The following is a 72,089-nucleotide window of genomic DNA, read 5'->3' as shown; positions in this document are numbered from 1 at the left end:
ACCGCATTTACACATTGGAATTTTTTGGGGAAAAGTTCATTTTTTATCGTCTCTGGGTCTTCTCATCATTTTTTACAACTGTTTGTTAGTTTCTATGAATTTAAATGCACACAAATAACGTTTCAAAATCATGGAGAGATGACCCAGAGATAGCAAATTTTTAGAAAAACGTGTTTAAAAATGTAACATTTTGTACCAAATGACTCATCTATCCAATTTTAAAATTCTTTTTTAGCAAATCAAAATACAATATCGGGAAAATATTTCCATTTCCTATTTCACAGGAACTCGATACATGAAAAGAATGCTAAAATTTCATGTGACATATCAATGAAATTTTCACTTTTCAAGTGCGCCCAGATTCATGCCATATGCCAATCAAAAGCGCCCTCGTTCTTTGTATTATAAAGGATGGCCTGATGCAGGATGTGCAGGGAAGGATAGTGTCTAATTTAAATCGATTGAGAAACTCAATGCAAATGTCTTACTTGTAAAAATCTGTTTGTAGCAAGCATGTAAACTTGTTTGATTTCCCTCTCCAATAGCTGTGACAGAGATATTGTACATTCGACCCGGTAAAAGCTGTGTGAAGTTGTAAGTTTGCTCTGAAGATCCCATAAATGTTTTGTCGCCCAATGCAACGTTGTACCGAATAGCTCCTTTCGTATTTATATGACCAATGTCTATTACTATATTGCGATTTGATACCGAGGAAATTTGTACGCCTTGTGAACAGTTTGGATCTTCAGGCCCTGGAAAATAATCAGGCATAAACATATTTTCAGTCTTAACATTTATCATTTGTAAATCCCTTATATAATTGTAAATGTACTTATGAAATAGTTCACAATTTTTAATCTATCATCAGGTAAAATGAATTTAAGTAGCTACCACCAATGAAACAAACTCACTAACAATACATGTATGTAATATAATACATAGTACCATCAGTAGATGACTGCGTCCATTCCTTTTACACCTCTATCGGTTTAATCGTAAATGGATGAGTTTGATCATTCAATCATGTAAGGAATAATTGTCTATTTTTTTGATTTCATGATGTAATCAAGCAATTGGCTTACGTGATAATTTGCATAAAAGCCGAAAGCGTTTATGGATACAATTATCACGAAAGCCGTTTGCTTGATCATTGTCCTGAAACCAAAAAATCTGACAATTATTCCCTATATTTACATGCTCTTGATTCCGTAAATTCACGTGGTACAAGTCCCACCTACACTTGTGTCTCTCTGCCCCGCCTCCACGTGAATTTTTATACCACGGCTCTCGATGAACCAGTAGCTTTATGTAGAAATCAAGTATTTTAACTTTTTGAAGTTTGATATGGTGGCATATTTCTGCCCCCTACATGCAAAATAAATTATGTTAACATGCAACATAATAATGTAGACATGCGACTTATTTATGTCAACATGCAAAATAATTATGTTGACATGCAAGTTACCAGAATCTTATTTTAATATTGGTAAACTTACTTACTAACGCGTTATATGGCATCATAAAAGCAAGAAACAACAGGATTATGTTGACATGCGACTTATTTATGTTAACATGATAGATAATTATGTAGACATGTGACTTATTTATGTCAACATGCAGGATAATTATATAGACATGCAACTTATTTATGTCAACATGCAAGATAATTATGTTAACATGCGAGTTAATTATGTCAGCATGCGAGATATGTATGTTAACATGCAATTTATTATCTTGCATGTTGACATAAATACCTTGCATGTTAAAATATAACTCGCATGTCATAAATAAGTTGCATGTTAACATGAATAAGTTCCATGTTGACATAAATAAGTCGCATGATAAATAAGTTGCATATTAACATGAATAAGTTCCATGTTGACATAAATAAGTCGCATGATAACATATAGAAGTTGCATGCTAACATAATTATCTTGCATGTTGACATAAATAAGTCGCATGTCTACATATTTATGTTGCATATTAGCATAAATAAGTCGTATGTTAACATAATTATCTTGCCTGTTAACATAAATAAGTTGCGTGTCAACACAATTCCGTTGCAGCTTGCTAGGATGATGTCGTATATTGGCGTAAGTAATTTTACCAATATTAAAATTAGATTTTCGAAAAAGATTGGTAACTTGCATGTCAACAAAATTATTGTGCATGTTGATATAATTATCTTGCATGTTGACATACTTTCTTAATTAATCTTGTAAGGGGAAGCAACTTACAATATTTCGCTAGGAAAAACTGTAAAGGAATGTACGTGACCTTGAACATTCCAAATGCATTGCGTCAAACCATGACACACTCTCGTCATAAAACCCAATCTGTGTGTTACCGATTTGAAAAGTTCACAGTGACACGTCATGTTCTTTTAGTCCATACATACAGTCAAAACATCTTATCCTTAGTGACCTTGAACTTGAGTCAAGGCCATGTCACACTCTGCATGATACCAGCAATGTTTCACTAGTACAAATACGGTAGCGAAATTACAGTTTCTCTGTCAGTGACCTTGACTCGACCAAATGACCTTGCATCAAGGCCATAACACACACTGGTTAAAAGCAATCCCAGTCTGTGAGTTTCTGAATGGATAAGTTCAGCCATGTTTTTTCAGATCATACAGTGAGTCGGAATAATTTGTTAGGTTCAACATAATGATTAAAAAATTCATTGAGAATGTTTTATGCCCAGTGTGGGTAAGTAGTAAAACGTGGAGATCGGTCCTTTGGATGAGACCGTATAAGGTCTCGTGTCGGGGTATGTGCTAGCATGAAAGGATCTCTCATACTATAAATTTTTGATTTTGAATACTGACAACCGGTAAGTTCAAAATTTACAACATGACAGATCCATGGCACTTGATTCTACCTCTGATTTCAAAAGATTTGCACTGTTCCTGATTTGTATTGTTTGAATGGTCTTTTAAGCTTGAATGCTGCACAGGTGCTTGTGGACAGGACCCCCCCCCCCTCCCCCCAATATACACCCCGGGGTCCAAGAATATTTTTATTCGTCTTTTTCCATAAATTAATCTTCTAGTACACATTTACAATGTATTCCATATGAAAAATCCATAAAAATAACGTAGAATTAACGTTTTATTAAAAAATCATACCCGCTGTATTATGAAATAGAGAAGGTAAGTCACTTCCATTTGTTAACACTGGACCCCTCTTGGATATCGGGCCTAAAATATCATATACATGTACCTACCACATGTCACCAAAATATGTTATTATTTCTTGTTTCGGTAGATATTTTTGTCTTTAATCGTGCTATTTAAACGGAAGACCTTAAATAGTGTCTGTGGCTGTCACTATTTCGGTGTTTTTCAGAAACTTGATCGTAGAATTAGTCAAAGTCCACAACTGGACAATAAACTGATAAATCGGCTACAGTATATTATCTGTTCACAGAAACGACATATTGAAACTGGAAAAAAAAATAATCCAGAAGCAATTCATTTCATTGAAATTCTATCAGGAATATTTTGTTTTAATCGATGGACTCGATAAATCAATAAACTGACTGAAGGAAAAAAGTTGCACGTGCCGTAACATTCCGTACGTTTTTTTTTTTTTCTATTTTACATTCTACTTGCATAATACATGCAAATGTACATGTACATATATATTAAACAGAAACATAAATACCAAGCCCGTCGGCATTTAAAAAAAAGTAATAAAACATAATTTGATTTGATCTATTTTATTTCATTTAAACTCTATTAATTTGTTTTAAAAGTATGATTGATCTTTTTCCTTTTAATATACACTCAGGGTAAAAAAAAAAGAAGTATATATTGACTTGCGTAACTTTCATGGTTGTAGTTACATTTGAAAATGAAGAAATAATGAAACGTTGAAGGGACTGGTGTGTTGTATGGCTAGACAACGCCTTGCACATGCAGAGAAATTTACCACAGGTACTCTAGGACAGGTGTGAAACACCTAGGGCATGCCGTTTCCTGCTCTTGCTCTGCTAATCCCTATAGACAGGAAATGATCGCGACTAAAACTTAATACACAAAGAAACAGAATATATTCAAGTAAACTTGGCACTGATTTTTTTCTTGAGTATTATTGAGAATAATAAGTTTTAGAGATATACCCCCCCCCCCCGTTTTAATTGTTTTGTGAAGTTCATCACCATGCACATTCCATCTTCTGTAATTGGAGAAATGTTTAAATTAAAAACAAACCACTGTTTACAAAAGAAGTAAATATCGAGGGAAAAAAATTGTTATATTTTATTGATATCTTTTATAACGTTCACGCGCGCACTCACTGCAAACGCTCACCATCGAATATTACAGCTTTCCAGTCATTCGACAATTTCAGGGAAATGCTTGCACATTAATACAGTGAAGTGAAATTATTTAAATGAATTATATTGTTCTAAATTTGGTAAAAAAAAAAAAAAAAAAAAAAAAAAAAAAAAAAAAAAAACCATGAACAGTATATAGATATATTTTTTTCCTCATAGGAATGCTGAAAACTGTTAATCGGAGCTCGCACTGACTATTGTTTAGCACGTGTATGTAACATTGCAGTTCGCATATAATTTGAAAAGAGAAGTTATTAGAACTTATATTTCCGACATTAAAATTCTCAAATGACTCAGCTTATAAATAGTTTTCTTGATATTACATGTATTTAAAAAAAGATGTCGCTTTAGTATTGATATATAATTTAACAAAATTAATAATAATAAATAAAATTAAAAAAAAACGATTAAATATATTCTGCTTTAAAATTTTTTTTTGTTCATTCATTATTTTCACCTTTTGCGAAATAAAAGAAAATACTTTCATAAATATACATACACTGCGGGATTTTAATTTGTTTTTTTTAAAGAGGGAATTTCGCAAAATTCCTGTTCGGGGAGATAACTCCCGTTTGTTTACGATACTAGTTGATCGATGATTTAACCGCGGCGGGGACAGGTAGGTGATGAATTTCCCGCGGAGGGAACGCGGTTTACCTGTCTCACCTGGCCAAATCCCGCGTTGTGTTTATACCGCGACGGGGCGCGGGAAATACGGGATCCGCGTTGCCTGTACTGTACATGTATAGTCAATCAGATTAGAAATACAGCGACTATCAGAATTTCGGGCCGTAAAAAAGATCTGATTTTGATTAGATTTCAGGTGTAGGCGAATGTGTGTGTACTGAGGGGTTAGTTTTATTATATTGTTCGTTTGGACGAAGGCTTCATAAAAATATACACAGTGCTTGTACAGGTACACATCAATGAATGTTCAGATTAATTCAAAAATCGGCGGACATTAATTTATTTCAGTTATCTAAAGGCAATGTTATTTCCAGAGACATTTATATTTTCTGTTTTTTGTCTCGGATTTTTCTTTTTTATGATTTACCGGTTTACAAAGGCCTGTGTTTTAACAGCTGTTCATAAACGCTGTCAATTAATATATGATCAGAGAAAACGAGACATCTCCCGGTAATTCATTTCTTATGGAAAATATATGGATTGACATCTTAGTATTTACCTGTGTAATTACGATGTTACAAACCGTGACGATGACTGGCCAGGTTTTCTACCCGTTATGAAAACAACTCATGATCAACTCAGCGGACCTATAATTGACTTTAATATATGCTGTAAATCAATAAAATCATTTAATTTTAACCGATATTTTATTGCAAAGATAATGGGAAAAAAGACTTATATTTAGAATTTTTCTGAATTTCAAACGCTCGATATGCATATATTTGGGGCGCTCTTGCATATACACTTATAAAACGTTGCATGTTCTGTACTTGCATGCGTGTACATTGTATATATCCGTAAAACTTTAAGAGAGCTGATAAATGTGTTCTGATTTTCAGAAAAAATAATGGGAACCTATAAATAATTACATGTTTATCATTTTGTTCGCATACAATAAGTTTAGTAGAAAAAAAATAATTTGTTCAAGGTTAGGTGTCTAATAAATTTGTAATATTCAAATACAGTTACGCATGTATGTCTCATTCTACATATTTTGGAGGCGCGTGTGAATGTGGGCTTTTGTATTTGATGCATATATTTGGGGCGCTTTGTATATATACAGTTGTACATTTTAAGGGCGTCGACAAAAGAACGTATATTAGATTACATACATGTACATTTAAGTTTCAAAAGTTCCATTACTAGTAGGAATTAATTAAGGTTACATATTTTGAATTTTATTATGAATAAAACAGACAAGTAACTCGATATCGAGAAAGAAATTGTTTATAAAAATAACTATGCAACTTTCCTGTAATTCAGCGAATAAAATATTAAATAAAATGCACTAGCGATTTAATCAAAGATATTATGAAATAATCTGAAAGATTCAACATATTTATCCACTCATGACTTAGTTTACAAAATGAATTTGGAATGGCCATTCTATGATTTGTTTTGTGTATGACTAGGTCGCTGGATCACACACGCCGATTGATCCCCGGTGACCTCCTTTGCAACGCGCTATCGAGGGAGGTGTTACATAATTGTAAACACACAAGGTGAATGTAAAAGGCGCACACTTGATGGCTGTAAATAGTCTATTCTTCAAAGTCATGTTTTATTTTCTCAGTATATTGTTTGTTTTTATATGATAAGAAGAAAAGGTTATCTTTTTCCCCCTTTTTTTAGTAGACTGGTTTATTCGACTTTGAAAAAAATGAAATAAAACGAAAAGTTGTCAAAAATAACATGGAAATAAAGCACAAAACACTTCAAGAACCTTATCCTAAAGAATATTAGCATCTAATGTAGCCAGATTTATTATTTATAGTAAGTTTATTTTAGTTACACGCATGAAGAGCTCTCGTTTACTTGCTGAATGAAAACAGTTACCTGTATATGGGTCAAGCTTCTGGCGCATTTAAAACACAAGACTCGAACAAAATAACATTTTCATGAAATCAATAAGATGTTAAAGAACAACTTTTTTAACGACAGCCATTTCGAAATATTTACCGTTTTTGAGTTATAAAGCAAAAACTTTAAAGGGCTCCAGATCCCTAATTTGAGGGGCCAGCCCCTTTTTAGTGGTGTCAAATGAAAGACCTTGAAATTGTGCACAACTTTTATTCTACATGTCTTATCAAAATATTTTTAGTTTTAAAGATACAAAGGAAAATATGTCTAAATTTTCGCTCTTTTAGGCGTTCTAAATTTTGACCCCTAATTAGCGTCATTTTGAATACAGAAATCGAAAAACAAAAACCGATGTGCACAACTTCAATCCTTCTATTATCTAAATTCGATAGAATTTCTGCTCCAGCTTTTGTAGTCTCGGAGCCTTTGTCTGGAATTGAAGCCTAATAAATTTTCATTTAAAGGGCAATAACTCAGAAGCGGAAGTGACTTTTTGAACTGTTTGACAGCATTCTTATAGAGTTTTGTAACGTCTATAAACTCTGCAAATTTGAGCAAAATCCGTTGAGAAATGAGCGAGATATGAGGTCTCAAAGTTGGCGTCTAGGAAAAAGAAGAAAAAAAAAGAATAATAATCTTAACCATCAGAATCAATAGAAGGTCTTCCGTTGGAAACGGAAGACCTTAATAATACTCCTAGTATGAGATCAACTTATAAGATCGGAGGTTAAAGATTATGAATTCAACAGCTTGACTAATAACTTATTAAGATAAACTGATTTAGAATTCGTCATCCCATTGTTTGCTGCAACACCAAAGCATCCAATGTTTTATTTATGTAAGACTAGATGAAATCCCGCGCAAGCGCGGGGAATTGAATTTATACCACTAACGACAGAAAATATATAATTGTAGTTTCTACTGACAGCCTACAGGCTTATAGCAGGAAGATATACTTTGTTCAAAATCCCGCATGAAGTAGATGAATGTCTCCACCCACCCCCCGCCCCTACCCCACCCCTTTCTGTAAAAACTTGAAAAATAACAATTTCGTTAATTGGCGTTTATTGTGAAACCTGTTATACTGTGTTATGGACATTGTACTTCAGATGCTCTTATTTCATTTCCGTCAAGGATAAAAGCAGCGAATATGCACATTTTACTGATAAACTGCATGATTTTTTTTTCGGGGGGGGGGGATTCACAAATAGTTGGGTCTTGGTTTATAAATATGTATGTACCTTATTTATACGTAAAATATGTAGTATACTTTTTTTTTTTAACATATCAATAGGGTACATACATATTTATAAACCAAGACCCAAGTACGGGGTCTTTGTAAAAATTAGTTTTTAACGCCCTATGAATAGGCCGAGTATTTGATACAAAAGACTGTATTCAGAAAAAAACAACCCTGAAATGTATTGATTAAAGCACAACATTTTACACAGCTTTAATTGTATTTGAACAATACCTTATTCATTAATTTTCTCTTTTCATGTTAGCTAGTTTATTACGAAGTACAAATTGTACTTCTGGTTCGTTGCCACGATGCTCTCAGTAAGGAATACATGTATATAATCATAATTTTACCGATAAATTTATTAGAAAAACCTACTACATACATGAAATAGTCTTTCAATATATAAATATATTCAAAACTTATAGTGTTATTAATGATTTACCATTATTTCAATGACCATTCATACAAAAGTTGTTTTTTTAATGATCGCCTAGTTTTTCTTTTTAACATCGGGCTCGATGCTATATGATGTTCTAGAAGCTTCCGTCAATATTAAGATCGGTGAATGACGAAAATAATTTGCATATTTCCCTCTTTAATCGGTTATCACAACTTATTTCTTTTATATCATTTAAATCAAGTTTTGATTGAATAATTCAGTGATGACGTTTAATTAAATAAATAAATGATTGCTTGTTTTCAGTTTCATTAAAAATTGCCAGAATCTTAGATCCGCCAACCGGAAACGCCACCGTACTCACGTTTTTGCTATTTCATGGCTGTTTATAGAAAATAAAAGTAGACTTTTAATTTTATGAACGATACTGACTATGCGAGTGAAATTTAAATATAGTTTACGGATATCATCTTGTATCTAGTGTATCCATTGAGGTGTTAGTAAGAACTCTGATGCACCCGTTTCGGAGTTTATTTGTAAAATTTATTAATTTATAAGTATAGATATACTAGGGGAACTGAATTCCGTTCTCTATTCACTCACCAATGAACTCAGTTATTTAAAACTATTTCGATAATAACAATTTTAACTATTACGTCTGTAATTTTTTTTGAATTGTATCAAAATGCAGTAATTTAAGACGGTCTTTGAAAGGTAAAAATGAAAGGTTTATGCAAATGCATCTTAGTGATCATAAAAAAAATACATGAACTTCCAAAATCGTGGACACAGGTTATACAATGAGTGATTATGCAAGGATTACAAATATACATGTATGAACAACAAAGAGCACATGGATATGAAAATAATCAATAATTAAGCAACATCTTATAAAAGATACAACTTTCTCATAATTTCAACAAGTTGTAAGGGAGAAGTATAATAACTTAAACTTTTATGCACAAAATATTCATAAGACTCAGACTCACTATAGATTATTTCAAACATTTAAAGTGTGCAAACTTACTGGTATGCAATTTTAATGTGCATTTAGCAGATGGTTCTCCACGTTGTCCCCTTCCATATATGCCAATATAATAAGGACTGCCTGGTTTTAGATTATCATCTAATGTAATTGAAGCCTGTATGTTAGGTGTATTCTTTATATCGATATTACATGAACATGTTACATCCACTGACTCTGTTTCGGAATCAAATGAACACTTTGCCAAGTGAACAATAATTGTGTTGCTGGAAACCTCTACGGCATCTAAATGACAGACTGGAGCTGGACGTTCTAAAATTAGAAAATTATAATAATTATTTTGATAATTATTAATATTGATGTTATTGTAGAAATGACATAATTTATTTCCATCATCTTTAGATTGAAGAATCTAACACTTTCATGTCAGATTATGATACTGCAGAGCTCAACTTACTTAATAATGGTGGATAAAAATACGAAAGGAAGAACACAACACTTTATATTTTTTAATATTTCTTAAAAAGTAATGAATTATTGACATGAATTCAACTGAAAAATTATGCATTTGCAATGAGAGAGGGGAAAAGTGCTATGGACTAGACCGAGATTCGAACCTGTGCCCCCTGAATCGCTTGGTGCTCTACCAACTGAGCTCTCTGGTCACCGGTGATCGAAAGCGTCTGACCGCCACATATTACAGTATTTGATTGTTGAACAAAATCTTTATGTCAATTTATGCAAGGATTTTCATTGTATCAAATTCCAGTCAACGGTACTGTTGGTTGCCATTTGTATACCATGAGTGACAACCATTGAAATGAAATGAAATGTTAAGGTTTTTTGCTGCACTCGCGCTAGAGCCTGCTTGTGCGTAAGTATTTGTGTGCGTGTTAGTGCTTTCAGAGAGAGAGAGAGAGAGAGAGAGAGAGAGAGAGAGAGAGAGAGAGAGAGAGAGAGAGAGATTTGTACTACCAAAGAGAATTCCCAAGGAAAGTTATAAATCTATCATTTTTATTTATTGCAAAAAACCAGGGTTTTCTCATCAAGACTCAAAATCTTCTAAATGAAATATGGAGATAACGAACAGTATTCAAACTCAAAGTCCATCAAAACAATACAAACACGGACCTCCAAAAACATCAGAGGTGCAATCAGGTGCCATTGAGGAGCCGACCGGTCAAGAGGTAAAAGAGCTAAGCAGCATAAGTGAAATTTCTTTCACCTGAGGACAATACTAGTAATTGGAATTAAAACAATTACAGTGCCAAAAAGAATAATTTACGTGAAGGCTAAAAGCCAACAACACTAAACTTCACAATAGAACATAATTGTCAAGTAGATAATTATTTTAATATGATATTTATGATAAGAACCTATATATTCTATGTAGATGCAAAGTTTCACTAAAAATCTAGAGTCTTAGTATCTTTAAATGTAGTAACTGTGATCAAAAATGCTATATTATTTATAACCGTGTACTGTTCAACAGGTGACATCTCTCAAATGTCTTTTTTTTTTGTTTTTGTTTTGATATTTTGCCATTTTGCCATTTTTTGACATTTTTTTTTCACCAAATTTTTTCATCTTTCTAAAACCTATAAAAGCTATAAATATTAAAGATTGAAACAGAAAATAAAAAGAAAAACAAGTTTCGAAAATTTATTAGCTAAAAATTTCAAAATCATATATTTCAAACTTTTATTTTATAAAAATTTTCATTAATTTCTACTACAGAGTTTCGGTTTATCACAACGTTATGATTATGAAGAATGATGACGCTACAGCTCGATATCAATCGAAAGCAATCTTTAAAATTTCAATATTATTCATTATTATTTTTCATTATTATTCAGATTTTTTTAAAAAAATCTTAACTGTAATAGATTTGTTAAATGACTTTAAATATTTTCTTGAAAAGGATTAAATACGTTGTATTCTCAATTACACAACTAAACTGATTTTTCTTTAAATTTAAATCTTTAAATCAATGCCGGATAAATAAATGAATACATTTTTTAACAATACTATTTTCAAAACCCCAGACTTAATTAATTAAATTTGGCATTTATAATGATAAATAATCTAAATAGCATTTGCCTCCTGAATTGCTTGAAAATCAATAAATTTTCAATGATTTTGACCCCCCCCCCCAAATATTTTAACTAAAATGGGAAAAAATTTATGAATTACATGTGAGTATGTAAAAATACTGAAAAATGGCATATATAGTCATTGAATTTTAGTAGACACAGCTTGGATATTGAGCGGGTCAATGCATTATGTTGATCTTTAACCACTGCAACATGCACAAATCCTTGCCAGAATGAATGTGTAGAACAAGACTTAGTTGCCAACGTCCTCAAAGCATCTTATTTTCAATGGCAAACACAGTTATCTCTGCGAGCATGAGGCTTTATGCGCATCAAGTCCGCAATATTTATCATCAATTCGGACATCTATCGATGATAGGAGTGTCACATAACTGCCTGTATTTTTCTCCAACCTTTCAGTGGGTTGAACCTCCGTAGTGTCTACAATTTTCGTTGCAAAATGTCCTCGTACTTGGCCATGCGAAATGATTTGGTTCAACAGAACATCATCGTTACTGTAAGCTGATTGTTAAGTTGGGGTGCTGGAGTTGTCCAAAGCTTCAAATTCTACAAATGCCATCATTAGCTCTTCTCTTTATCTTAATGATGATTGGACACCTTTTAAGCATGGTGAAAGTGGTGGATGAAAGTGCCATTTGATTCAAGGGTTTGCTGTAAACTGCTGAGTTTTTAGCGACAGAGTCTTTAAGTTTAAAATCACTATGTCACAGTTGATATCTAATAAAATATTTTGATAATAATCTATATCTGAAAAGTGAAAATTGCTTATCTAATGTAATTTTGTTTATGTGATTATATCAACTGGAAATACAAGTCCTCGTGTATTGACAATCCACTAGATAATCATTAGGTTTTGATCAGTGATGAATATTCTCCATGTTTTTCTATACAAATTACAGCGTGCACAAACCATCTAACAATATTACTGATCACGTGACCGTTCTGTAACTATCGACTTAACACCATAAGACTCCTAAAACCTGAGACAATGCGTTACATAACATACAAGTAGTTTACGAATCCTACCTAAACACATTACATAATATACTAGGGATGGTAATTTGTAATTGGTTAACCGGTTACTCGGTCGGAACGACAGTAATCGGTTAAAAAATCTGTAATCGGTTAGTCGGAAAAAAAAATTAATATATGTATTAATTTGAACACAGTTTCCTGAATATTCAATTCCAAAAATACAAATAAAAATATCTGAAATGTTAGAATTTTCGCCTATCTATTTAAGCTGATTCGGAGATAATTAAGGCAATCTGGATTGACATCGTGGGGGTAATTAGTCTGTTTTCGAGATGTTAATTGCTGTTTAAACGTTACGTCGTTACCCAGCCTGTCCTGTGTTTCTTTCATGATTTTAAATGATCATTGAGAACTATGAACTGATTTTGATGTGTACCTTACCTCTTCTATCCTTTGCAGTTACCCATCAAATTATAGTATTAAACAAACATTGTAAATTAAGCTTTACTTCAGGCTTAGTTTTTAATTATGGTTTACAATGCAGAATGAACTTGCGTGACATCACTGCTGAAAATTTTTTAACGCATCATGATGCTTCAGGCATGTTTCATGGGTTTCTATTTTTTCCTATTAAAATTGAAATAAAATAAATATAGTGTTCTGATCAAATATAAACATAATATTACTACATGTAACGTTATACTAGTCTTGTTTATTTGAGTAGGGCTTACATGATGAAATATGTTGAGAATTTTTGATACGATTAACCTATTAATCGGTCGGAACGTCTTGCGGTCAACCGATTGGCAAATCTGTATTCGATTGCCATCCCTATAATATACAGATAGCTAAATTCTTAACACAAAAATGCAAAGATACATATGAATGCATAAAACATGAATCGTCCCGGGCACTCCACGGAAACGGCCCTAATCAAGGTCCACAATGATACTGTGTCAGCTCTGGACCAACAATATTCAGCAGTCCTTGTCCTTTTGGATTTATCCGCTGCTTTTGATGTCATTAATCATAAGATACTATTCAAACGCCTTACTGTATCTTGTGGATTCCGTGATAGTGGTCTTGAGTGGATTAAGTCTTACCTCAAGAACAGGAAACAGTATGTCACAATTGTATCCGTCCGATCAGATTCACGACAGCTGCCTTTTGGTGTCCCTCAAGGAACTGTACTCGGGCCGAAACTGTACTGCCTTTTCTCCAAACCAATGCCAATACGAACCATATGCCGTCGGCATGGAATGATATATCACTGCTATGCAGATGATACACAAATCTACATGATTAATAGACTACTGAAAAATAAGGACGATTATTTCTCTCGACTTGAAGCGTGCCTTAGCGACATTGGTTTGTGGTTTACATCGAACCTACTCAAACTCAACCAAGATAAGACCGAGTTAATAATCTTCACCACAAGGCAGCATCAGAAGCATCTACCAAAATTACAACCTAAAGTTAGTGATGATATCATTAAAAGCGTACCATGTGTGAAGAACCTAAATGTCATTTTCGATCAACACCTTACTATGGAGAAACAGGTATCCTTGGTCGTCAAGTCATGCCATTTCTAAATATGCAATATTGGACGTGTACGGCGCTTTCTTACAAAAGAAGCCTTTAAGAGCACGGTGAACGCCATAATCAATGCCAGATTGGACTTTGGGAACGGCCTACTATATGGAGTTTCAAAGAAAACTAGAACGGATGCAAAGAGTCCAGAACACTGCAGCTTATCTAGTTACAAGATCATCGAAACGGGAGTAGATTACTCCTTTTCTAGCAGATCTTCATTGGCTACCCGTTTAGTTTGGGCGACAATATAAAATTTTGACATATGTCTACCAATCGTTACACGGGTTAGCTCAGTCTTATATCGAGGATCTTATAATTGAATACAAACCCGCCAGATCACTGCGATCTGAGTCAACATCGCGATTAGTTATTCCAAAAATCAGACAAAAGACATATGGCGAACACCGGCTCAGTTGGGCAGCAGCGCTTTTGTGGAACGACCTTCCTAATGACATAGAACAGGCCTAGTCTCTTGACATTTTTAAAAGAAAATTTGCGCCCCGTTATTAGCAGGCCTTTTTTTGTATTCATATGAAGCAGAATTTGTCCAAAATCTTGTACGTAAAAAGAAGAAAACACTTGCTGTGGCGTTCAACTCGACATTTAGATATATCGACGACGTATTTTCAATTAACAATGGCTATTTTCATTCTTATGTCGATACGATATATCCTGGTGAACTTGAGATAAAAGATACCACAGAGTCTGACACATATGTTTCATATTTGGATATTTTACTTGAAAAAGACGTTGGTGGTAATCTAACAACCAAGCTTTATGATAAACGTGATGACTTTAACTTTTCAATCGTCAACTTCCCTTACTTATGCAGCAATATACCTTCATCACCTGCAGACGGGGTATATATCTCTCAGTTGATTCGATACGCAAGAGCATGCTCTACGTATGTACAATTTCTAAAACGATGTAAATTATTGACAAATAAGTTGATGAAACAAGAATATCAGCTGTCTCGTTTAAAGTCATCATTTCGTAAGTTCTATGGTCGATACAATGACCTTGTCAGCAAATACAATTTATCATTGAGTCAAATGCTGATTGACGTTTTTCATACTAATTGTTAGGCCATTATTTACACACTGAATTGTCGACTGATTTTTCCTTTTTTTCCCGATCATGACAAGGAGCACACGGCGGGTGTGACCGGTCGGCAGGGGATGCTCACTCCTCCATGGCACCTGATCCCACCTCTGATGTTTGGAGGTCCGTGTTTGCTCTGCTCCTATTTTGTATTGATTAATGGATTTTTGAGCTTGAATACTGTTCGTTATCTCCATATATTTCATTAAAGACACATTTTTACATTTGTGTTTTCTGTGCTTAAACGCATCTAATGTATCCTTTAGCTTATCAAGTTTGTCCCTTGGTAACCTAACTTCCAGGGAGTCAACCTCTAGACCTAAAATGTTATTGTTGTTGTGGGATACACTGTTTTCTCATCCTTGATTGGGATGCCGATATCATTACATAATTTAAGGAAGTTCTCTAAGGATTTCAAACAATTGTCAGAATGAGCTGGTCCCATAAAAAGAAAGTCATCCAAAACATGAACACAGTTAGACTGGTAATAGTATTCCATTATCCAATGCAATGAAGAACTAAATCTTTCAAATAGGTTGCATGAGTAACTTAGGCCCATTGGTAAGGTCTTGTCAAAATAAAACAACCCTCCCACTCTAAAACCCAGTAACTCATGGTCTGACGGATGAACTGGAATGATTTTAAAAGCATTTTCAATATCTGTCTTTGCGAACAAAACTCCCCTACCAAGTTGTTTTAATAAATTAGTCGCATCATCGATGGTTTGATATTGTACCGAACAAATATCCTGCGGGATCCCATCATTAATAGATTGACCCTCAGGATAAGATAAATGATGTATTACTCTAAATGCCCCTTCTTGTTTTTTGGGTACTAAACCTAATGGCGAACACTGAAAGTTTTTGAAAGGAGCATTTTTGAAAGGTCCGGCTGCTCGACCACAACCAACCTCTTTATTTATCTTATCTTGAAGAATTGATGAATTTTGATCAGCTGATTTTAAGTTTTTGCAAAACCTCTGCTCACGAACACCTTGAAAGGGAATTTTAAAACCCTCTTTAAAGCCATCAACTAAAAATTTTCTGTCACTATTATTGTATTCTGAGAGCCAATGTTGTAACCGTTGAGGATTCACAGGGGTAACTATATCAAAGTGTTTATTTTGTAAGTTTAAGGGCTGACTGCTTAATTTCTGATGTTCCGGTTTGGAAGGTTGATTTTTGCTTATTTTTGTTTGCTGCATTGGGGAGTTTTGGGATTGATGGACAAGTTTTTCTACTGTGATCTCCGCCACAGCGTTGGCATTTTTACAGAATAGCTTTTTTTAATACTTGGCGCACAAATTTAAGCAAACAAATCTCAAAAGAGTTCTTAAATTCACATTTTTTAATGACGTAATTGTATGTATGTAATTTAACAATTTTAATGTTATAATTTCTAATACACATATGTTTAATTAATTTATTTATTCATGGATCTTAAATTATGTTTATTTGTACAGCACTTTAGAGTAGTTTTAATAATATTTAGCGCTTTATAAATTAATTTTTTGTTATTATTATTATTATTATTATTATTATTATTATTAAGGTCTTCCGTCTTCACGGAAGACTTAATAGTGATTCTACTATTTCTTATTATTAGGATCTTCCGACCTTCCTTCGGAGGACCCTTCTGTTATTCTATTGTTTCTTATTATTATTTTATTTTTTTCCCCGCCGATTTTCAGCAGGCGATTTCTCAGAGACCTTTTGTCCGATTGCTATGAAACTTTCAGGGTAGATACAATGTATTATTGCCTAAAAACAGTTTTTTCAATTTTTTGATATATACCTCCGTTCATGAGTTATTGCCCTTTAATCGATATTTGGAGGGTCTCTTGTCCAGCAGAAATCTCAGTAACGACAAATGATATTTGCATGAAAATTGGAGAACTTGTAACTAATACATTGTAGATGTGCAGAACATTAAAATTGTAGACTAATTTTTTTAAGTTTGGAAGCTATGTGATGGCAAATTTTAAGAATTATTTTTCTTTGAAATTTTGCTGCTTTTTGCTTAATAACTTTTGAACTGATAAAAATTTGCTAAGACATATAGAATAAAAGTTGTGTGTAATTACGAGAGCTTTCAGATAACATCAAGAAAAAGGGGCTGGCCCCTATATTCAGGGGACAACAGGTCATAAAAGTATTTTTTGGATAGCTAAAAATATTATGAAAAAGTTTGAATGACATAATTTCTAACATATCAAATCTTGTCATCTGGTATAAAGAGAAACAAGCTCCGTGCTATATTTTATTATATTTTATAAAATAATTATCTGAGAATCGTACAGGAACAAGTTGTCTACAAACCAGCCACGCCTTTTGGGACATCGTAGCACATGCTTGTACGGTTTTAGATAGTTGTTGTGTTTTAAATAAATTATTTTGATTCGATTTCTCTGTTTTCTTTCATACGTCGTGTTTAAATGCGATTTATTTACACAAATAAAGGCAAATCAACATGTACTTATGCATCAGTATAGAAAAAGTCTTAATCGGGGCCTCCTGTTTGTAACCTGGATGTAAACAATCACGAGCAGCATTGTGGGAAGGAAGATACTAAAGACCTGCTATACGAAAAACGAGATTTGAGCTGATGCTTTGTTAATAAATATTACAAAAAAGTGTAGTTTAATATAGCATAATGCTTCATAATCAATATCTTTTTAAAATAAATCATGTATAACACTCAATCTTATTATTTTATTTTTTAAAAAATCATCAGGTCGAATATCAGGTCTTCAGTATATCAAGTCTTTAGTGTGACCCTAAAAGTAACCATGCAAGTCGGAATTACAGACAGATGAGAAATTATGTGAAGTTGACAGGTGTTTATTTTCTCAACGTACGAGCCTTATGTAGACATGCACATTTAATCCACATCTACGAAGCACATGAAATCCTTGGCTGAGTACAGGGAGCATTAGTCTTAAGGGGATGTATATAATCTTGCGCAAATTGTTTACGAGGAAATTCTGACGATCACATTGATGAACAGTCTGTGTCGGAGTTTTCAGTGATAAATGTAGCGAGTGATGAAAGAGTTCATGGTGACATTTTAATATGTGATTGGCGTGGACATTGGAAATGAATTAAGGTTATAATTTTTCTTACCTAAAATTTACTAGATGCTAAGAGCACTGATGTTTACATGTACATATGCCAGCAAATGTATAAATGTACGCACAAATACTGATGTATGTTATCTATTTTATGGTTCAGACTGATCTGTCTGTCAGCCCTGAAATGACATTATCAAATCCCCATTGCTTTACCTTATATTAAAGTACATATGAGCATGTATTTTCACCAAGAATTATTTTTGTTATTGAAACCAAAAAAAAAAAAAAAAAAAAAAAAAAAAGCAAAAATTCAACAATACACTATCTAGCATACTACATGTATAGACATGATAATTCTTCTTCTGTTTACAACAAAACTTCAGAGCGCTGAAGATTACTTGCTGGTGCGCAAGCGTGACCTAAGCAAACTCAATATAAAGAAAAAAAACTGCTTTTATTTACATTTGTGATTAAAAGAAATGTTAATTTTACATGATAGTGTTGAGAACCGCTGGGGTTAGCTGTTCTCTAAAAATTTCTACTTTAGTGGCTTGAACAACAGACTGGGGAAGCAAATTCCATTGTATTATAGTTTGTGGAAAAAAGGACCATTTGTATGTTTCTTTTGATGCTTGTAAGTGTCTGTATGTTTGTGTGTGATTTTGTCTGGTTCTTGCATCTGTAGGTATGAGTATGTCTGTAGGTATAGCAACAAGTTGATGAACTACCTTGTAAAACATTATTAATCTGGTTTTGAGGCGTCGCTCAGCTAGTGTTGGCCACTGTGGTGTACCAATCATGTCTGTAACGCTACTGGTATTGTGGTAATTGTTATGTACATAGCGAGCCGCCCTTTTCTGAACCATTTCAAGTTTTTGTCTATACAGTGTCGTATGTGGATCCCAAACACTACAACAATACTCGAGTTTAGGGCGCACTATTGTTTGATAGGCTCTGGATTTTACTTCTGTGTTTGAAATTTTCAGATTACGTTTAAGGAACCCTAATGATTTATTTGCATTTGCAATGATATTATCATAATGTGTGTTCCACTTGTCTTTAGATTTGACTGTAATGTTACACCTAAATACTTGGCTGAGCTTACTGACTCAAGTACATGATTGAATATTATTGTTATATTCTTCAAGAAGTATGAATAGTACGGAAGCCGGTTGGTGCCAGGTAGAAAAAATATTTTATCTGGCGGCCGCCAGATAACTTTCTGGCGGCCACCAAATAATTATCTGGCGGCCGCCACATAAATAACTGGCGGCCGCCAGAAACTTATCTGGCGGCCGCCAAATAATTTTTTTGGCGGCCGCCAGATAAAAAGATCTGGCGGCCGCCAGAAAGTTATTTGGCGGCCGCCAGAAATTATCTGGCGGCCGCCAGATAACTTTCTGGCGGCTGCCAGATAAGTTATCTGGCGGCCGCCACATAATTTCTGGCGGCCGCCAGATAATTATTTGGCGGCCGCCAGATAATTTCTGGCGGCCGCCAAATAACTTTCTGGCGGCCGCCAGATAACTTATCTGGCGGCCGCCAGATCTTTTTATCTGGCGGCCGCCAGATATTATTTGGCGGCCGCCAGATAATTCAATAAAAATGTTTAATGTTTTAAAATAAACTTTATAAGGCCTTGAAACATTGTTTCCAGTAACCCGACAGACCCATTCAAATAGCAGCAACAAGGATTTTTCTTTCTGCCAAATCTGTGTTTGATACAATCAGCTGATGTAATTTTTACCAAAACTGTTAAATTAAGTTTTATTTGAGATATAAAATATGTAAACCTAGTCAACAATCGCCATTAATAAAAGAGTATAGATCATTATTGTAATATCTAGCATTCCCCCTCCCCCCCAACAACAACTTTCTGATGTTCGTTGCTAGACAGCCATGCTGGGTGTAAACAAGGATGTTTGACCTCATTTATTTAGGCCGTTATGGTAAGTGAAAATGAATGTTTTAAACTAGAAACTTTATTTTGTGTCAATATGTGAGTTGAGATTGTACATTAGCAAAAAAAAAAAAAAAAAAAAAAAAAAAAAAAAAAAAAAAAACGACCTACCAACCCTTGATTTATTGGGAATATTACTTGAAACAAACAAATTTTTTAAAGCCTAATTAGCATTTTAACATTCCAAAAATGTCTGGTTTACATTTTATAATACAAAAGCACAACTTCTGTTATCTTAAGCAATTGCACATTTTGGTTTCATATGATATTTTGTTCGGGCGATCTGAAATTCATTCGGGCAACCTGATATGAGTACCAAGGTTGCCCAAATGGCGAGACCAAATTTTGACGAGTGTCGAACCCTGAAAAATCGTTCAAGTTACTAATTTTGCATACACACACTCGCTCGAAATTCCTCCAAGTCCAAAGGCAAAGATCGGACCAACTGATCTGAAACAACGGAAGCTTAAATTTTTTTTACTTCAAGCAAAATTTCGTAAACTCTTTCATCGCCAGAGCTAAAAGTAGATCATTCTGTCAGTGTGACTCAAACTGCTTAAAATTCAATGTTAGATATTTCAAAAGTTACTTGAATGATATTAATTTGACAAATTTCTCTTAATAAAATTTCTCTAATTTCAGTTATTTGCATATTTTTCTCAGACTTCTTTGAATACGAAATAGTACCTATCATTTTAATTTCTGAAACTGCTCCAGGTCTGAGAATTGATTTGCGGTATTTAAGCTGTTAAGTAGAGTATTTACATCAAGTTTGCATCCTTTAAGCCAAAGTTTTTTTTTCTTTTGGTTTTCGATTCCACCGACCCTAATTTTCACCAATCATGAAAATAAAAATTATGTCTTTGTTCCGACATATTTTTCCGGATATTTCTCAGCTGAACTGGTGGGTTTGAAATTTTAGAATGCATCTTAGTCAAATAAGCACTTATAAATATATGAGACCTTTAAAACATTTAGGTGACCGTAAATAAACACGTGCAAACCAAAAATGGCGGTTCTGTCATGAAACAAGGTAATTCTTCACTGAAAGCAATGACACACACTTAAAGAACTTTTTCTGCATGGAAAAATGAATAAAATTCGGATGCATGATCCCTTTCTCCAATTGCAATGTCTCAATTGGCTAAATTCAAGAACAAATCCGAGAACAAATTCACAATGAGCGAGTTTATTGGTCTGTAGAGACGACTGAAAAGGGTTAGGAGGTGGAAAGGTATACTGGTTGGCTATAGAATATGTCTTGAATTAGGGAATGAAAGGTTGTTGATTGAACAATGCTGGAAAGTGGCGAAATACATCCCCAAAGTGTGCAGAAAATCTTGCACCGTAAAATGCACAATACATTTTGTATTTGCATTACGGAATCTGTAACGTTATGGTCAAAGACTAAATTATAAAACCATAATGCTACAGTTCTTCAGCTAATGCCCAACCTATACATGGATACACCTAGATAATAGGCTAATTTTGATGTTGAATAATACATCTTAGTTGAAGTACTGCTGACTGGTATTTCAATGCATAAATTCAAATATGTATAAAACATTTGTTAATTTATAGAAGTAAATTCTTTGCAAATTTGATACTCAATTGAGATCAAAGCCCTTTGAATTACTAAGTAAATAATGAGCATTGCCTACTGTGCAAGGTACATCACAAAATTTAAGGAAAGACTTAATTGAGAAATTATTAGGATTTTATGCCGCAGGTTGAACAAATTTGATAGCTGTATGATCAAATTATTATAACCTTTATTTCAACGTCAATTACTTTTAACATTGCTTAACACTTAAATTGTATTTTTCTTCAATCTAAATTTAATTTAAATTTGGACCCTTATTTTTAGTTTGTGGTTACACCGAGGTTTATAACACATCACATATCACTGAGGAGCATATAAAGAAGTTGAACATCATGAACCAAGCACTGATTGACAGACAAAAACAGAACTAAATGAAAATGACATTCAGTTTAAAGTTAGAAATGAATTAAAATTAAATAAAAAGAGTTATGTGATCTAGACAATAAAGCTTAAAAGCACTATTGATGTGTATTATTTTTATTAAAATTATTATTGCTGGTATTTTAAAATGAAATGGTTGAATCCTAAATTATTTTTCTTTTTCTTTTTCGACCACCCAATGCATTTTTTGAGAAGAAAATCATAACTGAAATATATATATATATATATATATATATATATATATATATATATATATATATATATATATATATATATATATATATATATATATATATATATATATATATATATATATATATATATATAAAGCACTAAAAACCAACAACACTGTATATCCTAAGTGTCGGATCTACTAAGTAGATACAAGGTCACGGATGGAAATTTATATAAAGCACTAAAAATGACCAACGACACGAACAATAATAATTGTCAATAATTGACAATTATTATTGTTCGTGTCGTTGGTCATTTTTAGTGCTTTATATATATATATATATATATATATATATATATATATATATATATATATATATATATATATATATATATATATATATATATATATATATATATATATATATATATATAACTTTGACCTTAGCTTTGTATTAGCAACAACTTTCAAGAATTAAACAAAAAAAAAAAAAAAAAAAAAAAAAAAAAAAAAAAAAAAAATCAAAATCAAAAGGGGTAAGGAAATTAGTATCCTGTTTATCAATACTCTGTAGTATGAAGTCTTTTAAGAAATTTTCCAATGACATTTTTTAGAGAATCCTGATGAAGATAAAAAGTTTTCTATTTTACATTTTTACATTAAAATCCAGAGTGATCCCTGTATAATGAATATAAAATTAAATTATTCGTCCATGGCACTTATAAGCATGTTTTACTGTAATGACAAAATAATGGTTGTTTCCACAGTGGCTATATATTGTGAATAATTTGTTTTGCCGATTGCGAATAATTTAATTAGTCGATTGCAACTTTTCAGTTTTAAACTAATCTCATCAAGCAGATGCTTGTCTGTCTCCGTAAACTCCAACGAGCAGGAGTTTATGGAGACAGTCGAGCATATGCTTGAATGAGAGTAGTTTTAAACATGCTATCTATATGATCTAAGAGGTAATATAAAAAAAAATACCAACTGACCGGTTATGAAATCAAAGCCCGTCAACCCATACTAAACCGGTTACCATATTTCTGACCTATTAGACGGTTACCCAGTTGACCATTACCATCCCTAATATATTTTTTTATATGTACAAGTTATGTGCATTTCCTTTATGTGAAATATGAAAAAAAACTCCTAATTAATCCCTATAGCAGTATATATTATTTTATTACATCCTCAAATGACTGCATTTAAACATCTACTTTTTACAAATAAAACATGGAAAATGTGACAGTATCTGAACTGTGTTTGATAGTTTCATTAGGGATGTCAACAAATATTCGAGTACTCGACTATTGTTCGATCATATTGATTATCGACTAAAATTTGTTTAGTTGGTTATTCGTTAAAAAATTGCTACTTTTAAATTCAAGGTAAAAAAAATTGGATCTGCTCAGTTCATTTATTAAGGTATCAGTGTTTAAACTCAGGGAAAGGCTTAACCAGTCTTTGTTAATTGTTCAAAGGAATTTTTTTGTTCGACAAACATGCATTTGGCATACTTTAAAAGACCTCAGATTCAAGTTGTCAAGTTTCAACCTGCAGTTTCATAAGTTCTCATATAATGCAACTACCAATTAATGAAGAATAATAAAACAGCTGATACATATTTATAACATTCTAAATTGTGGAACGGTTATGAGCATAATTTGAAGGTGTTTCTTTCTGATATTAATATCAATCATTTTAAAATTGTATTGATTGTTTGCAAAAATCTCATAATTAAAATTTATCGCAAGCTCTCTTTGGTTTTATAAGAGTTACACTTAAATTGTTTAACAATCACGGATAAATGCGAGCATTTGATGTTCTTTATATGGATAAAATGTGCAGTAAATATTTTATTTGAAATCAAATACATTTGATACATATATTTATTACTATGTAAATGTTAATGATTCAATAATTTGTTGTATAATGGTTATAACTTAGATTAAATATTTTACAGTCTAGCAGTCTCTGAAAGACAAATAGGAAAATGACATGAAAAATTGATTTAAATTTCAACAAGTTCTTGACTATCATTTGACTAAAGCCTCTGACTGTTCGACTAAGCTGTCCGAGTAAAATTAACATCCCTTTTTATCATTTATAAGTTGCTCAGTTTTTTTTAAAATTTTAAATGAGAAATTTCAATTTCTTTTGGATAGGTGTGACTGCTATCCTGAAATTTGATACCAAGCATGACCATATATGCCAGAAGAGCATCTGTTGGGAGATGACAAAGAATAAGCTGCATATTGAAATTCAAACAGCCTCACAAGGATAAAAGTCCTTCCATCTAGGATTATGGACACATTAGGCCTTAATACATTAAGAACTTGTAGCATATGTATTTTTACAAAATAATTTAGAGAGAACTGCTATTTTGGAATATACAACAAGTGTTAACATATGTGCATGTTTCAAATGACTTCAGTGCTAAGGGAATGTACATGAACGAGGATTGTTAGAAAAGTTTGCCGACACATTGATTTATGGAAAATTTACTGTGCACTTTGAAAAATGACATTTGTCTGATTAAATTCTTATATTTTGTTTTGTCTGTTTCTTGTATGCAAAAAATCAGGTCCATTTACTAAAATTTTGAAAATATACAATGATTTTTACTTTGCAGTCATAGGATTGACGGAGCAATCATTTGATTTTTTTTTGACGTTAGTTGATGTGACAACCTGATTCCAAACCTGTTAAGCTTTTCACAGCTATAAATACCTTTCTGTTCTATCAATTTACATGTCTTTTCCCTACTTTAGAATTGAATAATCCATGTTACTTTTTCTTTTGTTGCATATCAGATATTAGTGACATCCTAAAATCTATGTCTACGCAGTAAAGCAATAGGTAAGGAAACAATGCAAAATCCATAGGTGCAATATCCATGCGATTAGCGGTGTACTGGGATGTTGCATGGACTGGGTCATCAAAAATGTTAATCCTTCCATTAACAAAGCCACTACTATTTGAACGCTTTTGTCTTAGATATGTATAGGCAATCCCTGAAGCATCTAAAAACATTTTAGTCTCTTTTGGGTATTTTCCTGTCTGAAGAAATAATTTTTTAATAGCTCGGTGCTCTCCAAGACTTTCAATGACATTGCAGTTCTTGACTTAGTTTTTTGGCATTGATCATCTATAACTAGTGATAAAACAGTCATAACCCCTTTAATTCAATTCAAAACTTTGCAACATGACCTCTCATGAATATTGTAGTGACATGTAAAATGTCATTAATCTTTCTGCACTACAACAGTGTAATTTTTTATTTCAAGAAATTGGTCTGATTTCAATATAACTTCGATTACAAATAGACAACTCTAAGATACATAATTCTTTTTAGCTCTTCTGAGCTAAAGGTTCAAAGAGCTAATGCTATGGCCATTTGTGCAGTGTGCATAAACTTTTTAGAATATGGGCCATAACTCAAGAACCCCTTGGCCAATTATTGTCAAATTTGTCACGGGGTATCCTTGACCCAAGGGCTCCTGTTTGTTGTAAACTTAGGGTTGTGACCCTTAAACAAGGGGAGATAATTAGGTAAATAAAACCAAAAGTACTGGTTGCTAGAAAATCTTCTCAAGAACCACTGGGCAGGTTATCACCAAACTTACACAAAAGGATGAGAAAATATTGTAGATTAAAATTTGCAAGGGGGGGGGGGGTCGCCCTGGGGCAAAGGGCATGGTCTCAAGGTCACTTCAAAGTTGACCAAAAATTACATTTTATCAAAATGTTGATATTTTGCTTACTATAAGGACTAGGATCATCAAATCTTGTCAGTTGATGCATCTAAGGACCTCATATCATGTTGACTTAAAAGTAGGTCATGGTGACGTACTTTTTAAATTTTTGTGGCCATTCTTTTTCAAAATAGTTTAGAGGCGTATTTTGAACAATTTAAGGCCTATGATCATCAAACTTTGTCAGTTGACAAATGACAGAATGAGACCACTATCCTTTAAATTTGCTTGTTGTTTCTTAGGCTCATAATTCACATTATATCTACTGCAATCAACTTCAATGGATTCAAATATTTTTAATGAATTCTTGTAATATACCTGTACATGTAAAAATTATTTAAACATATTACAAAAATTTAAATATGTGTCTTTTTTGCCCTTGTAAAACACATTTAGATAAATGAACCCAAGAAGTTCAATAAAACCATTTATCTCAATTTCAACTTGACCAAGACTAAACATCAAGATATCCAATGACTCCAGATAACCATGCATGGTAAAAAACTTTAAGAATAAGTGGTTGGGAGTACCAACTCGCTTCAACATATAAATGGTATTTAGATATCGGTTTTTGAGATAAAGAAGTTTAACTTTAAGTTAAAGGCTAAAAAAGAGGTTACGTTAAAATTTTCCACAAGTGACAACGTGTCTTACTGAAATCATCCTTATGCATTTCTTGTAAGAGTATTTTTCTACTTACTGATTGTCAAACAATGGAGATCGTCAATCAGTAACACATTTGGATTACTTGCTATGCAATGTTTTGTCAAGCAATTATTATGACAGTGATGTAGCAAAACACTGATGATTCTGAAGTATGGCACATTTTACTAACATGATTGCATGAAAGATGCTAGATAAATAGAAGAGAAAAGTCTAGAAATTAAAAGTCAATATTCAAAATTCAAGAAATGAGGGTCTGGGAGTATTAGTGTTGTGGATACAATTTCAAGAGTACTGTTGGAGAGAGTATAGCTGGATTATATATCCTCATTCTCACTAAAGATTCAGAGTTCTGGAGATGAGGTCTCTTGATATTTGGGTCAAAGAAGAAAGAGAATATTAGCAAAGTTGACAATCTAAACAGAAACATGTAACATTTAGGTGGAAATTAAACAAATATTTGTCCATTTATACTATTAGGTCAACTTATAAGCTAGTCGCTAAGAAGGAAGACCCACTCGTTGCTTTGCAACGAGCTTTGCTCTAGTTATTATTAAATCATTCTTATTTTCCCCCTAAATTTTGTGCACGCGATTTCTCAGCAACTATTCAGTGGTTTTCAATGAAATTTTCAGGAATAATGCGCATCTATAGGAACTTGATACATCTTCGAGGAATTTTGAAAATTCGCTTCCGGTGCCAAGTTATGGACATTTTCCTGATTTTAAAATGAAATTTTGTTGCCCCTTTTTTCAAGAATGGCTAAAGATATGAACTGGAGACTTGTTGGAGATTATAGTACATGATTTATAGGTGAATAGAATCACCTTTTCGTTCGTCGTCGGCACTTCTGGTCGCTTAAGGAAGTGATCAAAGAAATCGTAAAATTTCAACTTTCCTTTTTTAAATCAATACTTACATAACATTATTGCATTTCTTTTGTTGTTTCAAAATATGTTGGTTCCACCGGAAACAAAACGTCAACTTCCGGTTATAAGAGAAAAACTACATAATTAGTATTTTTCTTTAACATTAATAAGCTTGGTAGATAAAGTATTTGAAATGAATTTTAAATATGTTACTTAGACTGCAAATTTCTAGAGTAACGTCAAATATCTTTGTAAAATTCACTTCCGGTCGCGTGTTTTTATGTCCTCAAAATGAGAAGTTCGCTGAGCAAGATCTCCGAAACGGTGAGAGATTAAGACGCCAAACTTATATGAGCAACAGACCTTAAGATGTAGACAAAACCATTTTCTTTTCTTAATTAAAAATTGCTTCACTCTATTGCATCTTTTTCGCAGATTCGAAAGATATTGGTCCCACCGGAAACAAAAACGTCAACTTCCGGTTATAAGAGAAAAACTGCATAATTTGAGTATTTTTCTTTCCCATAAATATTCTTTATAGATAAAGTTTTTGAAATGAATTTTAAATATGTTATTCAGAGTGCAAATGTCTAGAGTAACCTTAAATATGTTTCAAAACTTTACTTCCGGTCGCGTGTTTTCCTGATCTTCAAATGAGAAGATTTCTGCGCGAGATCTCAAAAACAGGTAAAAGATTAAAACATCAAACTTTTATGACTAATAGACCTTGAGTAGTAGGCGAAACCATTTGGGTTGAACGCGTCAGTCGTCTCTTCCGCTTGCTATAGGAAGTGATCAAAGAAATCAAAAAATTTAACTTTTCTTTTTTAAATTAAAACTTGCATCACTTTATTGCATCTCTATCGCTGTTTTGAAATATGTTTGATTCCACCGGAAACAAAAACGTCAACTTCCGGTTTTAGGAGATAAACTACATTATTTTGATATTTAACTTTCTCAATATTTTAACTTTCTCATAAATATTGCTTATCGATAAAGTACTTGAAATAATTTGATGTATGTTGTAGATACTGCAAATGTCTAGAGAAAAGTCAGAGATTTTTATAAAATTCACTTCCGGTCGCGTGCTTACCTGTCCTCTAAATAAGAATTTGTTCTCACAATATTGCTCTGCAATAATAAAGGACTGAAGTTTAAATCTTTCAGGACTGATAGTCAGTCATCAGTTTATTTGAATCGTGAGAAAATCTTGTATCGCCGTTAATTCCGATCGTCACAGGAAGTGATGCAAAAAGGTGAATGGTTGGTTAGCACGTTGGATTTTCACGCTGTCGACCAGGTTTAAATCTCCAGAGTGTCTGAATTTCTTTTATCACTTTTTCAGCTTGAATTTTTGTTTTTATTTTCAGAATCGGACGGAAGACCTCTCATTGCTCGCAATGAGTTTCTAGTTATTATTATTATTATTATTATGGTTGTTTGGTGCAAATAATAAAAGAGAACCCATCATTCGACATGCATATCCGCACATGATACAAGGACAACTCATACTGCAATATAACAGTCCTTTCAGTCCTCTTTGAAACCACTTTTCAGCCTTTGATTTGAATTGTTTACTAAACAGGTCATTCCAGTCAAGACCTGCTGTCTACATTTCATGCAGTACCATATCAAATTGTATATAGTCCGAGAAACCGAAAGGATCAAACATCAAAGCCATTTTCCGTAAAATGTCCCGCTTGCATAGTTGAAATCATAGTCTTTAGGACTACCTTTAAGGATAAAAATGTCACATTTGGCCTTTTTTATATACCGAAGATATTCAAGGATGGCAGGCTGTTATCGTGCAGATGTACATTAAGAGCAACTTAATTTTGGTGAAATATGCTGCACTTCACTCTCATAATTATAGAAAAACTCCCTGGCATACCTTCAAGCTTTTCCCCGTAGTACTGATAACTTTGTGTAGATAATGATACAAATTTAATTGTTGAGTTGAAAAAATATTTCTGCTGCCATGGGATATTTTTTCTGTTTTCCTTATCATGAGTCTGAGTGAAAAATTGTGCTTGAAAAAGCGATGAATTTATTTCAACACTTCGATGCTAAATTCAATAACATCTGTTTTTGCATTTGATATCATGCCACCCTAACAAATATATACCATAATTGACTTTAATTAACTAAAGCCTACTACAGTATCAAAGTTATTATCATGTTTAATCAAAGTTTTTTCCTATAGTAAATCAATATATATTTCTATGAATTTCAGATTATGTTTGGTTCTACTAGGGTATACGGAAAAGTAGATCCGTAAAACCGATTAACATCTTCCAAATTTAAAATAAGAAACTAGTTCCCTTTAAAAACGAAAAAGAGAGTATTTTACCTTTTTACGTCAAAAAAAATGCTTTTAAAAATAGTCCAGTCCATAGGAAGATTTTTTTTTCAATAAATGGCTGACAATTTGACATTTAACCTGTATTGTCATCACAAAGGTTGACAGTTGACATCTAATTGGTAAACTTTTATCCTTCAAAATAAAGGTGGACAGGTCGACATCTATTTGCTAAATCTTACCCCTCACAACAAATGTCGACAGTTGACACTATTTCGGTTTCCTCTATAACTGAAAACAAAGTGATAGGTCGAAAGTTGACTACGATTCGGTATTCCTTTTTCCCTCATAACATGATTGAGAGGTCTCGTTCACTGTATACAACATTTTCTCTCCCTGATATAGAGCTGGATTCATTTTTTTTCTTCAGATATATATTCAGTTTATGTAAAACAACTGGTCCTGATAATATATATTTTGTCTTTGCTGCCTATCATAAAAAAAACCTTGTTCTGGGTTGGTGATACATTCTCCTTGTCTGAATGAAAAAAATGAGAAGCGGTGTAATTAAAATTAAAAGATTGAATATTTAATAAAACTGTTAAAATTACACCCTAAATCTTCTGGAATTGATAAGCTTCGTTTCGCAAGTACACACACAAGACATTAGGGTTAGACTTATAATTCCACTCGATTGATCGATCCCAGCCGAGAGATTTGGGTTAGTTCTCGAACCCTCATGAGAGATTAGGGTTAATCCTCGAACCCACCAGAGAGAAAAAGGTTAGTCTTCAAACCCACCGGAAAGATTAGGGTTAGTCCTCGAACCAACCTGAGAGATTAGGGTTAGTCTCGAACCCATCGGAAAGATCATGGTTAGTCCTCAAACCAACGGAAGATATTAATCCATCGACCTGTCAGTCAATCGACCTGTGAACCCGTCAACTCGTCTACCTGTCAACCTGTCGACCTGTTAACCCGTCGACTCGTCTTCCTGTCGACCTGACAACCAGTCGACCTGCCAACGTCTTTTTGACTTGTCAACCCGTCCACCTGTCTATGTGTCCACAATTTTACCTTAAAGTTTCCACGCTACATAGAATTTCTTCAAATTTCTCCATATTCTTTAGCAATGCGCATGAATTCTTCAGCCCTTTGGCGTATGAAAATATTTACCGATACAACTTATCCATATATCCTAGTTGAGCCGCAAGGTAAAAAATTAAAAATAAAGTAATCATAACTTAATTCAAAAACTAGAATTCCACAATATAAGAGAAACCCGAACTCCCTCTAATGAAATATGAATATAACGAACTGTAATCAAGCTCAAAAGTCCATTGGAACAATGCATATAAGAACAGAGCAAACGGGGCCTATAAAAATCAGAGGTGTGATCAAGTGCCATTGAGGAATAAGCATTCCCTTTCGATATGTGACATTGATCTGCCTGTGTGATCTATGTCGTGGTCGGGTAAATGAAACTAGAGAGTTCAAAGGAACGAATGTGTCGCTTGTTTTTTAGCATCGTGAGAGATAAAAATAAGTCTAAGGTCTATCGACTATTTATCGGCTTCTAGCATTATATTTCAGGAATTTACCTGCAAAGGAAAAACATCAACGCATAGTAAGATTGATATAACAGTATTTATCATGTGAAATGTGACACTCAAATAAACATATGATGATTATCAACCATCAAAGCCAAAATGAATTATGAAAAATAAATTATTTAATGATCTTATTAATATGTGTTTAATCTTTACTGCAATTATAATTCTACAAAGATCTTCTGATATAACTATCCCCAGGTATTTTCATTTTCATTTTAAATTTTATAACTGTCCCCAGGTATTTTCATTTTAAATTTTACTTTGTGGCCATTGTACTGTATAGCGAACAAGTTAAAAGAACAGTGCTTTAAGCTAATAAACGTTTAATATAAATGTTAATTATTAAAACCCTTCTTTTCCTTTCAAACTTCAAAGGGAACAAGTAAAATCAATCGTCCGGGGCAGGTCAAAGGTCAAGGTCAAGTAGACTGTTAAATTGCTATTTTTCATCAAGTGTAATGAAAAAAGTGCACCTGCTAAATAAATAAGACTTACCTCTTAAACGTCAAAAATAATTTGTATATTGGCACAACAAACTATTTTGAAAAGTAAAAATCAAGTTCAGGAGTCACGAAGTCGATAACATGGTATTTTAGAAAAGCAAAATGTCATGCAATATATGTGCACAATATCAAATTCATACCTCTCACAGTTCTCAAAATATAGCTGTGTGACAGACGGACAACTAGACGAAGAGACGCCGGGTAAAGTGATCATTAAGCGTCGCTCTGCTCTGCAGGCGACACCAAAAATTAGTAGACGATTCTGAGTGAAAAAAAATGGCCTAACAATTTGTATGAAAAACGTCAGACAATGTTCGATTTAATGTCGACTTAAAAGTAAAAAAGGGTCTACACTGTGTATGGAGTGAACGAGTTTTTTTTTTATTAACCCTTGAAAACGTTTCTTTTAATTTGATAAATATGAACTTAAATTGCATGCACTGTAAAAAGAACGTGGGTTTATCAATAAAAAAAAAAAAAGTAGGTGAAAGAAGAATAAGCAATAAATAACAGTCCATTTATTGAAACTAAGACTGTATTTGTACCTTTCAAGATTTGATAATGTGACTAACCAAATTCATTTTCTTTTAAACGTTTGTGTTTTTTTAAATGTAACGTTGTATGTTACTTTACATGTATGCCTAGATGATCCAGTTAATGAATTCTGTTACTATCTGTTTAATATGGACTCAGTCTGAGTGTACATCACCTTAAATTTGTATGAGATATTGTCATTTTTTTTCTCATGCAAACTAAAAAAGCAAACTTCTTTTCCAAATTACACATGTATCTATTTATCAATCATCAAAATATTATAAAAGGTGTTTTCTAAATCTTTCATATGAAATATGGAGAACAAGTATAGTAATAAAGTTCTTAAGTGCATTGAAACAATACAAATCAGCAGTAGAAAAAAAGACCTCTAAAAGCATTAAAATTTGGATCAGGAGCTATGGAGAGGAAAGCATCCCCTGTCGACTGGTTACAACCGGTGTCGTTGCCATGATCGGGAAAAAGGAGATATTCAGCAGAAAATTCAGTGTGTAAATAATAGCCTTACAAGTAGTTTGAAAATCATCAGTCATCCTTCGTCTTAATGATAGATTGTATTTGCTGTGAAGATCATTTATACTTCATAATCTTGTTTTTAATACATGTAAAATATAATTATATATAATATAATATGTATAAATAACTGTCACTTACGTGTTTTACGCTGTCCTAAACAGCAATGCTCAGTACTCAGCTCTTGTTTGTTGTTGTCAATGATGAATGAATATAATGAAATATTATACATTGTTGATGGTGTTAGACTTCCTAAAATATTAAATGTGCTGTTCAAAGGTTCACAAGTGGAATTCCGGTTCTGTGGATGTGGTTGATATTTAACACACAGTTGACTGGTGTTCATATTTGCAGGAAACGCCAGCGTTATGGAAGTTGGGGTCGCCTCCGTTATGTACTGAAAGTCCCCTTGTTGCGTACAATTTGGTCCGTTTGGCTCTAAAATAAATATTTTTTAAATGAAAAAAAAAAACTTTTTATAAAAATTATCTTCACCAAAATACGTTAATCAAAAATTGGAATTACAATCCAAAATATGAGTTGGTTACTGGAAATGTAATGATCAAGAAGCGCTTTATTCAAAGTTGTGTTTCTTTATTCTCAAAGTTGTAACATCCAGAAAGGCACAGGGATTTTATATTGTGATTTCCGGTACATGCTAGTATTTTCTAGTTACATGAATCAACTTAGAATTTTATTATCTTTTAGAAAAAACAGATTGACACCTAATCCCAGCAACTAATCCCACCTCTGTTTCAAGAGGTCCATTTCGGGTCTGCTCAAAAACTGTATTGTTTAAATGCGTTTATTGAGCACGATGACTTCTTTTCATTAGCTTCAAATTTCAATGAACCCTTTACTCATGGTATATTAACCTAACAAATACATGTATAAGATAAAAACAATTGAATTCAATCTATGTACATATATCTTGGAATAAAGCCATACAATGCTCGAATAGTGAAATAAAACGATTTTGATATAAAATGACTTGAGCATAAAGACATACTCAAGCACAGTATTTAATTTTTTTATAGAGTAGGTATACACAAGACAAAATTGATAAGGCACCACTAGTTTTCATTTGTGAATTGAACATTTATCTAATCAGTACTAGTATATCTAATATGCCATATTTTCCAATAAGATGAGATTGAAAAATGTCTTGGTGACATGAAAAGACCTTTAAATGGTCTTCTTGCCTGAAAACAAATTTCCCGACATGAACTGCGCACCGTTTTGTCCAGATATGAAATTGATGATTAGCGATAGTGGTCCATGAAGTTGCAACAAAAGCAGTCTCTCAGTTTAAAATAAAATATTATACACCAATTGACTATCATATCGCCTAGTAGTCATGCAATGCCTTGATGTCCATACCCAGGCTACCCAGCTTCCGGTTGCCTACGGTAAATTTTATAGAACAATCTTGAAATTGTCCCGTGGTGCTTTCTTACATGTAATGCCTTGGCCATCTAAGGTAAAAAAAATTATGTTTGTAAACCTATTCGCAACAATTTTTCAATGGAGGAATGAATGATCCTTTTTATTACATTTTTAACAGTGAAATATTGTAATTTATTTAATGAATAAAAGTGATATTCTGAAAGTGTGAAAGAATATCAAAATATTTTCATAGTGTGAGATTATCAGAAGTGCGGCAAAACTTACGATTTTCCTTCCCTTCACGAAGAGTGTTTTTTAAAAATTCCTTGGCCTGTTATAAAATAGAGTTAATGAGCCATCTTGACAGAGACTAATAGTTATATATGTACTGCCAAAGTTTTTCCAAACATGTCGTTAAAAATCCATGTTTTCAATGTTTAATCTTGCAATCGCTTAGCTATGACGTCTCAACCGCTCAACTATGACATCAAAGCCAATGACACTATGTTACAAAAAGACAGAGGCAAAGGGAAAAATCTAAGAAAATATAATAAACAGAAAATTCAATATTTTCACTCGAGCTTTGCACTCGTGAAAATATCAAAAAATCCTGTCCCACTCGTGAAATAAATTCCATATTCATCTACAAACCATTGAATATCCTCTATTTATTGTTTTATTTTTTCCTACAAATATACCCAAAAGAACTCCCTGCAGACGCAATACTGACGGCTTTACCACGCTCTTCTTGGGTCAAACTCCTCATATGGTGTAATTTTTATGAGTTTTTAATTGGTACAAACATAAAGAATACAAAAAAAAAAAAAACAAAACAAAAAAAAAAAAAAAAAAAACAAAAACAAAAACAAAAACAAAACAAAACAAAACAAAAAAACATGAGGCCCAAGGGCCTTAACGGTCACCTGAGTATAATATATCGATCATCCAAAGATTAAAACAAAATAAGCCGATAAATAAAGCTATATTGCCCATAAGGAAGAGAAATAGGATAATCAGGGATCAGTAAAATGTTTATTTAGTACTCAATAACAAATCTTAAATGTTGATCTATTTATTTGCTTGTACTTTCCCTCATTTGTTACAATCTTCATGAGGACAAACAAAACAATAGTTTTAGAGCACTATCAGTTAACACATTTCATTTAAAGATTATTCTTTGAACAAAGATATGGTATTTTTGTATCAATTTCATTTATCTATCTTTTAAATCTTTTGCTGACCATTAAAAAACTATGAAAGTACTTTTATACTTAAAAATTAGAAAATGTCTTGTGTAATTCTGTTATTCAATTGACCTTTTATGTTACATTATTTACAGTGATTAACTATTATAGGTGAATAGCAAAGGGGAATAACTTCATTCAGTAGAAATTAATAATTTGATCAAAGGGTACAGAATTTCCAAATCTGGTAAAAACAACCCTGCTTATTAAAACTTTATATGCTCTATTTACCTTCTAGAAGCCCAGTAGCAGAGAAGTTTTTCAAGGAAATAATCCATTTTTACTATAGATTTAATATAGCCCCACTCTAATACCAAAGCCCCAGGCCTAGGGGCCAAGATAATAAGAATTTTGAAAGAGTTGCCCTTGCTCATATATCTAAACTATATACTTGGTTTATCTGCTAAATACCCAGGGAGAGAGAAGTAGATTTCACAGAAATAATTCACTTTCACCATATAATCAATAGAGCCCCACCCTGACCCTTGGGCCACAAATTTCACATTTTTGGAAGAGACGCCCTTGCTCATCATACTATGTATTTGTTTTATCTCCTTAATACCTGGGAGCAGAGATGAAGATTTAATGCACTTTCTTTATATATTCAATAGAGCCCCCTCCCCCTTCCCGGAGAACCCCTCACCCTGGGGCCACAAATTTCACAATCTTGTAAGAGGTACCATTGATCATCGTAACAATGCAATTAGTTTATCGCTTTATATACAGGGGAGAGAAGAAGAATTTAAAAAAAATGCATTTTTATTATATGATCAGTATAGACCCACCCTTATACTAGAACCCTTGACCCAGGGGCAAAGATATTCGTAGTATTTAAAGAGGAGCTCTTGCTCATCATAACTAGGAGCAGAAAAGATTTTTTCAAGAAAAAAATGCACTTTCACTATATAATCAATAGAGCCCCCTCCCACAGAACCCCTCACCGTGGGGCCACAAATTTCACAATTTTGGAAGAGGCATCCTTGATCATCATAACCATGCACCTAGTTTATATGCTTTATATGCAGGGGGAGAGGAGAAGATTTTTAGAGAATTTGTGGATTTTCACTATTATTATATTATCAATAGAGACCCGCCCTAACATCAGAACCCCTGACCCAGGGGTCTAGATATTCAGAATTTTGAAAATGGCGCCCTTGCTCATCAAACTATATACTTGGTTTATCTGCTAAATACCTAAGAGCAGAGGAGAGGATTTTCGAAGAAATAATGCACTTTCACAATATAATCAATAGAGTCCCAACTTCTCGCAGAACCCGTCATCCTGGGGCCAGAAATTTTACAACTTTGGAAGAGGCAACCTTGATCATCATAACTATGCACCTAGTTTATCTTCTTTGTATACAGCAAGGAGAGAAGAAGATTTTTAAAGAATTTATGCATTTTCACTATATGATCAATAGAGCCCCGCCCTAACATCAAACCCCAGACCCAGGGGCCATAAAATTCATAATTTTTGAAGAGGCACCCTTGATCATGATTTCCATGCACCTAGTTTATCGTCTTTATATAGGGAGAGAAAAAGATTTTCAAAGAAGTAAAGCATTTTCACTATATATTCTTTAAAGCCCCTCCCTACCACTAGAACATCTGACCCAAGTGCCATGAAATTCACAATTTTAGAAGAAGCCCCCCCCCCCTCCTGATCATGACTGTGTACTTAGTTATTCGGCTTAATACGCAGGTGCAGAGGAGAAGATTTTCAAAGAATTATTACACTTTCACTATATAATCATTAGAGCAACGTTCCAACACCAGAACCCCGACCCAGGGGCCATGGAGTTCACAATTTTGGAAGAGGCAACCTTCCTCATCATAACTATGCATTTAGTTTGTTTTCTTAATACCAATTAGCGGAGGAGAAGATTTTAAAAAAGATAATGCATTTTCGCTATATATTCAACAGGGCTCCACCCTAGCACCAGAAACCCTGACCCTGGGGCCATGAATTTCACAATTTTGGAAGAGGGCTCAATGCTTATTACAATCATGCCAACCTGCTTGATGTCCAGGAGGAAAAAAATAAAGATTTTTATAGATTGCATTAAGTTTAGTGGTTTTGGCCACACCCCTCAGGCCTCAGAAGGTCAGGGACCATCAAATTTACAATTTTTGTTTCCCTTTACCCATAGATGCTCTATGCCAAAATTGGTTGAAATTGGTTGAGCGGTTTCAGAGAAGAAGATAAAAATGTTCAAATATTAACGCACATTGCACGACGCATGATGACTGACGAAAGCAGATAACCTGATTTTACCATACATGTCAAAGAACGAATTCGATGTCGATATCGACGAAATTGACAATATTATGTCGATATCGTATCGATCCTGATCAGCACTATTAATTGGAAATATTTGGTACCATATATGAGACTTTGTGCTATGTCGATGTCGTCGATATCGACATTACCATGACGATCTCGTATTGATACCGATCTTTTTTGTTCAATTCATTTTCACAATGAGGTATATCTTAATTTTACAAGGCCACAAGTGATATCGAAATTAATTCATTATTTGCATGAATTTGAAAATAAATTATGATGATAAACAAAGGGTAAGGGGATGTTATTGTCTTGGATTAGGTTTAGAGTAAGATGTTGGGTTAGGGTGAAAGTTGTTAAATATGTTTTAACGATCATGATTCGATATCGATACGATATCGTCGATATCGACAGTAGGGTAAACTTATTAATCAGAAAGTAAATATGCACAAGTGTTGCATTAAAAAATACAGAAGTTATTGTCTTGGGATATGTTAAAAGTAAGGTTTTGTATTAGGGTGAAGGTTGATAAAGTAATATGTTTTTAACATGATTTTATATCGATAGGATATTGTCGATATCGATTGCAAGTACAATCTTCGTAATGGGTATTTAAACATAAACACACATTCAAAGTAACAGGGACGATACTTACCAAGGGTTGAGCAAACATGATTCGATATCGAAAATATCGACACTACAGGGAAAGTTTTATAAAAGATAGTTTTCAAGTAACTCACAAGTTAAAAAACACAATATTAAGGATGGAAACCATAATCCTTTGAACAATCAATACGATACAATCGGGACGATATCGTGGATATTGTCAGTAAGGAAAACTTCTTAAAACAGAAAGTATTTTAATAAACACAAGAATAGAGAAATATTTTAGCAAACTATAAAAATGTAATATGTCGATATCGTAACTACATCGTGTCTTGGACATAACTCGATTTTACTCAAGTGACCTTAAAAAATTATACCTCAAAAAAGCCTGGGTGCGATTTTAATTTCTCTGAAATGGTTACGCTTCAGTTATAATTGTAATTATTTATAAGTTGACATTTAAACGCCTCATTTTTTTTACTTACATAAAAGAATTACATATCAATTACGTCATAAACGAGTTCTGAAAAGTTAGTTTTTTATGGTGCCTTAGGAATTTTGTCTAATGCATGGTCATAGTAAAGATTTAGATGAACGCATTTCTCCATATTCAGACAAGGAATGAAGGAAACAAATTGTTTTATGTTTTTTGTACTGGCCTATGCACTTAATGACGAGGAAATTACCAACTTCTATAGACAAATTTTACCAACATGCGCAAAGATGCTTAACTCTTGTTATTGTCTTCTAGCCTATTTTATTTTTCAAACTCTAACTGAACAAATTGTCACTCACTTGTATAATGTTGTCCAATAAGACAAAAGCCAGTGCTCAGTTGCTTTGAACCGTCATTATCACGGAAGGCATGTGAAAATAAATGATATAAAGTTCCTGGAATCAGATCGTCTATAATAACGATAAGTCCTGTTACAGTCTGGCACACTGGATCTTTCTTAAGTCGTTCAGGTTGACTTTTAACACAAAGATAACTGGTGTTTACATTGGAGGGAAACTTCAGGATAATTGTGGTATTTGTGGCATCTGTGGCGTAGTTCGTCTCTCCCTTTGGACAATTTGGACTGTTAGGTTCTAAAACGAAATAGTAGAAGAAAAAGTATGCTGAAGTAATTAATTATCTAAATAATTAATTATCTAGTTATGGAATCGTTAAATAAAGATATACATAAGCAAATATCTACGCTATCAAACATTAGGTGAATAATTAGCAATTTATTTAAAATAATAGAAATAAACAGGCTCTCAAAATAGCATCAAACGATTAAATTAAATTGAATTTGAGATGTGTATAGTACAAGCAATCCAATTGAGGCAGAGTGAAGATATGTTTAATATATATATAAAATGAAACGTAAGGAACTGTTACTTAACCTAACATTTCAACAAAATTAATTAAGGTATTCAGTGTATAACGACCATATTTTATACCTAATAAATGAATGGATTTTTAATCATGGTAGCATTTTGAAAGTGTTACCAAATACTCCATCAAAGGAGTTTACAAAATTTTGATTATTATCCAATTAATTGCACCTTGAATTTTATATTGAAGTCTATGGGCAGCGAATGTGTTATCAAGATGTTGTAAAAAGTAATTTAAACTTCATACAAATCTCTTGATAAAAATATGCATAAACTCTCTCTTTAGTAAAATATAAAATAAAATGAATCATTTACCACAGAAATTTTGACCAAGGGCAGATAACTCTTCAAAAACGTTTAAGATGCAAAATGGCCGGCTACTTATATGTTATTAGTCATGTGAATTTAGTTCATCATTATCTAGCAATACATATTTAATTGGTTTAAAATGATTCAAAATTGTTCAATATCCCTTCGTTATACATTGAATACCGTAAGATAATCTCGCTCACGGCAAACCACCCTCTCATAAAACTGGTTCTTAATTATTTTACGAGACGACTGGGTGTCTTTATGCTAAAATCCGAGTTTCAATAATATTGTGAAATGTATTTGCATACAATTATGTATAATTATAACCTAAACTTCTCTCAAAATGTAAGAAAGGAAGCTACAAGTGTTATAAGCTTGTACAAAAGCCTTGTTTATAGAAATAGGTGTAACACTTTTCAATCAAATTTTTGAATTCACTCAAGAAGCAGGTTTTTAGGTAGAATATTATGGCTACTAAAAATACTTACAAAAGTAACTTTTTGACAAGTTCCCCATTTAAGAAAAGGAACTTTGAATTCTCTATAAGTTTGATCTGATTCCGAAAGAATATATCAATTTCTTTATATTTCAAGTAATCTGCAACAGTCTAGCTGTTTGTAAACGTTTATGGCTTTGGTCCTTAGTGCAAATGCGTTTGGCCATATTACAAAATATTTTCAGATGTCGAGCAATACGAAAAGAGAGCGGACAAACAAAAAGTGACCTTATCATTTAAAGGTGACCTATCAAAGAAATAAATCTCTAAAGAGACATAAAAAGATTTTTATATTGAGACTTACTTGTATAGTATTGGCCAGCTGGACAAAAGTTCGTACTCAACTGCCGTTTATCATTATCCTCAAAAAAATTATATAAAGAAAATGTATAGAAAGTTCCCGGCATCAGATCTTCTACAATAAATATAGGTCCTGCGACAGCCTGGCACCCTGGATCTCGATTATGTCCTTCAGGTTGACTTTTAACACAAAGGTGACCAGTGTTCAAATTAGATGGAAACTGCAGGGAAATTGTATTATTGGTGGCATTTACAGCATAGTGAGAATCTCCTAGGCACTCTGGATCGTTAGGTTCTATAAAATTACAAGAGAAAGAAAATAATCCTGAAGCAATTAACAGTTTGGTAGTTATGAGCTCTTTTAGCATCGATGTAGAATATTTAATACCTTATATAAGCTATTACAAACAGACAAATTAATCTTAAAATATATATGATTAATATCTTGTTACAAAAATAAATAAATAAAATAAATGAGTTAATTGCCCGTTTTATGGACATCATAGCTTGTCCTTAGTGCAAAGTCCGATTTTGCTTTGTATACCAGTATTTAAAATTAGAATTTAGAATTATTTATTACATTACATTACAACAAAAATATCAACAATTTCGTTTAGAGACAACAATTTCGCTCATTTTGTGGTGTATTAATTATATTATGATCTTGGCATAAAAATTTAATTTATCATTTAATCGAATGTTGATTACGTTGTTTTATACAAATTGTTAGACAATCATTTACACACTGGATTGTCTTCGGATTTTTCCGTTTTCTTGATCATGACAAAGAGCACACAGAGACTGTGACTGATCGACAGGGCACCTGATCACAACTCTGATATTTTTGTTGAGTCTGTGTTTGCTCTGCTCCAAATTTGTGTTGTTAAAATGACCTTTGAGTTTGATTACTGTTCCTTTTTTGTATATTTAATGAAAGACCTCAGTCAACATTTAACTTAACGACAGATTGTATTCGCAAACAATATCACAGAATCGAATAGAGAATTAGCAAAATGTTTACTTTAAACAAGATACATATAGTTGATATCCTTGTATCGTCAACTTATTTGCTAATAATGTATCTCCTTTAAGAAAGTGTTTGTATTTAGAAACGCCCTGTGTATTGAATCAACTGGAAGACAAACTAAAAATGAGGTGTTATACATATTATGCTTTAATGCTACACAAATAAGGGAAGTTGACGGTAGAAAATTTGAAGTCATCATTTTTATTGTAAATTTTAGTTATCGTTTTGCCATCATTGTCTTTCTCTAATAAAACATCCGAATCTCAAATAGGTGTGTCAGACTCAGTGAAAGAATTTTTAATTAATTTATAATAGTACTAAAGATATATCATATCCAAGAGTTTAATATTAGAAGCAGAATGTGGAAAGCCCATTGACATCGCATTTGTGATTGGTCCTTTTATGACATAGTCGAGGAAAATGATAGCACTACGGTGGCAAGTGTAAATCTATTTCCATTAAACTTTTATGTCTCAACATGCTTCAACCGAATACAATAATACTTACTTGTATAGTATTGTCCAACAGGACAATCGCCAGTACTCAGCTGCTGTTCTGCATTCTCAATATATTTGTATAAAGAAAAGTTATATAAAGTGCTTGGTGTCAGGTCGTATACAGTAATAATAGGTCCTTTGATGGCCATGCACACTGGATCTTTGTTATGTCCTTCAGGTTGACTTTTAACACAAAGATGACTGGTATTCAAATTAGATGGAAACTGCAGGGTAATTGTAGAATTTGTGGCATTTACAATATAGCGATCGTCTCCATTTAGGCACACTGGATCGTTCGGCTCTGTATAGGTACACGAGAAAGGAAATTATACTGAAGCAATTAAGAGTTTATTTATGAGCTCTCTAACTGCTGAAATACAACACTCAAATGCCCAATCTATCTCTAATTAATCATGATAATATTCATACATATCTTTTTAAATAATTTTTTTTAAATAAATGCTAAATACAAAATAACCAGTATTATTTAAAAAAAAACAATCCTGACAGCAGAAACTGGCAAATATATTTCTTGCATTTGACAGAATTAATGGGTATACTATTTCTTTTAGTTCAATAATTGACTGACCATGATGGTTTACTTTTAGGTTGGTAATTTTTCAGTCATAAAACATTGATTTAAACAAATCATTTAGCTACTTGTATTGCATAATAAATACCCTTTATAAAAAAAACCTTTCAATTTTATTAGGAAAGTTACAAGGGGTTAAAAAGAAGTTTGCAAACTATGACCTTATTTGCAAAACCACAATTCAGATCAGAATGAAATTTGGCACACATAATCAAAATCATGTTCCATAAATAGCAGATCTTACCTAATGCTTTGCTCCATTTTTATGACGTCACAATGTGAAAATGACAACATTAGAGAGGTTGAGATTTTAAACTTGTACGCGTACATGTACGTGTGCAGAAACTTTGAAATACACGTACACGTTTTTTGTAATTTGTCTGTTGAGATTTTAATGACGTGTAACATGAACGTGTAGACTGCAATCGGTATCTCTGTTTCAACTATTAAGTAGTTTTGTGACATTAGTTTGACTTTAGTTAGTGAACAAAACATGGTTAAGATTAGTGTCCATGAAACTTAACATCCTAAATAATGAAAAACAATAACAGTTTCACACATAAATTGACTAGTTTTATTGAAAAAGCTACAAGTTAACACCTACGTGTAGATGCCTTTTTATAAGTTGTAGGAAAGTGTAGAAAACTTATCAACACCAAAATTGATGACGTAATACGCAAGGAAATTAGGGAATTCCCCTATTAGAAGTACCCGTACACGTACGAAATCTCAACCTCTCTAAAATGTAGATGACTTGTGATAAAAAATGGTTGACTTAGTCGTTCTCGAACAAAGAGCGGCTTTAAAGTTTAACGATGTAAAGAACTGCGAATGATAGTATTGTTCTCTCGCCTACCTCCAAGTCAGTTTTCAGAAGTTGACACATTCGAATGATTTTTCATAGTTATATAGATATTTATATTAATTTTCAAAAAACATTTCTTCTTTGGGAAAACAAAGAGAGATAACTCTATAATTTTGGTAAAACTTGTGTTATTCACTATAGAAATCAACGGAAAATATTTTTAAACATCTCCCCCCCCCCCTTCCGTGAAACAATTATTTCTTTTTACAGGTAATATGGACTTTCATTTCACAAATTCATACCAAAGCTCTTTGTGTTACACGGGGGGGGGGGGGGGGGGGGCATATGTTTACAGACAAAAAACTAAAAATGCTTATTTTGTCACCAATTTCAAAGGGGTTTACAACCAAAACATTTTATTTTATTTATAATATATGTTTAATTTTATAGGCAGAAAAGACTTAAGAGACATTTATTCATATCCAAGAATATTTGAAAATGTGGTGATGATTTAAAGCCCGATTCCAATGGAAAATATCGTCTATCCCCATTATTTCGAAAGCTGGAATTAGGGGTAATTAACTATTTAACACTTGCATTAAAATTATTGATCAAATTATCATTGAACTGTTCTTTGAATTCAACAAAGATTTTACGGCCAAAATGCCATTAGTACCATGAATTAAATGGGTGCAAAATGTAGGCAGGAATCGTCCGTAGTTCTTCCTTTGCAGTACCATATGGGTGAATTTAAAAAAATGATCAAACACATATTTATTAGCCTGCACTAAAACAGGCAATGAGAATAAATTTAAATATTTCAGCATGGGTCTGTAGATCTAGATACCTGCCAAATATCTCATTGATTTCTCAATTTACAAAAAAGTTATGCCCAAAAATGATGCTAAAAATGTCAAGAGTTCATCACCTTTTTGTGACATTTTGAAAATTCAATATATATATATATATATATATATATTTAAGTTCTTTTGGGGCTTAGATTGAAAGAATTGAATTTAATGGACAAAAAAGAGATGCTTGGGAAATTTTATTGTTTCATATTTCTTTCATATTTAAACTTTTCAAACGAGAATTGAAAAAAAAAATAATGTAAAATAACAATCAAAATGCCATTTATTTTCCACATAAAGAACAGAAACTCAATCAAGATTAAGATCTAATCATTTACATCCCTGATTTCATTTTGAAGCATAAAAACTATAACTTCTTTTGTTTATGTATTAAGAAAGTCTTTAGGGATGTAGTGATATTTTCTTTTTTCAAATAAAATATTACTAATAAAAATTTTAAAACTTTTTTTTATACATTTGTCTATTCTATTGTAACTTCAGAAATTATATATATATATATATATATATATATATATATATATATATATATATATATATATATATATATATATATATATATATATATATATATATATATATATATATATATATATATATATATATATATATATATATATATATATAAGTGGGTGTGGGTGTGGGTGTGTGGGTGGGTGTGGGTGTGTTACGGTAGTTGAGTATTTTTAAAACATTTCAATTTGGTGGTCATTGTTTTTGAATTCACCCATATAATAATTTGTACAAGGTTTATGAATACAAAGGATTTGCTACATCTTCAACCATTCATCGGATTGGTTGTTTTAATGAAAGAAGGGAGATGGTTCAAAATAATGTTGGTTCTGATACCCAGTGACAGTAAACTGGGAAATGGATGTGTCCTTAGTTGAGCAATTTATTATGAAAGATCGCCAAGTTACGGTTTGAAAAATAGTTGATTTTTTTTTTTTACAATAAAATAGTTATTAAATCCCTAAAAAGATCATTTACTGTAGACTTGATATGATAAAGAGAAGGCTATTCTTGTTATCAAAAGAGAAACTGCATGGTAAGACATACAAGACTCGGAAGCTTTGAACAGTAACTGTCTACGGAGTATGTCATACGACCGCCTGGACCGCATGTTTTGCGCATCGACCGAACGGTGACAAATGTGCATTAAAACCGGAAAAAACTACTTTAAAAAAAATGATAAACACTGCAACCTAATTTTATTTCTTTTGTACCAGTTATTCAAAAGTTCGAGAACTTTTCGATCACCCCTTGTATATCAATGGGTTAACTCTAGCATTCTTAATTCAAATATGTAAATTTACATAATCTGTTTCAATTAAGCTACCAATTTAAATATACACATTATCTTTAACAGGATAGAACTTTATTATTTGAATACAGCCAGAAACTGACTGATCATGCCTTGGACAAATTAAAGGAGTTCCTCTAGTCTTTCAGAGAAATAGAAGTTGACAAAAAAGGCAAACACAAACAAAAGTGCTCTGGTTATTCATAATATCGTTATCTCTATGTATTTCATTTGTGGAGGACGGAAGTCAGTCTCATTTGGAATTCAGCTTGCAATTTTTCTGGATTTGTACATTTGGTTATTAAAAAAAACATTTTTAACTGATTAACTAACCATTTTTGAGTAAGATATTTAATTGCCATACATACTGTTTATTTTTGTCAAGATGACTCGTCAAGTCTTTATTGTAACACTTAAACACCTGACAGAGAATTGTTATAAAAAAGTCTTATGATGAAATCAATAAGTTTATCTTTTCTTGTTGAATTAAAAGTCGGGAAAGCATCTTACAATTAATTTTTTATGGCATGAAGAGAATGGATTTATCTATGTTTAACAGAAAGATTGTAAAGTAGTTTCTGTTAAGTCATTTTTACGTCACTATTTAAGCAGACCTTTTGTGATTTTTTTTAATTGAAATTCAGGTTAACTTGAGTGAGGAAAATAAATTAAAAACCTTTATTAGCCAGACCTTACAGTAAAAAAATGGGTGGTATGGGTCTGTCAGTTTGATTTGCTAGTAAATATCCTTCATACATGCAACATACCGTCATGGTAGCTCATTCGGTAGAGCGGTCGCTCCGTGATCGGAAGGTCGTGGGTTCGAGCCCCGGCCGCGACTGACCTGAGTCGATAAAAAATAGGTAGCAACTGTTCCCTCGCCAAGCGTTCGGCACTTTGAAGTGAAAGTTGCTGGTTCTTCGGGTGAGACCTTAAAAACCGAGGTCCCGTGTCACGGCGGGCATTGGCACGATAAAGATCCCTCAGTGCTCAATGGCCCTGAGTGCCGAATAAAGGTCTAAACTGGAAGCCCTTCACCTGTATATGGTGACTCTATATGAGTGAAAAATTCTCGAATGGGACGTAAAACAACATACAATCAATCAATCATACATGCAACACAGTTGCAGGATGGAAGGCACTGTTTGTTTTTAAATCGCTTGATGTTTTGGATGTTAATTTCTTTTTTTTTAAAGAAATAAAAACACAAGAAAACCAGTTTACAAATTGTACTTCAAATTTTTGACAGCTTGATTTACTTGCATAATCAATTATTGCATTAAAAGACTACGTCGAATATTTTCATCAAACTTGACTAGCAAATGCCGTCTTTGCCAGCCAAGAGTTTCCGATTCCCTTTTCTTCTCACAAACCCCTGGCATGTATCTTGCTATCAAAAGCCCTTAATTTGCAGGGTTTATTGACATCATTTAAACAGTGAACGAATGCTACAGTAAATGATGATATCTTCATTCAGGACATTTCTTGACTGTGTACTCTCTATAATGAAAAATCCATGTAAACAATGATTGGAAGATAAATAACATTCCATTCTTTAAATAGCTACGACATTGTCCAACATTAAGATGATGTGGACATAATGTAATCTGAGATCTATATTGCAGATATAGACTAGCAAACTTACTAGCAATAAACTTAGCTGTCTGTTTGTTAATTATCTGCAGAAACTTCATTTTTAAAAATGCTTTTTGTTTCTGACGCAAGCTGAAAAAGGTGAAGATAACAAACAGTGATTGATTTCAAAAAATCTATAAACAATGCAATTCTATAAAGAGTGCTAAAAACACGGACCCTGGTAGTCCTCGAGACGGGATCAGGTGCCTAGGAGAAAAAAACCATCTCCCGTTGACCGGTAATACCTGCCATTAGCCTCATAAATTGATCAGGTAGACGGAACATTCCGTAGTCAGATTCAGTGGAAAAACAAAGGCCTTACAATTGAGATAAAACAGGTCAGCCAAAAATACAACCCAATGATGGATTATATTTTCTAACGTGACGTAAACAATCCTCAGTTTTGAAAGCCTGAGAGGTCAAGGGTTTGTGAGAGGAATGCGGATCAGATATCCTTGACTAGAGAAGATGAACATATGCCTGTCACATTATAGATGGATGAAATCTTGAAATACAAAAGATACTTATTTGAAAAAAGAGATTCCAAGTTATGAAATTTCCATGCATTGTTGTCTATTTTGGGAGGTTTCTTCATGCTTTTCAAATTATATTGTTTTAACAAGTGCACAAAAACGACATAAAACCTGTTAAAAATTCGTAAAAGTAAGGTAATTCTTAAAGAAAAAGAAAAGTTTTTCTTCTTCTTTTCTAATCCACAAAAGAACTTGATTTAGATTTTGAAAATGATGAAATAAGAACTTAGCTGCATAATTCATGAAAAGTTGATAAATACATATTTGAAAAAAAAGTATATGGATATTGCAGTTCAGATAGTGCCCTCCAGAGAGGACATTCAAATTTTCTATGTCAGCATCCATTGTTGTAAAACTTTAGCAAGGATATTAAAAAATGTTGAAAAAGTTGATAATATTTGTCTTTATTTTACCTCAGAATAAACCTAATGAGATCAAACTTTAGCACAGTTTAGCTGCTGTACATCGTTTTATCACTACGGCCCCGTATTTGACTTTCAAAGTGCCGTGTCTGAGAGTTTAAGACATGAATCGGAATGTGATACATCATATTGACATCACATTGTGATTGGTTCTTTTAAGATATATACCCAGTATACTTAATGAAAAAAAATAGTGAGGTCTCTTATGAGTGGAAAATTCTCAGATGGAACGAAAAAGACATGTACCAATCAATCAATCAAATGAATACACGAGGGTTGTTCGAAAAGTTCGTGGACAATATCAATCCTCGTTATACTACTTTCAAGAAATTTAATATAAGCAAATTATCATATGTAAAAATATTTATTTTGTTGACGTGTGAAGTTTCATTCCATTCGATTTAATAGAAATCTATTTACTTTATTTTCAAATCAACATGTTTGATAACCCTGGAGCAAACTAAACAACATTATAACGTCATAAATATAGCGTCATGAGGTTCTCAAAATATTCTCACTATACATTTCACACAGTCTGGTCAAATATCAGCTCATTTAAAAGTGTCTCTATCGATTGAAATTCTTTTTGTTTACAATTGTTCCAGTATGATAATTTTGATTGTCAATGTTTTCTTTTTTATACCGCTTAACTATGCTTTCACAAGACCAGCAACCGTGAAACGCCGTTCTCTTTCCAAGACCTTACTAACTAAACGTTTTGGGGTTGATTCTTTACAGATAATCCATTTTCTCACAGATCGTCCTCGTCTGATACAAAGTCCATATCATTCAAATACCGCCTTGGTCAATTACACACATATATATATGACCCGCTTTTGAGATATTTCATGCTTCCTACAACATTTTCAGATTTTATTCTAACGTTTTCCAGAGTACAACAGAAAATTGTATCGTAAGCTGCTGCTCCGTGACGTTCTACGACGTCACCTTTTTGCCTTTTTCAATGAGGACTACCTATCTTCAGAAATTGATTTCTTTTCCAAGAAGCAAACTATTAAGTCATAATTTGGAATATGAAACGACGTAACAATTCTTAATTTGATCATCTAGATTTATTTTGGTTTTGAGCCATTTTACAGAGGATCTGACTACAGACATTAATTAGTATATTGTTTGTAAATTACTAAATTTTGGCTTGCTTCGCGAACCAATTTTCGCAGTTTTTAACTCCTAATAAGTTTGAAATAAATCAAGATATTTTCAAAAAAATTAATACAAATCATTTTAATTTATTGTTAAAATATTTCTACCAGATTTGGATATAATATGACGTTAAATTAAAGAGATATGACAAAAGTCCACGAACTTTCCGAACAACCCTCGTAATAATACTTACTTGTATAGTATTGTCCAACAGGACAATCGCCAGTACTCAGCTGCTGTTCTCCATTCTCATTCTTAAGATATTTATATAAATAAAAGTTATATAATGTACTTGGTGTCAGGTCGTTTATAGTAATAATATGTCCATTGAAAGCCTTGCACTCTGGGTCTTTGTTATGTCCTTCAGGTTGACTTTTAACACAAAGCTGACTAGTGTTCAAACGAGATGGAAATTGCAGGGTAATTGTAGAATTTGTGGCATTTACAATATAATGATGGTCTTCCTTCAGGCACTCTGGATTGTTTGGCTCTGTAAAAATACATGAGAAAGAAAAATAATGCTGACGCAGTTAAGAGTTTGTTTATTCATGAGCTCTTTCAGTGTCGATGGACAATACTCAATACCTTATCTATTACAAATTATTCTAAATATAATATATGCATATCATGTTTCAAAGATTTTTATTTTTGGAAAATGCCTTCAAGTTAATTGCCATTCTTTAATCTATAGCGCTTAGACCGATTCCACTTTGCATACCATGTTAGAATGTTCAATTTCTTTATTCAATTTTGCAACACATTTATACGCTCAGTCCGATTTCGATTCGTATAATTCCTTATTCAAATTTGCATTTAATTTACATGCTTAGAATCAACATCCCTTTGAATACCAAGCTAGAATTTTCAATTACCTTAATCAACAATTGTATATTGCATTTACGTGCTTAGACTCCATTTTGCTTTAAATACCATTCTTGAATCTTACTTTGTTAACTAACCTTTCAAATTTGAATTACCAAATACCTTGTTACAAAGGAATACAAAGATACAATTACATTTTAAAATCAAATGGATAATTTTGTAGGATGTGTCGTCCATGCTTAGAATAGTACAGTCATTGAACATAAGTATTTGTCACTGACCTAAAAATATATAAGAATTGTCACATCCGTTTTCGAACAGACTATTCAAGAAGAACATATTGGGTCTCAGAAATTTGATATTAAAAATAACAAATTTTTTTTTTGACGCCAGTACGTGCAAATTCGTCTGTTTAATCCTCTAGAAGTCATTCAGTACGATAGACAAAATGGCAACGACCTTAAACAGAGGAAATTGTCTGGTTGCCATTTATATGAAGGTAAATGGAGTTTATAAAACGAAAATGAGAATATAAAAAATTGGTAGAAATTTGAAATACCAAGGACAACATGTACACGTTTTGAAAACCAGTAATCGGTAAGTTGATAAAAAATGTGTATGTGTATTTAAGTTGACGCCATGCGATGGGTCAAACATTAAAAATGAGACCTTAAACTTCGTCAGAATGGATTAAAGGTATCCGCTTAACTTCCTTTCTAAGGAGGAAATTCTTTAAAATCATATGTCTGTTTTAAATATTTTTAACATTCCAAACAGAATAAAATTTAAATTATCACACCTTTACTGGCTTCCTTAACTCCATGGATGTGTTCCCAAACAGAAGTACATAGCGGGTTCCTGTAAATGTTTATATCAAGCCTCTTTCTTTTCTCCTCACTAAATACTAACAGCAGTGAAGAGAATTGTACAAAGATATATTCGAAAAGTGATGCAAATCGGATCTGGATGCTTAAAATTTTCAACTAACTTTTAAAGAAATTGAATTCACAAAATTTACCAAAATCAATAACATCAAACGTACGACTTTTCAACCCTTTATATAATCCTTTATACAGCCATTCCCAACGATAAAGTCCAGGTGACGTAGCTGCTTTTCAGTAAAAATGAAACATGAATTTACTCACCTTGTCAATTGTCTTTTGCAAAATTATTGTGCTAAAACATTCTGATTGTACACACAAGCACTCTGAAGATGATATTAAAAAATATGCCAGTTTGTGAAAGCTTGCATTAAATAGTTCCATAGTGTTCTTTTTAATGGAGTATCTACAAATTGTGACCCGATAGTAAGCACTCAACCAAATCAAAAAAATTCTTTAAAAGGAAATACGTCATAAGGTCGTCATGGAGGTATCACATACTACCTTAAATGATTTTTCTTCAGATATATTATTCCAATGTGAAATTTGATTTCTTATATAATCTCCGTGTTAAAATTTCCTCATATCATGATCTGACATAAAAATCACTTCTGAAAAAATAATCAGCGCTTCATACCTCATACTATTTTTCATTTGATTTTGATGCTATAGCTCTTGATGAAAATCAATGTCGGGAAGATTAAAAAAATTTCGTGAAATTTAAAAAAGAGGGTCATTAGTCCTTAATGTGACTAATTAGGATCCTATTGTTCTTGGGAAATTGTACATTCATATGTGTAGATGAATTTTTAACGTTTTAATGACGTCAGATTTAAAAAAAATGAAACATCTTCTCATGACAAAATTTTGAAGTAAATATTGAAACGAATCAGAACAACTCATTATTGTATCATTTCATATGTTTGGTAAGTAAGCAGAATTTATCTTTCTAATATTCAGTCACTTTAGTAATCAGAGCATAGCTTCTGAATATATTTTTTAATAAAGAAGAATTTATAACTTTGAAGACATAAGGAAAATATTACCAATGCTAATGCATGTATATATACCTGCGATTTATTCTTGATATATTTGTCATTTTCCCCAGGAAATCGATCTCTATTTTTTTTTTTTTTTTTTAACATCTTTTCAAACTTACCAGATGGAGATGTGCTTAAATGCCTAGTAACATGACTAAATTGTGACGATGAACCTATAACAAAAATAAAACAATAAAAGTTCTTAACATTTAATTATTTTAGAAAATGACTCTTACTCTTGGCCAAATTATTCGAGTATAACCTGGTTTGGGTCAATTTACGCTTTATAATCCGCGAAGCGGATTATAAAACAGCGTAAACTGACCCAAACCAGGTATACTCGAATAATTTGGCCAAGAATTAGAGTCATTCCTTATAATTTAATTTTAAAATCATTAAATAACTATGGGTGTAAAATTTCGTTGCTTTTTATTAGTTCAAATTTGCCGCTCAATACAATAATAATACAACCGTAGTAACGGAAGTGATGGGAAGCGAGGGGAGGTAAAAACTGATACATAGGCCTAGCAGCCTTGTTGTTTGCTCCTACATGTAATATACATCAACTGACCAAGTTTAATGGTCCCATGTCTCACAGTGTGCAAGATATAATAAGGACTTGATTAACCTATGAATGGTCATACATTATCTCTGACGAGCCATTTTTCGACTATCCGAGCAGACTTTCAGGTTTCAGGTCCATCAAAAGATATATTGTTTACTGATAAACAGAGAGAAATTCTACAGATAGCTTACCATGGCATACGTCTATCTAGTATTTGATAAGTAGAGTTAAGAAGCTTAACTGGGATGAAAATGAAAAAAAAAACTGTACACTAAAATACCAACAAAATTTAAGGTTAACCATTTTGCTGAGTAACAACCTTCATTGATTTATTTTCATATATATCAGCTGGAAATAAAGTGACAGTAATACAACCCTTTTGCGAAGTAACTATCAAGAAAAGGAGAAAAAAAAATTAAGAATTGAATTTGAATGAAAAAAAAACCTTGCGATAAAAAATTTTTTAAGACATAAATAAACATTAATAACATGAATACAAACTTCAGTATGAAACTGACATTCTTTAAACAGCTTCCAAATTAACCTTTTATATTCAACACAGTTCTTTTCTTAAACTTTTCTTCCTGGAGAGACATTGTCTTTTTACAATTGTATCATTAGTTATGTCATACACGAAAGAAAGACGAATTTTCTAGCAAAAAAATCAAATAAAATATACACACGAATTTGAAAGCGTATCGATCTCTTTACTTGCTGTGTTATATCATGTACACTGTCTAATTTGTTAAATCGTCTTATGAACATATAAAGTGTTATAACTCCTTATTTATGCACAATTTTTTAATTGTATCTAGGTGATTTAACATACAGGTAAACCTTGGTATCTCGAACAAGGATATGTCGAATACCACAGATATGTCGAAGTAAGTCCTTGGCCGGTTTTACTATATAAATGAATTTAGAAACCTCGGATATCTAGAACAAGGAAATCTGAAATCCTCCGGTTATCTTGTAGTAAATATCAGGTCCCAAGCGCTATTTATACCTGGTTTATGTCGAAGTCTGGTCAATTTTCCGCTCTGTTTAACATAGCTGTTCGCCAGGTGCATGTTTGTCCATAACAACACTAATTAATTGCTCTGAAATCGGTTGAACTTCACACCTTTCTAAACCAGGTAGCTCTTCATCTATCGATAATTTCAGATGAATAAAACAAGTTTACTTATCAATTGTTTACTTCAATTGACCCAAGCCGTTTTACTTATAAATGACACGATAATTGATTAACAATTTTGTATCGGTGTGTGCAGTCTGTGAACGTTTATAAACAAAATCACAGTCACCGCTTTCAATCGACTTTTATAAACGAAAACACCATCGTCGGTTTACAACTTGATTTTTTCTTTAAAAATGAAACCCCAAAAATTCAAAGTTAAAGGCATTTAATATGAATTTCATTGTAAAAGAAAAAAAAAACTATCGGTGAATCACAGCATGTCACAAGACAACTGGCCATTTGCAATCCATTGAAGGACCAGGCCTAAATTCCGGGTAATAGTTGGACTATCTGGTGATTGTTAATAAAGAAATTAAACAGTACATTCAATTGAAACAAAGCTTCAAGCTCTCTCGGAAGTATAAAAGAATGCCAAATTGAAACCCAAATTGCCAAGAATTACATCATTCCAATCAACATTTCTTCCTTTCTTGTTTTTCTTTTCTTTTTTTTAAAGGCTTTACTAATTGACAGAGTGAAGTGTGATTCATTGTAAAAGAATGTGAAGTATATTGACTCGCTAGAAAAATGATTATCAAATCCGAACTTCGGATTTCCCAACCACCCGAGTATCTCGACGTTTTTTTGCTCGTTTCCATTGGGCTAGAGATATTGAGTTTGACTGTAATTTAAGGTACCTTTTTTTACCTTGATTGGTTTTATTGCTATAAATTTTATCGATTCAAAACATATATTGATTTGAAAATATTGAACAAAGCAGGAGATTAAATCCTATCGTTATAGTAAAATCGATATACAGCAATAGATATACATGTATAGAAATATTGATATAAATTTATCAATATTTCTAGGGAAAATGAGAAAACAGTGTTATTGAATTAACTTCATGGGGGCGGGGGTTCTAATGAATCATCACTTCTCTCGGGATTCAGAGACAGCACCTGTATCAGGTATTAGCTATCTTATACCATATTAGTGTGTAACATATTTTATTCATATGAGATTCAAAAATGTTTTGAAGAAGGGGAAGGGGAGACATCAGCAGTTAGAACACAGACATAATCACAGGGAATACAAGCTAATTCAGAGAATTTGTGTCCCCCGCTTAGGGAAAAAAGAAGAGCATGAGCAGTTCGGGGGGGGGGGGGTCTGACCCCTCTGGATTTGTAAAATTATTAAATGTATACATGTGTATTGAAGCAAATACAAAATGCCAATATGTATAGAGAAGATTCTTCTTTTATAGAATATTTATCACACTGTAATAATGATTTTATGTTTGTACACGCCAGACGTCAAAACGTTTTCATTGCGCACGTTGAATGCCATCACTTAGTAAATAAAAAAAAAGCATCATCCGGTATTTGAACCCGAGTCCTTTCACTTGCTAAGCAAGAATGATACCACGAATGAGACCACGGAGGCACTTGATTATACATTAAATTAAATGCAAACATTAGGTCACATATAATGTTAATATTCAAGTTCGATATTGTCAAAATTTTACACAATACATGGTGTCTAATTAAGCGTTTTCTAAATAGTTTTAATAGATGTTATTACAATATAAAGTCCACCGACAACCTGTATTATACGTAATAACTCTCCACATGCCCCTGTGCTAAAAATAGTGCCAAGCAACTTTTACTACAATAAATAAAAAAAACTGGACGGGACACTTTGAGGGGCCAGAGAGGTCAAAAGGAGTTATAGTGTAAAATTTCATTGCAAAAGCTCAAAATCTTGAGATAGCGCCCGGAAACGAACGTGTTACACACAGACGGAATGTATGAATTTACGACCTTGAACTTTGACCTTTAAGATAGGGGTCTTTCTTAGGTCACAGGGAGTTGTTATGTAAAATTTCATTGCAAAAGCTTGAAGGATTCTCGAGATATGGCGCGGAAACGAAAGTGTTAAACAGACAGAATTTATAAATTTTTTACCTTGACCTTTGACCTTTTGACCTTAAAATCAATAGGGATCTTTCTTAGGCCATAGAGAGCTGCTATGCAAAATTTCATTGCTCAAAGGGTTCTCGAGATATCGCGCGGAAACGAAAGGTTACAGACAGACAGATCCAAATTAATATCCCCCACTTTCAGTGAAATCGGGGGACAAAAATATGGAACAATACGAACAGTATTCAAGCTTAATGACCATTTAAACAAAACAAATCGGGAGAAGAGCAAACAGGGACCTCCGAAAACATCAGAAGTGGGATCAGGTGCCATGTAGTGAGCATACCCTCCTCACAGGTCACACCCGCCGTGTGCTCCTTGTTATGATTGGGAAAAAAACCGTAGACAATTCAGTATTTGACTTAATGATGGGTGGTATATGCTGACAAGGTCATTGTGTCGACCATAGAACTTGCAGAATGATGACCTTAAACGAGACTGTTGATATTCTTAAATCATCTACGTGTTTGTCAATAGCTTGCCTCGTTTTATAAATTGTTCGTTCGTAGAACATGCTCTAGAGTATTGAATCAACTGAGAGACATAAACCCCACATGCAGGTGATAAAGGTATATTGCTACACAAGTAAGGAAAATTGACGATTGAAAAGTTTAAGTCATCTCGTTTATCATAAAGCTTTGTTTCTAGGTTACCATAAACTTTTTTTCTAGTAAAATATCCAAAAATGAAATACATGTCTCAGACTCTGTGGTATCTTTTACTTCAAGCTCACTGGGATATATCGATTTACAACTTGTCCACACCATCTCTTTTAAAGAGGGAGAAGGGTAAAAGTATAAGTGACCCCTGCTCAAGCTTCCTTGATCTGTGTATAGTAAGTATATCCTAATGGAGAATACTGTTAGTTTGATAATCAAATTTCTCTTTTATCTTTTTGCTTGTCAAATACCGTGAACCAAAATTTTATTTGATCGACACCCTCTCCCTTTTTAATTTGGAGCTAAGATTATGAAGACTGTCCTCAGAGAGGCATCCTAAATTCTAATTTGATCTGCGGAAATTGACATTTCCTCTGATCATGCCGTGTCACGGCAGACGTTGGCACTATAAAGGTCCCTCACTGCTCAATGGCCCTGAGTGCCGAGTAAAGGTCAAAATTTGAAGTACTTCACCAGTATATGGTACCGTCTCTATATAGGTGAAAAATTCTCGAATGGGACGTAAAACAACATGCAATCAATCAATAAATCAATCAATCTTAAAAACATTCTAATTTTTTTGGCTGATATTATAATCTCAGAGTGACTTTATTTATAAATAGCAGCTTTATTCTTTTAGTATCATTTGTTGTAATATCCGTCAAAAATGATCAGCTCATTTTGATTTGACAGAATTAACTGATATTTCCAAATATACGAGTGTCTGATCCTTTGTGACTGATGTATGTGAGCCAGTGGACACCAAAAAAACTTCAGTATCTGGAGATAAAGTAACTTCGCCATCGTCTGTATTGAGTATAATAAAACATTGTTTAAACTATGAGTTTGAACCATTTCATCTAAAGCGTATTTTCTTTTTAAATTTGGAATTATGACTGCAGTCTTCATAATTGTTCACCAAAATATAATCGAAAAAAGATATTATTACTGTTTTTAATCTATAAATGTTTTAGGACGAAAAATTTTCAACCGAGAACATCATATATTTAACAATTTAACGAGAATTCGGTTCGGACAGACCTAATGGGATCTACAAGCAAACACATTGAATCTTCTATGTGAAACATATGTAATTACATTTATATAAATAAATAAGCCGGTTTATTTTTATCAATTACTTAAATAAATTGTTTGGTGATCCCGCTTAGTCTCTATCATTCTCATCAGTTACTTTTTAAAACGAATTTATAATGAATTGGATACCACAGGTCATCCTCTTTTTCTGTCGTTCTTAGTATCAAAAATGCTAATGTTCAACACTAAGCTGTTTTCATAACATTACTGACTTATCGGAATGAATTTTGGAATTTATTTGAACTTTCAAGGGTTTGGAAGGTATATTAATGAAAAATTCTAGTAGAACAACTAATTCCCACTTAACATTTTTAAGTAAGTTACCCGAAAGGAAGACTGGTGGATCCATCGTTTTATGCTCTTCTATCTTAGGATTAGATGATTCAGTGGACATCACAGGATGTTCTGTAGCTGGTGATCCAGTAGCTCCGCTATCATCTGTATTAAGTGTATCAAGAACAATGTTTAAATTGTCAGTTCGAAAATATTCTGTAGAATAGGACATTTAACTAAAATATACAGACAAACCAGAAATTATCACTTTTATAGACTGGTCGTCCCGCCGTGTGCTCCTTGTCATGATCGGGAAATAACGGGAAAATCCGTCGACAATTCAGGTGTAAATAATGGCAGATTAATAACAAGAAGTCATCATTGAGATATAAAATGTGGTTAAATGGTGCCCTTTATTTCTTGACGAGTTTAATTGAGCATATTTCTCTTAAACTGCGAAATTGTGATTTTTTCCACTTTTCTGACTGACATTGTAATCTCAAATTGACTTCAATTATAAGTGATATTTATTTGTTCTGTTAGAAAGTTGTATTTACAGAGTGAATTATGAAATTCATTTAATTTTGTTTAATTTGTTAAGTTTTTGAATTTTTGCAATTAAAAAATCAAATTGATCAGCTCATTCTGATTTGATATAATGAAGTTATTTATCAAATTGACGAATAACGGGTCAATTGTTTTTAGCTTTGCTTTCTTAGTATTAGGTGAGCCAGTGGACACCAAAGAAACTTCAATCTGTATTTTTTTATGTTGTTGAATAAGGAACCGGATTCATGATCAGAATTCCGTGACCTGGCTCAATTTTCTACGGACTATGGTGTAAATTCAACACCTTTGATCACAATATTCAACGTTGAATAATGACACTAGGGGTCAATTTTCAACCCGGGTTAAAACTCTGTGTTACCTCGTACGACGTATAAAGGGGTCTATAAGTAAACAGCTTAGATCTTCTATGCAAACCAAATGTAATACATGGAATTAATAATATTTATATAAAGAAAAAAAAACAGGTTTATTTTCATCAATTACTTAAATAAATTGTTGGTGATCCCGCTTAGTCTCTATCATTCTCATCAGCTACGTGTTCCTTTTTAAATGAATACACCGTTATCTTTGGATACTCTAGGTCATCCTCTTTTTCTGTCGTTCTTAGTACCCAAAAATGCTAACGTTCCACACTAAGCTGGAATAGTTTTTGCAAATCAAAAATCTACGTTCTACACTGCGAAATATTTTAGAAGTTCTCTCCGTGATATCGCTTTTTCAGATCGAAACGAGTAGTCAGTATCAAATTTAAACCGATGTTGTTTTAATGCAAAAATGTCATTTTTCTAGATTGTTGACTTATCGGAATGAATCATGGAATTAATTTGAAATTTCTAGTTTCTTGAAGGTATACTTGAAGATGAAAAATTCTAGTAGAACAACTAATTCCCACTTAACATTTTTAAGTAAGTTACCCGAAAGGAAGACTGGTGGATCCATCGTTTTATGCTCTTCTATCTTAGGATTAGATGATTCAGTGGACATCACAGGATGTTCTGTAGCTGGTGATCCAGTAGCTCCGCTATCATCTGTATTAAGTGTATCAAGAACAATGTTTAAATTGTCAGTTCGAAAATATTCTGTAGAATAGGACATTTAACTAATATATACAAACAAACCAGAAATTCTGGAATGTTAAAAAAAACCCATTTATCCGATAACTACCCAAAACGTACTTAATAAATAATAATTTTTAATGAACAAAATCATATATTTCATGACCGAAATCAATAATATTTAAGGTAGATTAATAACAATAAGTCATCATTGAGATATGGAAGGAGGTTAAATGATGCCCTTTTTATCTGGACGAGTTCAATTGAGCATATTTCTCTTAAAATATGAAATTATGATTTTTTTAACAAAGCTTGCTGGTGATGAGAAATTCTACTTTTTCTGACTGAAATTGTAATCTGAAATTGACTTCAGTTATAATATAAATAGAGGATATCTATATTGTGTGTTTTGATATTTGCTTTATCTAATGGATTGAATGGTGTATATTCGCGAGGCTTGCCGAGCGAATGTACACCATTTCAACGAGTTGGACAAAGCAAATATCAAAACACACAATTATAGATGTTCTATTTATCTCATACAACTTTCATTTTTAACAATCTTTGAGATAATCCCTATAATGAATGATTTCAACCCAAATCGATGACGCGTTAATTGATGACGTCGTACTGTTGACATGCCGAAAGAAAGTTATATCTAGACCATGACTGTACAGAATATGAAATCTGTTAAAACATATGTGACAATCTGTGGGAGATTCATTTCATACAAATTTTTGACTGGAAGTTCTACAGTCTTGTACATAAAGACCAAGGAATCATCATGATTCGTCCTCTGAAATCATTCTGTGCAAGGCAGTGCTAGGCTACTTGTAGATCCATGGTGAGTTATATAGTTTTAAGAGTTAGGCTAGTACAATGTAAGAAAGCATTGTTGAAAGGAGCTAGACTTTCCTGCACGGTCAAAGGAATATTCCAAATATAACACAGAACTTTCAGAATAAGAAGTTGCGATAAATTTACATCTTGAAGTATCTTAAAGCGAGGCCGAGGGATTATGTCGAAACCGGAAGTGCTGTTGATAAAGCACATCCCGTGGATAAAGCGTAGGTTTATTTTATGGGTAATATCCAACACACGTATGAGATAAGTAGTGATATATAATAAAATTATGTAAATGTATAAATATTATTTGTTCTATTAGAATGCTGTTTTAACAGAGTGAATTATGAAATTTATTTAATTTTAATTTGGTGGGTTTTTAAATTTTTGAAATTAAAATATCAAACTGATGGGTCAATTGTTTTAAGCTTTGCTTTCTTAGTTTTAGGCGAGCCAGTGGACACCAAAGAAACCTCAGTAGCCGATGATTCCGCAATTTCACCATCATCTACAGTAAGAGTAGTAATGGAGCTTTGCCAAAGCGCTTACTTTTTACAATGAACGGCTAACTTTTACACTAGGACTATATATGGAACGCAGCAGAGTTAAGGCTACAAAAAGGAGGCGGAGGCTTATTTTTACGGGAAATATTAACTATGACATCACACGAAACTAAAAATCCTTAAAAATACCAAAAATGAAGTGATTTGCGATTTTAAACTTTTTTGAGATAATAAAACTACATCAAAACTTACCATAACGTATGTTTTTGTCGTAAGTTAAATCCCACATACAAATGTGATTTAAACAATGAAATTGTAGAATCTATGAATGATCACAGCACTTTTCACAAACTACAATGGGTGTTGAAACTATTTAAAAATTAAACTTCGCATTTTAATTTGGTTATGCCCTTGCACTATTAAAATTTATAGGTGACCTCAATACTGCAAGTATATGTGCAAAAATCACGTTACAAGTCTAAATAGAAAATCTAATCGTCCTCAATATTTAGTTAATAACCATAATTACATTTGTCCGATATTAATAAAGTACTAAAAAGAATCGCCATCCTGAAAAAGAATATATTTTGTATCATTAAAAATCGCCGATATTTCCTGTAACTGTAACTGTACTGCAAAGCTCAAAGATAGAAATATGCTAAACAGTTAATTAAACGATAATAATGGGCAATTTCAAAGCATTACGTTATCTAGGAAGGAAACGGCAACTACCATATCCTCAAACCCCTCTTTTCCCACATTGACCAACTTTTGCTTAGTTTTCTTTCCGGAATGATTTTCTTCCTTATTTGATTCCTTCAGAAAATGAGATTGAAAGGATATACTACCCCTCACAAATGAGGTAATTTAAGTTATGTAATTCTGACTCCCTTCATCTCGAGTTGATTGCATACTGGAAGATCATGTTAGTGCCACTGACACCATACCTATAACCATCATTAAGGTTTTCTTGCCAGTGCTTCTCACAAAAGTCCAGTAAGAGTAGTAAAAAAAATTGTTTCAACTGTTAGTTTGAAGACATTCCACCTGGAGTATGAATCATTTCATAGGAACAAATATCCAAACAAGAACGTTTAACTATCATTTGCCAGATAACTGCACAACGAGTCTTTGTTTGAATTGAGACTTAACACATACTTTTATATATTTACAGATGTAAATCTCTTTACTCCGCTCATCTTTAGGTTAGATCTGGGCATGGAGAACTTGATAATGAATTATCAGTTACAAAAAAGGGTAAATTATTCCTCATTCTTTATTTAATTAAAAAAATTGTTTTCTTCAAGGGAAATTATTCACAAATTTGATTTTTTATGTCTTTTTCCATATCATGTCTATTTTCCCAAAATAGAGATAATTGATTATAAAGGAAAGTAAATAAATTGTATTAAGAATGATGGATATACATTCGAATATGTATACTCTCAAAACTCTAATATTTCTTGTAAATAAACTTTATCTGCATAAAGCTAAGAACTCACTAAAATAGACCTAAAATAACGAATCTTATTTTTAAAGAGAGTACCGGAAAATCTATATAAATTAACTTTCAGAATATTTTGGAATTTTTTTTTCTAAACAATTGGCTCCTTAGGCCTGGGCGTGAAACATTATTACTGCAAACGCACTGAAATAAATACAGTATTATACTTTTCTGTCTAAAGGAAACATGCTACAAACAAATCATTGAATGCATGGATTTTTATAAATATTTGGACCTAATTTGATTATAAGTGATGCATGTAAAATCTCTAAAATCTTAGAAATTTAGACCTTTATGACGAGCAAATTTCTTTTGGTATAATATTTAACAACTTTTAATGGCTGGGAAATGATACACACATGAAAGTTGGAGTTGTAAGGAATCTATTGAAAGTTTACCTGTTTTTGAAACTGTATTCATATCACATACATGATTTCCAATGAATAAGACAAAGAAAACCTGAAATATAAAATAGAATTTTTTGAAATCGGATAAACCCAGGGGGAAGTTTCACTCTAGAGCAACATTTGAGTGCAGGAAGACCTACTCTACTCTACAACTACTTGCAGAGTCAGAATTTCCCCTAGCAGGCCTTCCCCTTCATTTAATCTTGCTTTGACTAGTACTACAATCACTCTTTAAAGATAATTTTAGAACTGTTCTCGGCACTTAGGGCATTTGAGCAGTTGGAGATCATTTTCGTGCTAGCACCAACTGCAACACGAGACCTCTGTTTTTAAGGTCTCATCCAAAGGTCTAGCAAATTGGATTCGAACCCACGGCGTAAGGGTAAAGGATGATATGACATAACTGCTATCTGGGGCCCCTTTTTCTACGACGAATTATATTTAATCTACAACGATTTCATACATGAGTGAATAAATACGACGCCTTTTGAATCGTTTCAATAGTTCCGACAAATTTTAATTATAAGGATTACTGCATTATCTATGATTTTTTGGACCCTATGACAGCAAAATTCGGCTTGGTTTGTGACAATACGTTCTTTTATGAAAAGAGAATAGGCGGGTCTTAGTACAATAGAGGGATATGCATGTTTGAGGAATCTACCTTATATGGCTATTGTTATTATTTCACACATAGTCGCTTACCGAAAACAATTGTCCAATCCGATGACAGAACGACAAAACATGCTGGTTTAATACTGTTTACATTTTATCACAGACACGTGGTTTATGTCAATTTACACAATATCTCTGTTACATTTCATACTTTTAATGAATAAGACAATATACTTTGAATGGTCAGCCAAGGCTATTTATACATAATAATTCGCATGGAACCGCAGTGTTTACCGTTTAGGGTCAAGAAATGCACATGAAACTTCTATTCACTGATTCTCGGGAATACGTGTAGACCTAGCGAATTGCCCACCGAACGCTTTACAAAACTTTTAACAATGCATATTTATATAAATCAATTGTTTGTAAATGTGAGCTGGAAAATTGTAGATCCGTGTCTAATCTGTGACTCAAATGCATAAAAATTGTTTATCGGAAAGCAGGTAAAAAAAAAAACCCAATCTTTTTTCCAAGCATAAAATGTCCTTAGTATTTTTGTGGTACTCACTAGTTATGCAACTCATTTAGCTGATTGGTCAGTTAGAAAGTATCGCCAGTGCCTCGATTAGCATATGAATTTATTCTTACGTCAGAAAAAATAGTTTCGTCGATTTGTTCATAATGGGAAAGGCCAGCTTGATTTTACAATTTTTTAAAAACAACATGTGTGCGCAGTTAGGTACATTTTTCTCCTTTCACATATAGGTAGATTTCAATAAAAGACAGTGACCAGCCTAAGGAGAAAAATGTACCTACTTGCGCTCGTATATTTTAAGGGCTTCAAAGAGTGGGGCGGGGCCAAAATTCAATGGGAATTGGATGTAAACATGGTACCCCTACTTAAAATAAAGACATATATCTTCCAAATTATGTTTCTATTTTCGGTAACAATAGTATTTTATGATGGTATACATAACAGTGATTAAGTGCACGCAAAAATTAGAGAAAATTTTAGATATTTAATTTTTTTTCAATTTACCGGGGGCCGTATGTCACATCATCCTTTCTTACTCCACGACTCTTAGAGCAAACGCTCTAACCACTGCGCGAGGCGGGAGACGATATAACCATTTAATCTCGAATGAAATATGATTTTACTGGGTAATTGTTATATCTTTATAAATATTTGCTAAATAAATCTATACTAAAAAAAACTCTTAATATTTCAAAAGTGTTCCTAAGCAGTCTGAAAAAAAAATCGATATTGAACCGCTAAATGAGATATTGGATCGCTATGACATTTGTACGTCACATTGGAAGCTGGCTCACCTATATCTAATCAATTACCTCAAACATGGAAGTCGTGATCGGAAGGTCGTGTGTTCGAATCACGGCCGTGACTGACGTTCCTTCGCCAAGCGCTCGGCACTTTGAAGTGAAAGTTGCGGGTCCTTCGGATGAGACCTTGAAAAACCGAGGCACCGTGTCACGGTAGGCGTTGGCACGATAAAGAACCTTAACTGCTCAAAAGGCCCTGAGTGCCGAGTAAAGGTCTAAATTTAAAGTCCTTCACCAGTATATGGTGACGTCTCTATATGAGTGAAAATTTCTCGAATGGGACGTAAAACAACACATAATCAATCAATCAATCAAACATGGAAACCAGAACAAAAAAAATAAAATGTAATATGAAACATTTATTGACTGTGTTATCGAGGATAATACGTTTTGTAGACCCTTCGAACCAAAATGGCCTTGGGCCTCAGGCAATCAGTTTGGTTCGAAGGGTCCAACAAAAGGCATCTAACACGAAATTCAAGTCAACGAATGTATAATATCGTGACGTTTACTCTTTCATTTAATTAAAAAGAGATGGATAAGTTGTTTGATTAACAAATCGCCTGTTCGTAATTTTCAGCAGCCAATTTTTTGCAAGTTTGGGATAGATAAAAACAGATGATACTTTTAAGAATAAGTTAATAAATAAATTATAGCCTTGATGTAGGGTTTCATTGACTTAAATTTACTATACTACATGTACATCTACGAATTGTTGTTTTTATCAAATTTCATTATTTTGCTTTTTTTCGAACTAATGGAAGAAAATGAATGTCACAAATGAATGTAATTTAGTAGATTTTGAATAATGTTATTATATTACATATCTTAGTGTCATCATTAAACTTGTACATATTCAAAAATCGAATAGGTTATAATTATTGAATTCTTTAAAGCAATTAATAGCAAATATGACTTCTCTTATTGTTTTATGCGATGAGGTAAGGGTAAAAACTTCTACGTATCCATGCACTATAAATTGAAATTTACTTGCATATGATTTTTGAAAATCATATTTCTGAAATATGACGTATTTCTTTCTTTCTTTTTATTATTGACATTATTATTGACTCCAAAATACTGAATGTTTCTATCTAGTGTTTATTTATTGTCGCTTCTCTAGTTTTACATCAAAATAATCCAGTTGTGACTGAAGGACCATAAAAGTTTCCAGCTTAACATGGATTTTGAAGTTTGAACCTCACATTTAAAATATAAATTGCAATAATCTAATTAAATAATGAACATGATCTCATTAATAGCTTATTTTAAAATATTTAATTTTATTTGAAAAAAGGATTTTGCCGTATTTACACTTACCAATAAAATAACATCACACATAATTGTCCCCATGTTTATAAATGGCGGTGCCACTGGTCGTGTAGTAACTTCCTCCTTTGGTGTCGTTCTGGGCGGCGGATAAGAGAACGCTTCAAACACTTCAAGCAAATCTAATATTTCCCTTCCATAGCACGATGCCTATTAAAGAAATTGCACATATATAGCCTCCTTTCCAATTAAGAGTAACATTTCTTTATTTCATAATGTGTAGACGCCATTTCCTGTGTTGGGTTGTTTTTATCGGTACTTGTTTGGAGATATGAATTCGAGATAAGAGCTGACAATCGTATTGTGTATATAGATTTAAATCTGAAGTGCTTGTGTGAAAATTTTTTTCATATTTTATCATTATTTCTTATTTTATTTAATTCTTAAGCCAACCTTATAAAATCGTTAATAATATATTTCAATGAACGTGGTTGTGGTGGTGTAGGGCGTGAGGATGGAGTTTTAGTATATACAACCTTTCAAATTTATAAGTTTCATTCAGAAATTTGATAATTCTTTAATATGAAGCATACGAGCTAGTAGTCTAAAAGGCGTCACGATGGAGGGATATAGATAACCATTAAGCAATATCTGCGGACTTCTTGACAACACAGATATTTACATACTGATTGATGCATAGATTTACTTCCTTCTATGGAAGATAACATAATATATCTAATTGCAATCGATAAACAATTCATGTTCGTACTTTGATCTTTTTAGGGTTTGTATCGTTAAGTTTCAGCATTACACGATTGATAACTATCCCCTGTTCTGACATGTATTAAGTTTTATTTGTACATTTACTATGATAATTAAAGACAAATGAAATCGACATATTGTATTTTGTATTAATTCGTGGTGAAAGGGAAAGACATCACCATTTTAAGAAATGATGTTAAAAAGGCATATTTGTGAACAAAAATGTGGAATTTTGAAAATAGTCAACATAAAATCAATTCATTCATACTTTTGAAACAATGTGTAATCATTTTATATCTTGTAAATATTCAACGCACGCACTGTTTGTATTGTCAAATATTTTGTCGACTAAAACACATTTTCTAGTCTCAAAGAAGAATCTTATGGTCATCTTAAATATTTACTTAAAGAAGATTATTAATGTAACACAAAAGAAGGAACAGTTATTTGTTAAGGGCAAAATTAATGTAACTTTATCTAACACCTATCTTGTTGTAGATTTTGATTGGGGCTCGCTGTGGGTGGAAAATGTAAGATTTACAACATCAAACCCATATCATTTTGTAAATATTATATTTACCTCCACTATGTAAGAAAATGTTTCATACTTCAGCATCTATCTGTAACTCATACATGCTGATGATTCATAGAGGGAATATGAATAATAATCATTATTTACTTTAGTATTACTTTAGGTTTGGATGAACATAAACGTATGTTGTATGAGGGCTGTTAAAAATGATGTCAGATTTCAAGCTAACTTAGTTTATGGATTTGATTAAAGATACATCAACTAAATTTACTGAAATTAATTATACAATGATATTACATAGTAACTTTTGATCTTTTTAGGGTTTGTATCGTTAAGTTTCAGCATTACACGATTGATAACTATCCCCTGTTCTGACATGTATTAAGTTTTATTTGTACATTTACTATGATAATTAAAGACAAATGAAATCGACATATTGTATTTTGTATTAATTCGTGGTGAAAGGGAAAGACATCACCATTTTAAGAAATGATGTTAAAAAGGCATATTTGTGAACAAAAATGTGGAATTTTGAAAATAGTCAACATAAAATCAATTCATTCATACTTTTGAAACAATGTGTAATCATTTTATATCTTGTAAATATTCAACGCACGCACTGTTTGTATTGTCAAATATTTTGTCGACTAAAACACATTTTCTAGTCTCAAAGAAGAATCTTATGGTCATCTTAAATATTTACTTAAAGAAGATTATTAATGTAACACAAAAGAAGGAACAGTTATTTGTTAAGGGCAAAATTAATGTAACTTTATCTAACACCTATCTTGTTGTAGATTTTGATTGGGGCTCGCTGTGGGTGGAAAATGTAAGATTTACAACATCAAACCCATATCATTTTGTAAATATTATATTTACCTCCACTATGTAAGAAAATGTTTCATACTTCAGCATCTATCTGTAACTCATACATGCTGATGATTCATAGAGGGAATATGAATAATAATCATTATTTACTTTAGTATTACTTTAGGTTTGGATGAACATAAACGTATGTTGTATGAGGGCTGTTAAAAATGATGTCAGATTTCAAGCTAACTTAGTTTATGGATTTGATTAAAGATACATCAACTAAATTTACTGAAATTAATTATACAATGATATTACATAGTAACTTTTGATCTTTTTAGGGTTTGTATCGTTAAGTTTCAGCATTACACGATTGATAACTATCCCCTGTTCTGACATGTATTAAGTTTTATTTGTACATTTACTATGATAATTAAAGACAAATGAAATCGACATATTGTATTTTGTATTAATTCGTGGTGAAAGGGAAAGACATCACCATTTTAAGAAATGATGTTAAAAAGGCATATTTGTGAACAAAAATGTGGAATTTTGAAAATAGTCAACATAAAATCAATTCATTCATACTTTTGAAACAATGTGTAATCATTTTATATCTTGTAAATATTCAACGCACGCACTGTTTGTATTGTCAAATATTTTGTCGACTAAAACACATTTTCTAGTCTCAAAGAAGAATCTTATGGTCATCTTAAATATTTACTTAAAGAAGATTATTAATGTAACACAAAAGAAGGAACAGTTATTTGTTAAGGGCAAAATTAATGTAACTTTATCTAACACCTATCTTGTTGTAGATTTTGATTGGGGCTCGCTGTGGGTGGAAAATGTAAGATTTACAACATCAAACCCATATCATTTTGTAAATATTATATTTACCTCCACTATGTAAGAAAATGTTTCATACTTCAGCATCTATCTGTAACTCATACATGCTGATGATTCATAGAGGGAATATGAATAATAATCATTATTTACTTTAGTATTACTTTAGGTTTGGATGAACATAAACGTATGTTGTATGAGGGCTGTTAAAAATGATGTCAGATTTCAAGCTAACTTAGTTTATGGATTTGATTAAAGATACATCAACTAAATTTACTGAAATTAATTATACAATGATATTACATAGTAACTTTTTATAATTAATTTGAACATCGGAAACGTTGCGAAGACAACCCGAAAATCAAGGCAAGGGAACTTAATATTTTCCAGAGAATAAGTTGCGGATATTCTATGTTTTGTTGTTGGATATGGAATTTATTTCACGAGTGAGACAGGATTTTTTGATATTTTCACGAGTGCAAAGCACGAGTGAAAATATAGAAAAAATTCTGTCTCACTCCAACCAAAAAACACTGAATTTTGTGTTAATTACATTTTCTTTGATTTCTCTTTGTCTCTGTCTTAATACAGTTTTATACATGTAGGCTGTGATGTCATAGTTAGCTTAGCAATTATGAGATTGAAAACAATGTAACATGGATTTTAGCAATATATTTGGGAGGAAATTTACAGTTTTAATCTCTATCAAAATGGTTTAATTGCTATCTCTATCTTATGACAGACCAGAAATCATTTTTACTTACTTTGATATCCTTTCACACTGTGAGAAAATATTACTTTGGTATCCTTTCACACTGTGAATATTTCTTTATTCAAAAAATAAATCAAAGTATTTCACTATTAAAAATGTAATAAACCTAAAACTTCTCTATTTCCTGTAATCTGTGCTGGAATATTTTCTACCTTAGATTATACGAACTTTTTCGTTAATTGTCTGGACATAAATAATAATTTAATTAATACAATGTAATTTCAAATTTTGTAAAGTTGAGAAATATGAACATTCCTCATTTATTCATTTCTGTAATAATCATATAGGAAACTAAACGTCTGCTTGACGAAGCCAAATTCGAACTATCAGTTTGTAGGACGTTTATCTACAAACAGCACAAGGGGGGTTCGGAAAGAAAAGCATCTGTGGAAAACGATATTGAACAAGGAAGAAGGAAAATAAACACTCCATAATGAATAGGCTGTTTGGGGTCGGCGTTTAGGTTTGAAGGGTATATACATTTCAAATGTTCAAATATCTGCCAACATATAGCTGAAATACTGCCGACTCAGTGAAAAAGAATAACCAATCAATTAAGTCAAATATCAAATCCAAAATGGTCAGATCATCCATTCAATATCCCAAGGCGTAAACTTGCTTATTGTCCTTTACATAAACCACAACTCTTTTGTCTAAAAAGGCAAACTATCCCTTCATCTACAAAACAAAAATAATCTTATAAAAATGTATTTCATGTCAAGGAAAATGAACATGGCAGACACACAAATGTTCAGATAATTTAATTATGAAAGGAAAAAAAACCCACAGATAACAAGTGATGTAGATAAAATTAAGTACAGGAAAATAAGTTTTATTATAATTATGTTTTATGGTACCACCGGCACAACTTTTTGTATTATATCTCAATATACATAAATACCTGAGCTTTCTAACTAAATACTTCAGTAGACCCCCATTTTCACCCACAGATTCCGCTCTAGTAGGAGCCTTCGATTTTAAGTATATTGACAAGAGATCAAAATCAATGTCAACGGGGATTAAATGTTATGAAAATGGCTACCACTTCCAAAAAGGGATCCTACTTTTGGCTGATTTTTTTCATTCCAATTGTTAGGCCTTTGTTTCAATACTGAGTTTGACTACAGAATGCACTGTCTACCTGATCAATACCTAGGGCTAAAGACGGATGTGACCGGTCAACGGGGGATGCTTACTCTTCCTAGGCACCTGATTCCACCACTGGAATTTCCAGGATCGGTGTTTTAGGCCCTTTTGACTGATATGTATTGTTTATAGATTTTTTTTAGATCGATCACTGTTCGTCATCTTCACCCTGTTTTATTATTCAGAGCATTTTCTTTAAAGGACTTATCGCATGATCTTTCAAAAATCGTAATTTTATGAAAAATATTATCTACAACCTTGTTTATTAAAATACTGAATACAAGAAACGTTGTTGAAAGCATGTTTTAACAGATATTGGGAGTTGAAATTCAAATACGGCAATATGCATATTTCAGCCCGATTTCGGCGAAATACTGCTCTGACGTCATAGGCGACAATTCAGTGATAGAGAGATGAGAATATGCACACTATTTACGGAGTTATCAACGACAAATGCAGCTTAGTTACGAAAAATGCTGAAAAAATTAATTCCTAACGTGCTTTTCATTTACT

This window comes from Saccostrea echinata, unplaced genomic scaffold (genome assembly GCF_033153115.1).
Source record: "Saccostrea echinata isolate AGI-Se365-2 ecotype Australia unplaced genomic scaffold, CSIRO_AGI_Sech_v1 ptg000012l, whole genome shotgun sequence".
NCBI lineage: Eukaryota > Metazoa > Mollusca > Bivalvia > Ostreida > Ostreidae > Saccostrea > Saccostrea echinata.
Note: the sequence above shows the minus strand (reverse complement) of the source record.